At 37.4% G+C, this 72,089-nt stretch overlaps 3 protein-coding genes, 1 long non-coding RNA gene and 2 pseudogenes across 4 annotated transcripts; 2 read left to right on the top strand and 4 right to left on the bottom strand.

The window, feature by feature from the left end:
- Nucleotides 1–198: 198 nt before the first annotated feature.
- LOC140521164 (olfactory receptor 1f45-like) lies at nt 199–1,452 on the bottom strand. Its single transcript, XM_072635900.1, has one exon. It carries the CDS (start codon nt 1,444–1,446, stop codon nt 505–507), a length of 942 nt encoding a protein of 313 aa, XP_072492001.1. The 5' UTR covers nt 1,447–1,452; the 3' UTR covers nt 199–504.
- Nucleotides 1,453–24,902: 23,450 nt separating this feature from the next.
- LOC140519580 (S-adenosylmethionine synthase pseudogene) lies at nt 24,903–26,081 on the top strand (annotated as a pseudogene).
- Nucleotides 26,082–31,726: 5,645 nt separating this feature from the next.
- On the bottom strand, nt 31,727–32,668 carry LOC140519574 (olfactory receptor 1f45-like). Its single transcript, XM_072632739.1, has one exon. It carries the CDS (start codon nt 32,666–32,668, stop codon nt 31,727–31,729), a length of 942 nt encoding a protein of 313 aa, XP_072488840.1.
- A 1,967-nt stretch (nt 32,669–34,635) lies between these two features.
- LOC140521172 (uncharacterized) lies at nt 34,636–47,792 on the bottom strand. Its single transcript, XR_011972820.1, has 3 exons — nt 47,463–47,792; nt 35,930–36,054; nt 34,636–34,832 (listed from the first exon to the last, which is right to left on the bottom strand). It is a non-coding gene; the product is annotated as an uncharacterized lncRNA (long non-coding RNA).
- LOC140529935 (olfactory receptor 1f45-like) lies at nt 39,389–46,301 on the top strand (annotated as a pseudogene).
- A 19,088-nt stretch (nt 47,793–66,880) lies between the features above and the next one.
- LOC140519569 (olfactory receptor 1D2-like) lies at nt 66,881–67,813 on the bottom strand. Its single transcript, XM_072632725.1, has one exon. It carries the CDS (start codon nt 67,811–67,813, stop codon nt 66,881–66,883), a length of 933 nt encoding a protein of 310 aa, XP_072488826.1.
- Nucleotides 67,814–72,089: the final 4,276 nt, after the last annotated feature.

Below are 72,089 nucleotides of genomic sequence, written 5' to 3'. Positions count from 1 at the left end.
TTGGAATTCTCAGTACTTGGTTTATGGTGGATGTCCACTGGTTTCTTCTTTGAATTAAACTTTATTGAAATCACTCTTTATTATAAAAAGATAAGCAGGGGGAGGACCCAAAATGCTACACTAAGAGACTAAATTTAATAGAAAGACATTTTATAAGGACAACCATAATCCTCCATGTGACTTTACAAAATTGGCTTTATCATCATAAGATGGCGGAAACATGATTTGAGTACATTTCAAGTGGAAAATATGTGGGTAAATGGGTGTATAGGGTACTTCATCTTCAATAAGCATTAATGCAATATTGATTTATTTATATATGGATATCTTGTTTCCTCTAATAGAACGTAAACTTTTTGAGTGGATGATGGGTTTTATTTCTCTTTTCATTACCCCAGGCTCTTGTTGCCCCATGCCTTGTACAGGACTTGACATAAAATGCATGCTTAATGTACACTTTGATTGATACTAAGGGTTTCCTGAATGAAATTGGGTTCCATGATTCTAAGGCAATTGCATAGTCACTTTTGGCAGAATCAGTCTCCGCAGAGCTATCTTCATGTCCTGATTTCTCAGGCTATAGATAAAGGGGTTAAGCATGGGGGTAACCACAGTAAAGATAACTGTGGCCACTGTGTCCACAGCTGAGTATGAGGATGAGGGGCGCAGGTAGATCCCCATTATGGCCCCATAGAAGAGAGAAACCACAGTGAGGTGAGAACCACATGTGGACAGGGCTTTCTGCATTCCTTGGGTAGAGGGGATCTTCATCACATTGGAGAATATGAAGACATAAGAGATTGCAATGCATGCAAATGGAATGACAAACACCATCCCACCAACAGTGAACACCATCAAATCACTGATGTAAGTGTTTGAACAGGAGAGCTTTCGAAGTGGATAGGGGTCACAGAAGAAGTGGGGAATAGTATTGTCAGCACAGAATGACAATTGAACCATGAGTAGGGTGTGCAAGAGGGCATGCAAATTAGTGATGACCCAGGATATGGCCACCAGAAGGACACAAAAGGCAGGGCGCATGACTGTGGTGTAGTGAAGTGGGCGACAAATGGCCATGTAGCGGTCATAAGCCATTACCACCAGAAGAAACCCATCCATATTTGCAAAAGTAATAAAGAAATACATCTGCATCATGCACTCCAGATAAGAAATAGAGTTACTTCTCATTATGTGGTTTACCAGCATCTTGGGGATTGTAACTGATGAAAAGCAAATGTCAACAAAAGAGAGGTTGGCCAGGAAGACGTACATGGGTGAGTGGAGTCGGGCGTCTAAGCCAATGGCTAACATGATGAGCATGTTCCCAATAAGAATGATAAGATACACACACAGAAATAGCCAGAAGAGAATTCGCTGCTGTTCTGGCTGGCTGGAGAGCCCCAGGAGAAGGAATTCAGAGACAATGGTTTGGTTTCCTTTGTCCATATCTGCCAGAGAAAAAATATAGCTCCGTCAACAAAGAATAATAGAGTTTCAATAGTTACATTCTCTATTCAGGAACTAGTTTTCTTGCATGCCTCCAAACATAAGATGCTTCTTCACTTGGTAGTATTTTAACTGCAAAGTAAGTCTAACCTTTTAGACTAAGGATCAAATACTCATGTCAGGGAACTGAAGATTTGGTTATGCATCATGAACTGACTTAAAGGCAATAAAAAAAGAAATAATGTAAGTTGTTCTGCATGGAGAAACTAATAATGACCTCACTTAGCAACTGGTATTGTGAATGGTCTTTACAATGTTCATAAAGGACATACATTTGTGACATTCCTGTCATGAGTTAAACATTTATAATTTTGTATCTCTCTTATCCTTATTCACACTTCTACACTCCACCTTCTCACTAGTTAGAACTTTTCTTGAAATTCATGCAAGCTATTAGTAGTGAGAGTCTCCCTTGGAGTCAAGAAGCCTAGATTTACCTAAGTCCAAACTCTCATACTTAGTAGCTGGGTAATCATAGGTATTTTTAGTATATCCTCAGGTAACTCTGCATGTCCTCTCCCAACACGCTTTATTCAACTTTAAGTTAAATTTTATTTGTTTCAATTAACATTTTTCTTGTTCTTCCATTCCACTGAAACCACTGAACAAAAGAAAAAAAAACTCTTGCTACAAATGTATAATCACGTACAACAAATTCTCATGTGGCTATGTCCAAAAAGCATGCTTCATTTTGTACTCTGGTTATATTACCATTGTTTCAGGAGATAGGCAACATGCTGATTCCCCAGTTCTCTGGAAAAATGGCTAATCAATGCCACAGAATATGTTATAGAAGTGAAGAACCAAGTGAAATCTTCACTGACAAAACAATTTTCTGCTCTGGTAATTTCATGAAATGATGAAACCACAAGCATAGATTCAAAGAATAAATGACAGAGAGAAAGATAGGTAGGTAGACATAGCTAAATATATACAGATAAACTTTATTGGCGATATTTACTTCAGTTCCCTGAATCTAATCTACAATGTAGATGTTTAATTGACCTTCAGTTCTTAACTATTGATTTTATACTGCTGCCTTTTTATTTTAACACTATAACTCTACCAAAGCAGCCAAACATACCCACTTGACAAATTATTTTATAGAGTTTTTAAAAAGTTAACATGCTAAATAAAATTTGATCCTTCTATTTTTTATCAATATGGTAGAAGAGCAGTGAGGCATATAGTGAAGATACTGTATTTTGAATCTGAAGACTTGGATTTTAATCTTTAGTTTAATAAGCATTACTGCTTGTTACCTGTACAACCATGAGTAAGTCTCTTAGTCTCCATGAATCTTAGTTTGTAACATATTGGGTTAATAATACTTATCTTATCTGGCTAATAGTGTTATTTTGAACAATCACCTTAAAATGCTTTTTAAATATGAACCTTAGGGTTTTTTTTATCAGCTACAACTGCAGTAAAAAAGCTAGATTTGGGGCTTGGTGACATAAGTTCAAATCTTTCCTATTTATATGTGACCTCAAGAAAATCATTGAGCCTTTCTGTGCCTCAGTTCCTGATTTTTAAAATGAAGGAGTTGTACTAAATAATCTCTAGGATCCCAATCAATTCTAAAATCTATGATCTAAGATCTAAATCTTATGATCTTATAACTTCACTTTGTTTCAACTCGATATCCTTAAATGTGAATACTCTTTCCATACTCACCCTTTGAGGCTGCTACATTACTCTAAGATTTCAAGATGGATTGTGCCCAGTATTACGGTGACACCACATCAAAGTTTCCTTTTGGATTTTCATAGTTGTTGGCTTTAGGTGATTCAGTTAAAAGATCTCTTCCTGAAATTGTTTTCTTTTCCAGTCTCTCAGTCTTCACAAGATTCAGCTCCTTCAGAATGACTTGTCTTCCATAATACAGTAGTAGAAAAAGGAAAGAGGAAGCTAAGTATACTTCTCTGTGGAGGACCTACATATTCCTATTATTTTCCAATCAGAATAAGCTTAATTTCCCATGCTGCTCTTAAAATATGGAGAATTTTAGGGCTACAGACTGGTAGAATATTAGAGGAGGGAGGGACCTTAGAGTTCGAGTTCCTTGGGTAGACTAAACAACACATGCTACAGGAATCAAAAAAAGGACAGCTTAGCATTGATTAAATTGATGAGAAATACTGGGGGATTTGGCTGGACCTTGATATGTAGTAGTATTTAGTTATCAGGGGAGGAGGATAAATTTGGACAGAGGGTACACCAAGTTTTTTCGGTGGAAAAACACAAAATAGTGAGGAAGGGAAAATGTAAACAGCCTACCTGAAATGGAGGGTGGACATTAAAGGAAAAATGAGGAACACAGCAGCAAAGGTACATTGGGGTCTGTTTATAAGAGTTTCAATTTCCAGGCAGAAAAATCTAGACTTTCTTTAAAATAGAAATGGGAAATTTCTGTGATCTCTCCCTAGCCCTAGTATGAGACATTCTTGTTTTATTGTAATTGGCAGATCATTCAACTTAAATCTAGAAAACCTGGTTCTAATACCAGCTCTAACTACCACATGGCCTTAACCTAGTCGAGCTATTCTCTTTTGGTCATTAGACTCTTTAAAATGAATGTTTAGGAAGAGAGAATGTTTAAGGTTCCTATCAGCTCTCAGTCCTAGGATTCTCTCTCATGGACCACAGTCTAGCCTGGTTTTTTACCAAATAGCAGCTTAGCCACTGATCCAGTCATGATTCTTCTATTCTCTGCTTTAAATTATGTCCTATCCTTAGTAGGGTAAGAGGCAGGTTATGATTGTCTGAGGTATAATTTCTTGCTGACTTTGGTCTGGACTGGAACATGTAGCTGTATATTTTTATGTGTGCATAGATATTCTTTTTATGTATTTTTCTGTCTGAATATGAGTTGTATGTGTTTGCATGTGTGTGCTTCTATGCATGTGTTTGAAGGCAGTGCTCTGTCTGCTGGTTCCCTAAGCCTTACCTGGGTGGTTTGTAAAGATCTCAGGCACTGTCAAGCTCTGGCTGTGTTACTCCTACTTCTTTTCTCCAGGCAATGGGAAATTCAAAGTCAGACAAAGGTTGAGTACTAGAGAAATTCTCCCTGGAATAGATGAAATAGAAACAGGGAATCTTGTACTTGGACAAGATATGGTGGACCTGGTTCTTCTGTCCCAATGGGATTCTATGTTGGGGTTGTGGTGGGAATATTTATCAATTTCATAAACCTCTGAGATTTTATCCCCATAGCTCTTTGTTAGCAATAAATGTAGAATAATGTCCTTGCTCTATTCATTTTTCCTATGGTTTTCATGTTAATACATGAAAATGACTAGAATTCTTGTCTGACTTGGTCACTCACTATTACTTTGGCAACTCACTGTCCCTCTTAGAACCTGAGATTTTTTTTTTCAGAATACAGGGGATTGAATTAGATGATCTCTAGGATCTCTTTCTAATTTAGAATTCTATTTCTAATTTCTTCTGTGATGTAACTTTTTCTGTAACCTTGGATTTTGAAGTGATCTTACAGGTCAGCTAGCGTGCCTCCCCCTTATCCTTATAAGATGTATAAATTCAGTCAGAAAGATCCCTGACAAGTGGTCAGTCTCTTTTTGGATGTAGCCAATGACAGGGCATTCACTATTTTCTAAAGCACTACATTCTGTTTTCAATTAGGTGGGAACTTGTTCAATAAATTAATAAAAAATTTACTTTTCTATAGGTTCCACATTAGTTACATAGAATAAGTATAAACTTTACTACATATGACAAGTTTTCAGATATTTGAAGACATTTCTTATGTTTCCACAAAGTCTTGTTTCTAGAACCTAAAAAAGCTGCACTCCTTCAACTAATTCTAATATAGCATGGTTTAAAGCATTAAACAATCCACATCACTCTCTTCTTGTCAATAAACTTACAGCATTATTTCCAGAATTATCATTATATTTCAGATGGGGCTATAGTTTGACCAGTGCAGAGGAGGAATCTGAAATTAGTTATGTTCAAAACAGAACTCAGGATTTTTCCAACCAACACTTTCCATCTTTTGAAATTTCTTTGGAGAGCACCACCAACTTTCTAGTCACTCAGTCTTTCCAACTCTATATCATTCTCACATTTTTACTCTCCTTCATCCTACCATGTTTTCTTATGTGAAGAGGAGTATACTACTGTATTAGATGACAGAATCAGAACTCAAAAGACTTGGGTGTCGTGTTCCCACTCAGGCACAGATGACGCATGGTAGTAATTAGGAAAAATGCTTGGGAAAGGTAATTTGGGGTTGAGGTAAGAGAATTCAAGACTTGAGACAAGATGAAGTCTAGGCTCCTTTTATTGATAATGACTTTCAGGTAGTCCAATAATTTTTACATTGTCTCTCTTGGATCTATTTTCCAGGTCGGTTGTTTTTTCCAATGATATATTTCACATTGACTGCTGCTTTTTCATTCCTTTCATTTTGTTTTGTAACTAATTGATTTTTCATAAAGTCATTAGATTCCATCTCCTCCACTCTAGCCTTTAAGGAATTATTTTCTTCATTGAGCTTTTAGACCTCCTTTTAAATCTGGCCAATACCGATTTTTAGGGCATTCTTCTCATTGGCTTTTTCGATCTTTGTTGCCATTTGCATTAGTTTATTTTTTAAGGTTTTATTTTCATCAGCATTTTTTGCGTCCTCTTTGGCAAGCAGTTGACTCATTTTTCGTGACATTTTTCATCACTCTCATATCTCTTCCCAATTTTTCCTCTACTTCTCTTACTTGATTTTCAAAATCCTTTTTGAGTTCTTCCATTGTCTGAGATCAATTCTTATTTTTCTTGGAGGCTTTGGATGAAGGAGCTTTGACTTTTTTGTCTTCTCCTTGAATAGTTTGGTCTTCCTTGTCACCCAAGTAAGATTCTCTTGTCTGATTCTTTTTCTGGTTTTTACTCATTTCCCCAGCCATTTATTCAACTTTTAAGCTCTTTGTCAAGGTAATTCTCTACTTCCAGTGGAGGTGGAGGTGTACTCTCAGTTGTTCAATCCCTCCACAATCTGTGTGCCTAGATAGAGTTCCAGAAATAGTCACTGAATCTGCCCCTGCTGTAGGTGCCATGGTCTCCTCCAACTCCACCACTGCCCTGGAGCCTAGTCAGATCACTCTACTCTCTCACACAGATCCCAGAGGTTTTTTCCACTGATCTTCTAATTTGTTCTCTGAATTTTGGCATCATGAAGTTTGGAAACCACCAGTGGTGCCAGAGATTTATTCCTCCTGGGCCTGCCCAGGTCCTTTCTGTGCTGGTGGGCCCAAGCTGGAATGTGGTCTGCTCCCAGGGTGGTGTGATAGAGGCTTCTTGTTGACCTTCCAGGAAGCATTGGGCTGGAAATTTGCTTTACTCTGTCATTCTGTGGGTTTTGCAGCTCCAGAATTTGTTTAGAGTAATTTTTACAGGTATTTGCCTTGGTTTGGAGGGAGAGCTCTGGAAGCCCCTGTTTTCACTCTGCCACTCCCTCCCCACTTTTTTTCATAATTTCACAATTACTATAGCTATCTATATTTACCTCCATTCTATTTCCCTATCCTGTTCATTCTATTCGCTCTCTTTTTCCCCTGTTCTTCCTCAAAAGTATTTTTGTCTAAATGACCTGTCCCCCAACCTGCTTTCCCTTCTATCACCATCCCCTCTCCCCATCATCTTCCCCTCCTACTTTCAGGCAGGGTAAGATATGCTTCAATAACCAATACTATGTGTATGTTATTCCCTCTTTGAACCAATTCTAAGAGTAAGGTTCACTTATTCCCTCTCACCTTTCCCCTCTTCCCTTGCAGTATAAAAACTTTTTCTTGCTTCTTTTATTTGAGATAATTTACTCTATTCTACCTCTCCCATTCTGTTTCTCCCAGTACATTCCTCTCTCTCACACTTTAATTTTATTTTTTAGATACCATTGTTTCATATAGAACTCACAACTTTGCCCTCTGCCTATATATACTCCTAAGTACCCTAATAACGTGAAAAGTCATATGAATTACAAATATCATCTTTCCATCTAGGAATGCAAACAGTTTAAAGTTATTAAGTCCCTTGTGATTTCCTTTTCTGTTCACCTTTCTATGCTTTTTTAAGTCTTGTATTTGAAATTTAAATTTTCTATTCAGCTCTGATCTTTTCATCAAGAATGTTTGAAAGTCCTCTATTTCTTGAATATACATTTTTCCCCTGAAGGATTATACTCAGGTTAGCTGGTAGGTGATTCATGGTTGTAATCCCAGCTCTTTGGCCTCCAGAATACTATGTACCAAGCCCTTCAATCCTTTAATGTATAAACTGCTAAATCTTGTGTCATCCTGACTGTCGCTCCCCAGTATTTGAATTTTTTTATTTCTGTCTGGTTCAATATTTGCTTATTGACCTAGGAACTCTGGAATTTGGTATAATATTTCTGACAGTTTTCATTTTCAGATCTCTTTCAGGAGGTAATAGGTGGATTCTTTCAATTTCTATTTTACCCTCTTATTCTAGAATATCAGGGCAGATTTCCTTGATCATTTCTTGAAAGATGATGTCTATGCAATTTTTTGATTACAGTTTTCATTTAGGCCAATTATTATTAAATTATTTCTCCTGGATCTATTTTCAAATAAGATATTTCACATTGCTTTCTATTTTTTTATTATTTTGGTTTTTGTTTTATTGTTTCTTGATTTCCCTTAAAATCAATAGCTTACATTTGCTCAATTATAATTTTTAAAGAATTATTTTCTTCCTTGAGCTTTGGGGAACTCCCTTTTCATTTGACCAATTGTACCTTTTAAGGCATTATTCTCTTCATTGACTTTTTGTATTTTTTTTCCCATTTGGCTTATTCTGTTTTTTATGGTATTATTTTCTTCGGTATTTTTCTTTATTTCTCCTTTACCAAACTATTTATTCATTTTTCATGATTTTCTTGCATCACTCTCATTTCTCTTTCCCATTTTTCCTGTAATTCTATTATTTGATTTTCAAAATACTTTTAGAGCTCTTCTGTGGCCTGAGACCAAATCATATTTTCTTAGAGGCTTTAGATGTAGGAGCTTTGACTTTGTTGTCTTATTCTGGTGTGTCTTTTGCTCTTCCTTGTCACTCACATCATATATCACCAGAAATTATATTTTGTTTGTTTGTTTTTAAAGATGAGCCTTTATTTTAGGGAAAAACATGGGGGTTATTAAAAGTTATTATATTGAATATTTAATAATTAATAATATATTTATAATATATAATATAATATAAATATTATATTTTATATTATATTATATAATATTAATATTATAAATAATATTTAATTATTAATTTATTTATAATTAAATTTATAATTATTAAATATTTTAATAAATATTTCCAGCCAATTACTTCATTTTTCTGTTGTTTACTCATATTTTCCAGCCAATTATTTCATTTTTGTCCATTTGATATAATAGAGCTCTGCTTTTGGTACTTCTAGTACCTACTTCTAGTACTTTGGTACTTCTAGTACCTATGAAAGTTTTCCATTCTTCCAAGTTGATATGTCATCATATTTACTATTCTCCTGGCATGTTCTCTGTTCTGTGATTGACCACAAGCACTTTTTTCTGCTCTGGAACTTTGAGGAGTGTTCCCCACACAAGCTCTGGTATGATAGTGCTCCTCCTCACTCTGGGACTACCACTTAAGACTATGACCTGAGTCTGAGTATGGGAAAAGCAACAGAGTTTGACCTTAGTGGTAGCAAAAAGACCCCTGAAATCCCCTTCTGACTAGTTGTTTAACCCTATGCCTATGGGCTTGAGATCTTTGAAAGTAGTTACTGCTACTGACACTGCTGCTGCTAATTCTTTCACTCCCAAGGTATGCTCCTGCTTTGCTGTGGCTGTGGCTGCTGGTGTGGTCAGCATGGGACTGCCCTCCACATTCACTAGGGTGTGACAGGTCTTTTCTGCTTACCTTGTAAGTTGTCTTTGGAGTCTGTGGATTGAGAAGCCTGGAAACTGTCACTGATGCTAGTGATTCAGTCATTCTGAGGCCTGCTTCTGGTTTGCTGGAGCCAGTGTGGACTGCACTGGAATGTGCTCTTCTCTCACCCTAGTGCAACAGAACTTCTCTTCTGACCTTCCAAGTTGTCTTGGGCTGGAAATTTGCTTCACTTCATCTTGTTCTGGGTTCCACTGCTCTAGAATTTGTTTAGGGTGAGTTTCAAGATATATTTGTAGTGGTTTGAGGGAAAGCTTGGTTAAGTCCTGCCTTTACTCCACAATCTTGGCTCCACCTCCTGAAGTGCCACATCTTTGGAAGGACATGTACAAGCCAAAGTCCATCAAGCATAGGGTAATCAGGATGTCAAGAGGACCAGAAACCATGCTATGTGGGTTTCATTTTAAAGAACTGACAATTTTAAGAAGACAGAAATCTTGGTAAAGTATGATTGAGTCTTCAGGCTTTTGAGGGATGATGTGGGGCATAAGACTTATTCTTTGTTGTACAAGAGAGCACAACCAGGAGCAACCCCTCGATGTTGCAGAGGAAAAGATTGTATTGTGATGTAAGGTGAGGCTTCCTGGAAAATGAAACTGTCCAAAAGTAAAATGAGCTCTCTCAAAATGACTGACTTCTCTATCACAAGTGGCCTTCTAGGGGACATCTCTTGAATCAATCAATCAATAAGCATTTATTGAGCACTACTGGGTACGCACTATGACATACTGGGACTACAAAAATAATATGTCTCTTCTCTGAAGGAGCCTACTTATATCAGGGAGATAATGAGTGTAACATATACATATTTAAGTATATACAAAAATATATTTTATAAATATGATTTTGAGAAAGGCACTAAAAGTTTGGGGATCAGAAAAAGTCTTATATAGGAGGTTTATTTGAGCTGAACTTTACAGGAAACAGTGGATTATAATAGGCATGGGTGAGACAGAAGCATCTTGCAGGCTTGGGAGAGAGTCTATAGAAAGGGATGGAGGTTAAAGATGGAGCATCTTTCACAAGGTCAGTTTAGCTAGATAGAAGTATAATAAAATTAAGTTTGAAAAGATAGACTGGAACTAGATTGTGAAGGTCTTTAAATGCTAGCAGACTGGATTCTAAGAGTAATATGGAGCTGTGGCAGTTTATAGAACTGGGGATGACATGGTCAGAAGTATACATTAAGAATATTGTTTTAGCAGTTGGATGTATAGGATGGAATAAGCTTGAGATAGGAAGTCCATTCAGAACGTTATTGCAGACTAGAGATAATGATGTTCTGAAGTAGGGTAGTTGTTAGAAGAAGTTTTTAGAAAAATTGTACAGGAGAATGAAATTCAGGAATAGATCAGACTATTGATTTGGGGTAGCTGAACTTTTTTTCAAAGCACTTTGACAGCTATATTTTGACATAGCTGGTTTTCATCTTACATACTTTATATTTTGAATTTTAAACACATTATTCTGAGAATTGGTCCATGGCTTCACCAGATTTTCAAAGGGGTTCTTGATGCAAAAATTGCTAAGATTCCCTGGCTAGGTAATCTTTGAGGTCCATTTAAACTCTGAGATTCCAAGTGCCTTGCAGAACAGTGTAGGTACTTACTAGTGATTATATTATTGGGAAAATAATTAAAGAAACACATAGGTGATTGGACAAATTAGAAATTTAAAGCAATGCAGAAGAAACTAGCATGTTATTACATATAACTTATGTACATTCATTTAAATTGAAACTAGATGCAATTGGAGGTGTTGTGTCAAGTTAAGTGTATCTCCTTCCATTCCTTCTTGCTCATCAACACTAATATGGTATTCAAACTACATGTGGAAATTTACTGAGTGGTCTTCATTTCATTTTGGCACACACAGGCACACTGATGATGTTATTAATCAGAATAAGGCTTTGTTGGTGACCCATTCAGTGCTTTAAGGACTTAAGCTATGATATTTGAATGTATGCAACTCACAGACTTTGTTTGCCAGTCCCACATACACAAGTACGTCCAGGCTTCTTGTGGGAAAGAAAATATCACTTCAGAATACATAGGTATGAGACGCACCAAGAATACTGAAGCCAGAGAAAGGAAAACCAAGATGACATATTTTGACCATTATGGAGTCAAGAAGGCCAAAAATAATGAGAAACTCAAACATCAAGCATTAAGTAGGCATATGACTAGATGGCATATCCTAATAATTACAATAGCTCTCTTTTATATGGGGTATTAAGGCTTGTAAAGTGCTTTATTCATGTCAACTCATTGGTTCTCACAAAGACCTTGAGAGGTAGATGCTATTGTTATCCCTGTTTTACAAATGAGGAAACTGAGGAAGATGGAAGTGAAGTGACTTTCCCTGGGCTACACAGCTAGTAAGTGTCTGAGGCAGGATTTGAACTCATCTTCCTAGGTCCACAACTCTATCTACTGTATGAGATTTCCACCTATCTTAAATGCATGTAGTCTTACCTTGAAGATCACATTCATGTTCTCAAGAAACTCTGTGATTTTTTAAACCTGATGTTAATTAGAAGTTTCCATTCCTGCTGTCGGGGGAGATTTTGCCTCTGGTCATCCAGGGACACATTTGTATAGGAGGGCTGTTAGGCTTAGTTCCTAGTTACATCACTCAGGAGAAACCAAACATTCTTCCTTTGAGTTAACTTAATTGGATTCCAAAAAGGTGTCCCTGGGTGATAATTTTCTGCTCAAACAGAGGAGCCTAAATGTAGAGGGAGCAGAATTTACATGGGGCCTCATTACTTCTTTAGTGGTGGAAATTGTGCTGTGCTCTCACTCTCTGATGATAGCATAGCAATCACTAAGTCCCATCCTGAGTCTTATGAATCTCCCCAATTCCATTCAGTAATCTTTTTAATTGCCTGCTCTGTGAGAAATCACTTACCCAAAGCAGTGCACCCAAAGAGAAAGATACATTTATAAACATAAATAAGGTCCACTGAGGCTTCCAAATGTTCATTTTACTTTCTTGTATTTGGCTGGTCCTTTTTGTTCCTATGGCTACCCTTCTGGTCCAAAATCTCATGCCATCTCAAAAAGATTTTTTCAATAGTTTCTCTGTTGGCTTCTAAACTCCTTGTCTCTTCTTCCTCTGATGTATCTCTGTAGTACCTAAACTAGCTTGTCATTGCTTTGATTAAATCCAATTGCATATACTGGTACTTAGATGCTCGTACTATCCAGTCCTAACCTACCTTCCAATTTTAACTCTATTTAAGTTTCATCCTTTAGTGAATGCTATATGCTAATCTCTATGATAGGTGGTAGAGTGCATAAAGATATGAATAGGTCACAACCCCTCTGCCTGCCTCCCCAGGTAACTTTCAGTCTAACAGGAGAGATATAAGTAATGAAAACATAAAGAATATAATAAGTGAGAAATAAATTCAAATGACATTTTGGGAGTTCAGCAGCATGAAGGATCACTTCTGGATGGCAGGAATCAGGGAAATTTTCCTGCAGGAGAAGGAATTCAAGGTGGTCTTTGAAGGAGAGGTTCAATTTTTTCATGAGGAATATGATGTTACCTTGGGAACGGTCATTGATATATGAACCTTTGATACATCTACAATCCAGAACTAACTGCTGAATCATTATCTAAGGGTGTAGTGTCAATGTGATATTCACAGCACCTACAGTGTCCATGAATATCCCAGAGCAATCCTGAATCTCAAAATACAACAAACTTTCTACATGGAAGACAGAAACAAAACATTTATTCAGACACCTGAATGACTAATCCATCATAGTAACAAAAACCTATACCCAATAACGATGGAGAGAACAACACCAGCCTCCAGCCTTCCCTCTGTTAGGTTTCCCACAAATCAGCTCCCTTAAACAAATCACAAGCAGGCTTTCTTAAGCAAAATCACAAATAAGCTCTTTCACTGACTCTAGCCAGCAGTCCGCTTCCCTGAATCCTTCCTAGCTCTGACTGCTCTCTCCAAATTTTCTCTCAATTCTGTTTCAGCTTTATCCCTTCATGTTCTACCCTTCATCCTCTACCCATTCAGCAAGCTCCTCCCACCACAGGCTCCATGTGTCTCAAACTCATGTGACTTGGGCATCCATGTGACTTATTAATGAATGGGAAAGATTTTGCATTGAAATTACCATTACATGCAGCCCCAAGATCTTTCGTATTCATGACATAAGTCAGTGAGGCAACTGGTATCAACAGAATTGTAACAGGGGTAACAGAAAATAAGCATGTAAAACAATGTTTTGTGCAACAGGTGTCAACAGAAATTTACAACAATATAACAGAGATCACACAAAAAGACCACATGAAACAATATTTTAGGGTCAGGTTTCGGTACAAGCACCCCATCATTCCCCGTGTGAATGAATAAGGTCCAAAATCTTGAGGTTAGAGGTGAAGCTCTCTTCTTCCATAGATGCTTTCTCCTGAAATTGGTTGTAGAGCTGTTCTTGCTCCAAGAGATCCCATTTGAAAGGTCAGTTCTTTAGCTAACATCTGGTTGACACCAGGTCCAGGAGTGACACATCAGAGTTGTAGACAGGGCATGACATCTGGCTTCAACAATCAGGCATCTGCAGGTGGAGAGTACTAAGACTGCAGAAAACAAACCTGACCAACAAAGTGAACAGACAAAAAGGCAAAACAAAACAAGGAGACAATAACCAGGAGCAGGGTAGGTATAGAGTCAGTTGTACTTCTAGAATCTATGAACCTACTGTCATAGCCTCATGCAATGTTGTTTACTGTTTGCTAATTTGCAGTTTGGGGGTCATCATTATGGTTAGAGACATACCTTTTAAAATCGGAGCTGGGGCCTGGCCAACCTTCCATTCTCCAGGAACATGTGATGAACTTGGATACAATATTTCAGAAGGATCTGTAGGGGCAGTTCCTTCTTCCCTGCTCAGTTTAAAATCAAGTTTCTTTCCTTGATACATTTTATGTAGTTCATTAGTTGCAATGCCATCTTTTCTTTCAGAATCTACCCCTGTTCTCAACAGAGCAGGAAACAAACCTTGTCTTGTCAATCTATTCTGACTTTGAATCCACTGGCTATTTTCTCTTCTGAAGAAATTTATCTTTTTCACTGATTCTCACCATCCAAGGTACCAATGATTCTCCCATCCTTTAGGTGAATCAACTAAAAATATGTGTGACCTCCTGCTGAGTAAAATCCTCAATTACTTCCCCAAACACTGTGGGGGCCCCTGATTCTCCTATTTCCTTCTTAGTAATGGCAGTACCTCAGCCTCCTCATTTGTTTCATTCTCTTCCAATGCATCGTCCTGGCCTGTATTTGGGCCACAGTCAAGCCCAGCTTATGCAAGGGCTGCATTCACTTTCTTGTTGTTAACATTTTGCCAGCAACTGACGGATTGGAGGTGCAGTGGTTATAGAAAAGAAAGAGATAACAGCAGCAGGGGCTGGGTGAGCCTTTACCAGCTGTACATGTCTGGTACATGACTGTTTTATTGATCTGAGGGTCAAGATTTATATACTCTCTCAAGCAAACAAGCAATATTATTCCCATGACAACATTTTTAGTTTACATCTTTTACATTCATATCTTAGTTCCTTCTGTGTAACAACCTAGGGGTACACAATCAGGGTCAGGACGATCTCATCCTTGCTATCAGGAGTCAGATGGTGACCTAATTTCCTGAGAATGTAAGGCTTTATGCTAGTACAAGTTCCAATTACCTCACATTTCAGACTAAATCAGTACTGGCTCTCTACATCTCCCCCTTTTTTCTTTGCAAATAATTTTAGTCCATGTAATTCTGTGTCAATTTTGGCAAGAATTGATGTAGTTTGACAAGGTTGTTAAAGAGAAATGCGATTTTAGAATTGGAATTGAGGCCCAAATACATGCACCCAGGCACCTATCATTTCCCCCTTAAACAAGGGGTACCCAAGATCTTTTGGGATAAGGGACAAAGGTCTTGGCTTCTGAAACTGCTTCCTGCTGAGAGTGGATGTAGAGCTGTCCCTGCCTCACAGGGTCTCTGACATTGGAGGAGTTGGATCTTTAGTCACTATCAGGAACGTGGTTCAGAGGGTGATGGGTCATAGACAGTGGGTGATAAACAGTCAGAACGGTCATTGGCAAATGGAGAGTATTAAACCTAGAAGACACAAATCTGGCAAAGAATTTAAGCAAACAAAGGCCAAAAAGTGACCAGAAGGCATTAAATATAGGTTGGCATTCTTTAGGTAGGGCCATTTCAAATTTCATTGGGCTATTACTTATCAAATCAAGTTACATCAGTTTTCTTCATTCTGAAAATATTTCCCTGCACTCTCTCAACATACTTAAATCATCTGAGACTGGTACAAAGTTATCCAGAGCAACTATCTGGGGGTAGGAGGGGCTTGGATGACCCACATTTATTCCAAACCTTCTTATCTGCTTTCCATATTTTCCATCAAACCTTTATTTATCTTTCCAAATCTCTTGAACCCATTATTCAGATTGCTTCACGTTCCTTTATATTTCTGCCATAGACAAGATAGCTCACAAGTTATTACTCTTTTTTAGAATAGCTGTATTGTCTTAAACAAAGGGGATTTTTAACTTGAATCTCACAAGTGAATAGATGTTCATCGTGTTTCACAGGCTTGTTTATCCTTTTTCTGATTATATTCACTCTGGAAGGGAAACTTAAGAAATTAAGTTATTAATAAGTTAACACTCTAATTTTAACTTTTGCTTAGGCCATGGAATGATTACAAATTCAGATTAAAGCAGTAAGATCTTTTCTGCTTTATAAATCATTAAATATTAATTTAGCAATACATTATCTTGAAAATGAAAATTTAGTAGGCTTTATCTCCCTTTTCTTTGAAAAACATTTCTTCTGAAAATATTTCTTTTTCTTTTAAAACAGTTGAAAATTTATCTTGATGTTAAGAGAGTCACTAAATTTTTGTAGAGTACATTAGTTAAAACCTTTTAAAATGATAGTTCCTTTTTCACTTTGAAGTAAAAATAAATCTTTTTAAAATTGTAGCTCATCAAAGCTGAATTGCTATAAAAATGTCCTTAAGTAATATGAACTTTCAAAGTATTAGATCAAATCAAATTCTTAATTATTACAGAATTCTTAGATATCACAAAATGCTTTAGTCAAAAAGGTGCAATGGAATCTCACATTGGTAACACTAAGAGACTGATTACAGAAAAACAACACTGCTTTTAAAATCCTTTTAAACAATGGGGACATCTTAAGGTGAGTCTTAAGTAGTTTACATAAATTTATGAACATGTTCTAATTTCAGATAAAAATAATATTAGATTTCCCTGTAAGATTACACAAAAGGGCTCACATGTTTTGCTGGTCACTTGCTATTGATCATAGAAATCTGCTATAGAAGGAAAAAGTAAGGACATGTGATATACCAAATATGATAGGATAAAATATCCTTGACTCTGTTTGAATTCAGATAAGAGTGAAATTCTCAAATCATGCAGTATCTGTTTTATAGCCAGGCTCAGGAATAGTCAGATGGGAAACATTCCTTTTTAAAAGAACCCAATGGGGAAACTGACCAGGAGAATGCCATTCTACATTGAGTCTAGAATTGTCCCCTTGGTATTTCCTTTCCAGATACAAACTTCACCTGTTAACAGTACAGGATCACATTCCCTCTCAGTAGCTTATGGCATTTCTCTCAGATACTGATTCAACCCAAACAACTATACCCAAATTCAAACTCAAAACAAAAAGAGTTATGGTGTCAAATGCCAAACAACAAATTTCACTAATCACAGCTTAGCTCTGAGGTGTCTTTTTCATTTTCAGATATAGGCATTTTTCCAATTTGCCTTAATGCCAAATAATATGACAAATTCTGACCTGTCTTAAACATCCAAATTAGAAGTGACATGCTTCACTTAAAATATGACCAGAATAACTATCTTTTGGTTATTTCCTATTATACAAAAACTTTTCTTTTTTAGGTGAGGCATGAAATGCCTGCCTCTCTGATATGAGGGGAAAAGTTATCCCGATTTCTTCTTGTCTTTCTCCCCACCTTCACAACCTGGCCATGATTAGAAGGTAGAAAGAGAGAGACAATTTTACCAACAACTTTCCAACAATTTCCAAAATGTTATGCTTTCCTTAAACTTCATACTCATGTTGTTCTCCTAGTGGACTTTAATTAAAGCCTCTTTAAAACTGCATATACATTATTTCTTTCTATTTCTGATCTGAAACTACCTATAGCAATCATATAAACTAAATAATACAAGATTTGTTTTCTCTCTTTCTTTCTCCTGTCTTTTTCTCCAATGCTGCAGCAATCAGAGACAGGGGAAGAAGGGCAGGGAAAGAGATAACAGTTCAATTGCATTCTAACGGCAGCAGAGTTGGCTGCATTAATCACACAGACACATAAAGAACTCACATACAGACAATGAAAAGAAGAATCCAAAAACTGAGAAGAGATCATGATAGGAATGTAATCCCTGCAGACAGCCTAGTTATTCACCAAAATTCCCCAGACCTTCCCAATTCTGTGTGCACAATCTGTCAGGGCCACCACTCCACTATTGCTTCATGTCCCTGTTTGGGTGCCAATTGTCAGTAACTGGGGGGTTGGAGGCGTGGCATTTATAGAAAAGAAAGAGATAATGGCAGCAGGGGCTAGGCGAGCCTATACCATCTGTACATGACTGGTACATGACTGATTTATTGATCTGAGGGTCAAGATTTATATACTCTCTTAAGCAAGCAAGCAAGGTTATTCCCATGAGAACATTTTTAGTTTACATCTTTTACGTTCATATCTTAGTTCCTTCTATGTAACAAAATAGGGGTACACAATCAGGGTCAGGACGATCTCATCCTTGCTATCAGGAGTCAGATGGTGACCCAATTTCCTGAGAATGTCAGCCTTACACTAGTACAAGTCCCAATTACCTCACATTCCACATTTCATCAGTACTGGCTCTCTACAATTTTTTGCATCCTCTTGTGAGACAAATCAACAACAATTTTTCCTTGTAACCACTGAAGCTCTCTAGCATTCTCTCCTAAAGTATGGTTTGAATGCTGCAGGATAAAAAGCTTCTCCTACAAACCAGCCAACTCCCTTTCCATCTGAGCCTTCTCCTCCAGCACCTTGTCTCTGCTTTTCCATATAATTCGATAGCTTCTTAGCAAGGCCCAATCTCTCCTACAAACCCCTTCCATTTCTTTCACTGGCTCTATTGTTATTCCCTGCAAACATCTTTTTAAGTATCTGGGTTCTCCCATCTGTAGCCTTGTTTCATAGTTTTCACAAAACCCTGTGCCTTTACTCCATTCTCTTGCTAGGAGGACTAAAGCAAATTATCCCACTCTGGGATGTTCATTTCTTCCTCTGTCTCCTCTGCCTTTCTGTCTCCAAAAAGAGGTCTGATATTTTGGCATCCCGTCCTCATAGCCATTTGTAGTGACAATGCAATATTCACTCAAGCCTAACATGGCCATGAATATCCTGACACAGTTCTTAATCATATAATATCACAGATTCTTCACATGCAAGAAAGAGACAAAACATTTATTCAAACACCAGAAAGCCAAATGCACCATTGTAACAAAGATTTATACACATTAACAATGTAGAGAAAAACAACAATCCCCAAGACTTCCCCCTGCTAGGCTTCCCACAAACCAGCTCCGTTAAACAAATCACAAGCAGGCTTAAACAAAATCACAAACAAGCCCCTTCACTCATACTAGCCAGCCTCCTGCATTCTTCCTAGGTCTGACTGCTTTCAAGACAGCTCTCCAGACTCTCAAGCTCTGCTTCTTCCTGCTCCACCCTTCCTGTTCCACCCATTCAGCAAGCTGCTCCCACCACAGGATCCATGTGACTCTGATTCCTTTACCTCAGACTTCCATGTGACCCAGGCAGGTCATATAGACCTATTAATGAATATGAAAAATTCAGTGTGGTTTTAAGCTTTAATTAGTCCCAAGTTGCACCAAGACTCTTGGGACACATTATTATATATATATATATATATATATATATATATATATAATTTGCTGATTTGAATTGAATTTGGACAGTGTGAAGTTGTATCAGCAATGATACTAGTAGCTACTGGGGTTTAAGACCAATAAACTAGCATAAAGGAATGCTGCTAACACATGTTCTCGATCTGCTTTTCTAAAGGAAAGACAACATCAAAGGGGTTAATAATTTTACTTTAATTAAACAATGCAGAAAGAAAAAGATATATAAGTAGAGAAAGGTGAGTATCCAAGAAAGACTTCAAAAGGCAAGGCTCCAACTGTCTAACCAAAGTAAATACATTACATCATCAGACCACAGGGCACCAGTAACTGAATTTTCAAAGGCTGGGGGGGGGGGGGCCTTAACAACGGTACCCAAAGTCTTGTTTGGAAATCACAAATACATATCATTCCCATGAGTGAGTCCCAAAGCAAAATGCCAACCTTGCAGAATATATAACAAAGACTCAGCTCCTGATTGGCTCAGAGCCACAAAACCTATGTGACTCAGTACAGCTGAGAATTATCAGGGTTCAAAGGATATTAATCCTTCAGATGTTTTCAATATTTCTGGAGCCAGGGACATTGAACTCCCAAAAGAAAACCACAAAAGTCCCAGGTTGCTTGCACTTACAGATGTACACATCAAAAGATAACTAAATAGGTATAAAAGAAATGGTAAAGGCTTCAGCAGAGTACCAGTTCAGAGACAAGAAAGGATCATTGAACTAACGGGTGGGTGGTCAGGAAAGGCTTCATGGAGGAGGTGGATCTGTGTTGGGATTTAGGGAATGTGTAGAATAGCAGGAAATACATGAAAAGATATGAAAAAGCTATAAGATACATGATTTTGGGGGAAAGTGTATAATGAATAATTCCATTAAAATTCTATCTTAATGTCTAGTTGAATTTTATTTTAATATCTAGCATTAAGGAGACCCTGGATTATTTAAGCTCATGACAGCATAGAGTAAACTTTGCCTGGTCCTATTATACCAGAAAGTCTTCAAGTAGTGACCTAGGAATAGAAAATAAGTCTGTTCCTCGGGGACCAGCCTAGCTAAGTTTATAGAGGGTTCAGCAACAGAGGAATGTAAAACCCAGAAAGAGAAGATATTCCCTTAGCAAATTTGTGATCCCTGAATTTGACTATCAAGATTTTTAAATTGGAACCTGAGACTATAATAATAATGATATTGATAATGATAATAACCAGCTCTTATAAGGTTCTTTAATATTGGAAAAGCAATTTGCATATGTTATTTGATCTTATAATTTAATGTTAAGTGACTTCAGCAATAAAATTCAGTGTCTATCATAGAGGCTTGTGTATTGTAGGTGCATAATAAATGTTTGTTGAAATTGAGATTCAGGCAAGGAAAGTTAGTGGTATGCAAAACCAGAAATAGATAATAGGACTCCAGATGCAGGAATGAGATATTATTCCAGGTCTTGGAATCATCCAGGGGAGCAAAGCAAGATTCAAGAGAACAACAGTGGAATGAGAATTAAAGAATGATAGGGGCTGAGGGTTGGACAACAGTATGGAAATCTAATTTGTAGAACTAGGTGACAGAAGTTGATGACAGAGGACAACTCTATGTTGGAAGTAAAATGTCATTAAAAGTATAGGTGAATCTCTTGAATTTGATCAGATGATGATAAAGGATGAAAGAGAGATGGAAAAATTACTCAATTCCAATTTTGCTCCCTTTTTCTCCATCAAGGAAAATGATCTTAAGACTTGGAAGGATAAAACATATTGAATTGGAAATTGAAATGCAAGCTACATAAGGACATGCTAACATTACATCTAGCTGCCCTCAATGAGTTGGAGTCACCAGACTTGAATAACTACTTCACAACATATGAAATAACTGGTGGGTATAATTGCTGACTCTGTCAGTGATCTTTGGCAAATAGAAAAGAATGAGAAAGGTCTGAAGAATGGCACATGATAGTCTTAGGTTAGTGAGGTTGACTTTCATCAGCAGAAAAAATACTAGAAAAGATTATTAAAGGGACTTTCTGATGACTAATTAGAAAGGAAATCAGTAAGTATGATGAACTAGAGTAGGTTCATCAAGGATAACTCATTCCAAATGAATCTTGTTTAATTTTGTTTTTTGATCAGGTTTTGCTAGATTTTTGGATTAAGGAAATGCCATAAGAATAGGATACATTTCCTCAGACTTTTGACAAAGTCTCCTATGAGATCCCTTTTAAAGATATTATGTGAAGGAAAGAACACTTATGGATTTGTTCTTAGGCAACCTGGGTTTGAATCTGGGTTCTGTCACCTACTTGCTATGTATACAAGTAAATTCAACAGACATTCTTTTTCTTCCCCTTTACCTTTCTTTTAAAAAATTTATTTTATTTTTAGTGTTCAACGTTCATTTCCACAAGATTTTGACTTCCAAATTTTTTCCCCATCTCTCCCCTCCCCCACCCCAAAACACTGTGCATTCTGATTATCCCTTTCCCCAATCTGCCCTCCCTTCCATCACACTGCTCTCTTCCCTTATCCCATTCTTCTCTCTTTTCTTGTAGGGAAAGATAGATTTAGATACCCCCTTACCTGTATTTCTTATTTCCCAGTTGCATGCAAAAGCAATTCTCAACGTTTTTTCTTAAAACTTTGAGTTCCAACTTCCCTCTTTCCCCCCTCCCCACCCATCTCCACCGAGAAGGCAAGGAATTCATATTGGCTATGTATGTGTAGTTTTGCAAAAGACTACCATAACAATAATATTGTGAAACATTAACTATATTTACCTCTATCCTATCCTGCCCATCATTTGTTCCATTCTCTCTTTTGACCTTAACCCTAACCTAAAGTATTTGCTTCTAATTGCTCCCTCCTCCCATTTGCCCTCCCTTCTATCACCCCCCCCCACTTATCTCCTTCTCCCCTACTTTTCTGGAGTGTAAGATAGATATTCATACCATATTGAGTGTGCATGTTATTGCATGTTATTCCCTTCTTAAGCCAAATGTGATGACAGTAAGCTCCACTTTTTCCCTCTCACCTTCCCCCTTTACCCCTCCATTGAAAAAACTGTCTCTTGTTTCTTTTATGAGAGATAATCCGCCCCATTCGATTTGTCCATTTCTCCTCCCTATATATTCCTCTCTCAAGCCATAATTTTATTTATTCAGATATCATCCCTTCCTATTCAAATCACCCTGTGCCCACTGTCTATACGGGTGTGTGTCTGTGTATGTGTTTGTGTGTGCGTGTAATCCCTCCAACTACCCAAATACTGAGAAAAGTCTCAAGAGTTAAAATATTATCTTTCTATGTAAGAATGTAAACAGTTCAAATTTAGTAAGTCCCTTATGATTTCTCTTTCCTGTTTACCTTTTCATGCTTCTCTTCATTCTTGTCTTTGAAAGTCAAATTTCCTATTATGCTCTGGTCTTACCATCAAGAATGCTTGAAAGTCCTCTATTTCATTGAATGGCAAGTTTTTTCCCCTGAATTATTATCCTCAGTTTAGCTGGGTAGGTGATTTTTAGTTTTAATCCTAGTTCCTTTGACTTCTGGAGTATCATATTCCAAGTTCTTCAATCCCTTCAGCTTGGAAGCTGCCAGATCTTGTGTTATCCTGATTGTATTTCCATAATACTCGAATTGCTTCTTTCTGATTTCTTGCAATATTTTCTCCTTGACCTGGGTACTCTGGAATCTAACTGCAATATTCCTAGGTGTTTTTCCTTTTGGACCTCTTTCAGGAGGTGATCAGTAAATTCTTTCCATTTCTATTTTACCTTTGGCTCTAGAATATCGGGGAAGTTTTCCTTAATAATTTTATGAAAGATGATGTCTGAGGTCTTTTTTTGATCATGGCTTTCAGGCAGTCCCATAATTTTTAAATTGTCTCTCCTGGATCTATTTTCCAAGTCAGTTGTTTTTCCAATGAGATATTTCAAACTGTCTTCTACTTTTTTCATTCTTTTGGTTTTGTTTTGTAATTTCAGATTTTCTCATAAAGTCATTAGCTTCCATCTGCTCCATTCTAATTTTTGAAGAACTATTTTCTTCAGTGAACTTTTGAACCTCCTTTTCCATTTGGCAAATTCTGCTTTTTAAACAATTCTTCTTCTCAAGAGCATTTTGGACCTCTTGTGCCAGTTGAGTTAATCTATTTTTAAAGGTGCTATTTTCAACAGCATTTTTGAGTCTCCTTTAGCAAGCTATTGCCTCACTTTTCATGATTTTCTTGCATCGCTCTCATTTCTCTTCCCAGTTTTTCCTCCACCTCTCTTAATTTTTAAAATCCTTTTTGAGTTCTTCCATGGCTTGAGATAATTGCATATTTGTTTTGGATGCAGAAGCCTCGACTTTTAGGTTTTGCTCTGATGATATACACTGTTTTTCCTCATCCACGAGGATGGAAGAAAATACCTGCTCACCAAGACAGTAACCTTCTCTTCTCTTATTCTTTTTCACTATTTTGGGCATTTTCCCAGCCAGTTACTTGACTTCTGAGTTCTTTGTCAAGTGTAGCGTGTACTCTGAGGACTCGTAAGTTCTCATTTTCTTCAAGGTGGCACCATCAAGAGAGAGGAGTTTGCTCCTCTCCTAATCTGTGCTCTGGTTTGGGAGCAACTACAAGCACTGTTTTTTGAGAGTAGAGAATTCCCTCTCCAAAACCTCCACCATCTCCAGGAGTTAGCGCTCCTCCTCACCCCAGGGCAGCCACTCAGGGTTGAGATCCCGATCAGCTGCTCAATTCCACCAGGGTCTTTATACCACGACTCCAACAATGGAAGCTGCTGCCACCTGGGACCAGAACTAGACAGCTCTTTTCCTTTCTCCTTCAGGTGAAAAAGTTTCCTCATTGACCACTGAAGCTGTCTTTGGCTTTGTGAGTTGAGGAATCTGGGACCGTAGCTGCTGGTGGTGTTGAAGGTGGAAGGTCTTGAAGCCTGCTTCAGTCCTGTCTTTGCCTAGGCACAGCCCAGGCTGGACTGCACTCTGCTCCGTGCTCCATGTGATAGACCTTTTCTGTAGGTTTCCCAGGCTACCTTGGACTAGAAATCTCTTTCACTCTGTTGTTCTGTGGCTTCTGATGCTCTAGAATTTGTGAGAGTCATTTTTTACAGGTATTTTATGGGCTGCAGAGGAAGAGCTAGGGTATATGTGTCTTTCTTCTCCACTATCTTGCCTATGCCCCCCCCCATTAAATATTTTAAAGTAACAGTAAGTTGTACATAATAGATTTGCAGGTTCATGTGCAGATCATCTTGTAAAACATTTTAATATGGGTTCTGCCTACACCATGGAGAGGATCCTTGGATCTGAGTCTTCAGGCTCCAGCTAGCTTGTTCTGCTTGTTGCATTCTGGCCTCGTTCCATGCACCCTCTGCCTTTTTTGTCTCCCATTGCTCAGCGCCCCTTTCCTTGTCACAGCCATGAATGGGCAACTCAGTATCTTTGATGACACCTTCATCGAGGATGGCACTTTCTTCCTCACTTCAGAGTCTGTGGGCAAGAGGCACCCTGATAAAATTTGTGATCAGATTAGTGAGGCAGTCCTTGATGCCCACCTTCAGCAAGATCCTGATGCCAAAATGGCTTCTGAAACAGTTGCTAAGACTGGAATGATATTACTTGTTGATGAAATCACATACAGAGCTGCTCTTGACTATCAGAAAATGGTTAGGGAAACAATTAAGCATGTAAGCTATGATGATTCTCCTAAAGGGTTTGACTACAAGACTTGTAGAGGTCTAGTAGCCTTGGAGCAGCAGTCACCAGACATTGCTCAAGGGGGTTCATCTAGATCAAAATGAAGAAGATATTGGTGCAGGAGATCAGGGATTGATGGTTGATTATACTACTGATGAAAATGGAGAATGTATGCCCCTAACTTTAGTGTTAGTTCACAAGCTCAATGTCGAACTTGCTGAATTGTGGTGCAATGGAACTTTGCCTTGGTTACACCCAGATTCCAAAACTCAAGTCACTGTATATGCAGTACACAGGCAGTATATGCAGGATGATGGTGCTATTCTCCATATAAGAGTCCATACGATTGTGATATCTATTCAGCATGATGAAGATGTATGTGTTGATGAAATGAGGGATGCTCTAAATGAAAAGGTGATCAAAGCAGTTGTAGCTGCAAAATATTTGGATGAAGATACAATTTACCATATGCAACGTAGTGGCAGATTTCTAATTAGTGGACCTCAGGTTGATGCTGATCTGACTGGACAGAAGATCATTGTGGATATTTATGGTTGTTAGGGTGCTCGTGGAGGTGGTGCTTCTCAGGAAGATTATGCTAAGGTGAACCATTCAGCTGCTTATGCTGCCTATTGGGTGGGAAAATCCCTGGCTAAAGGTAGTCTATGTATCAGGGTACTTGTTCAGGTTTCTTATGCTATTGGTGTTTCCATCCATTGTCCATCTCCATTTTCCATTATGGCACCTTTGAGAAGAGTGAAAGAGAACTCCTAGATATTGTGAAGAAGAACTTTGACCTGCACAAGAGCTCCTCTCAGGTTTTTAACTTTGTTTTATTTTCAAAACCAGGTCCAATGAGCTTTCTGAGCAACTGGTGTAAATCCAGAGAGCAGCTTCCTTAAGAGCAATGGAGCAATGCTTCTGGTGGGGAGGAGAAGGAAATCCCTTCATACTTGAACATTTTCTAATTATTTGTTGTATTCTAGGGTGTGGCATGAGTACAGAGAAGCTATCATCTCAGAAGGGAACTTTTTAGAAAAAATCCTTGACACTATAATTGCTTTGACATGTTTCCCTCATTCCCAGGTAGACCAAAGTGTCTAACAGAAGAACATTGGGTTACACCTACAAAGGGTACAGCTAGTGTTAACAGAAGCACGGGGAGAGCGGGAGCAGTTGTCCATGGAGGAAGCTGACTTGACTGGTGTGGTACAGAGAAGTCAGCTTATTCACATGCCTAGTCCATGGCTGCTGCCCTAAGCAGAAAGTGCCTTTCAGGATCTATGTTTTGGAGGTTTATTACATATGTCTGGTTCTCAATTCCAACAGTTTAATGAAGATCTAAATAAAACACTAAGTTCTACCTTAAAAAGAAATAAATATTTTAATGTTTTGAAAATGCTTATTTTTTCCTAAGTTCACAATCAAATAAATACAATTTTTTAATGTTAATCTTATTTATTTTCAGTATTCCACAGTCACTATCATACAACTTAGATTTTTTCCCCTACCTTCCCACTATCTCCTTGCTCCCTCCTCGAGATGGTATACAATTTCATATAGGTTCTACACATATATTCCTATTAAATACAAGGCTACATGACCACTGTGGACATGCTGTGTAGAAGAATTAAAATGGAGAAATCACATAACAAACCAAAACGTAATACACAACAAAAAATGATCTGCTGTATTCTGCCACTGAATTCCACAGTTCTTTCTCTGGATGTTGCAGGCATTTTTCCTTAAAAGACCATTGGGAATTTTTTTAAGTCCTTGCATTGCTACAAAGATCCAAGTCTACCAGAAAAAGCTCTCACACATTGTGGTTGTTCCTGTGCATAAGATTCTCCTGGCTCTGCTCCTTTTGCTCAGCATCAGATCATATAAGTCTTTTCAGACCTCTCTGAAGTCTTCCTGTTCATCATTTCTTATAGTGCAATAGTATTCCATTACATTCATATACCATAATTTCTTCAGCCATTCCCCAATTGATGGGCATCCCCTTGATTTCCAGTTTTTGGCCACCACAAAGAGTGCTACTATAAATATTTTTGTACATGTGGGTGGTACCCTTTCCTATTTCATGATCTCTTGGGGATACAGTCCTAGAAGCAATATTGCTGGGTCAAAGGGTATACATATTTTTTGTAGTCCTTTGGGCATAGTTCCAAATTGCTCTCCAGAATGGCTGGATCAGTTCACAGTTCCACTAACAATGTATTACTGTTTCAACTCTCCCACAACCTCTCCAACACTTATCGTCTTCCTCTTCTGTCATGTTTGCCAATCTGGTAGGTGTGATGTGGTGCCCCAGAGTTGTTTTGATTTGCATCTCTCTTAACAAAAGTGATTTAGAGCATTTTTTTTCATATGATGGTAGATATCTGTAATTTCTTCCTCTGAAAATAGCCTGTTCATACCCTTTGACCATTTATCAGTTGGGGAATAAATACAACTTTAAAAAATGCACCAAAAGGAAAACAGAAATATATTGAATGAAGGCAGAAGGTGAGAAAGAATGAGGCAAGGATGATACCTAAGTTTTGAGCCAAGATGATGGGGAGGATGGTAGTGCTCTGAATGGTAATAGGGGAATTAGTGAGAGGAGAGGGTTTATGGGGGCAGGTAATGAGTTCAATTTTTGACATGTAGATATTTTGGGGACATACAGTTTGAGACTCTCCAACTTGAACTGGAACTGGCACATGCAGAGGGATGGCAGCTATTGTTTTTAGGATCCTAATATTAACCTTGTATATTGTGACCATCCAGAAACTAGTTCATGAGCTCCCGGTAGTGTATTTTCCCTGAAAAATCATCCAGTTGATCCAGTTCTTTAGCAAAGACACTTATTCAAATGACCCAAGAAGAATACTGGTAAAAAAATATTTGCCTCAAATCCAAGGGTGCATTTTCTCACAAATATGCTGAGATATGGAGGAAAACAGCAGATTTAACTTCAAAGCATAATGGTATTAAGACATGTGCAGGGAATACATATGGTTAAGACAACTTGCAACTCAGGAACTTCAGGGCCTCTATATTCTCTCTTTCTTCAGAGGGTCCTCAAAAAGTCTGTTGTGGTCTGAGGTACCACCTCATACCTTTCAGATTGGCTGATATGACAAAAAAGGAAAATTATATATGTTGGAGAATATATGGGAAAATTGGGACATTAATGCATTGTTGGTATAATTGTGAACTGATCCAGCCCTTCTAGACAGCAATTTTGAACTATGCCCAAAGGGCTATAAAACTCGGTGTACCCTTTAATCCAGCAATATCACTACTTCATCTATACCAATATGTACAAAAATCTTTGTAGTAGCTCTTTTAGTGGTGATAAAGAATTGGAAATTGAGAGGATGCCCATCGGTTGGGAATGGCTCAACAAATTGTGGTATATGAATGTAATGGAATACTACTATGTTATAAAAAATGATGAGCAGACAGACACATTTCAGAAAAACCTGGAAAGACTTCAGTCAACTTATGCTGAGTGAAGTAAACAAAACCAGGAAAAGAACATCATACACAGTAATAGCAACATTCTGTGATGATCAACTATGATAAACATAAGAACTCAACAGTCTGAATGCAGACCAAAGCATACTGTTCCCTACTTTTTCCTTTCTTGTGATTTTTCTCTTTTGTTATGATACTTCTTCCACAACTTGACTAATGTGGAAATATATTTAATATATTATATGTGTATAGCCTATATCAGATTGCTTGCCATCTAGGGGAAAGGACAGGGGAGGGAGAGAAAGATAAAAAAATTTGGAATTCAAAATCTTATAAAAGTGAATGTTGAAAACTATCTTTACATCTTTACATGGAAAAATGAAAATACTATTAAATGAAAAGAAACAAAACCACCCAAAGTTTGTTGTGGGATATGGAGATTGCTGATTGTCTTGTTATGCTGACCTGATTGACTAGATCCTTGCAGGGCATCCTTTCAGGAGAGGTGTCTCAGCTGGGCTTTCCCTTCATAGAAGTCATTCAGTCTTAGATGAATGGATCAGTCTGTTGCTGGGTTGGTTCAAGGAAGTCATGTGGCTGTTACACTGACTCCTCACCAGCCTTGGTTGCTTCTGGACTGGGCTAGGTAGGACACTGACATTAGGGAGCTGCTGTCAGATAGGGTTGTGCAAACCACTCTGCTTTAGGTGGCAGCTACTGAAATGGGCTAGGCAGGTTCCTCTATCACTGGGTATTTTTTAGGGAGTGATGTTTCTATTGCACAGTCTGCTATGTTGGACTCCTTGGGCTCATTCTTTGATGTGCAGCTACAATCTTTTACCACCTTCAGTTACTGGTCTTGCTGGATGGTATTACACTACCTTCAGATAAGGGAATCTTTTCAGCTAGAGCTGCGGTACTCTTTTAGCGATGGCAATCACTTTTAATGTGGTATTAACAGAAGCCTCTCCTCTCTGATACCTTTAGAGCCTTAGCTCTAAGGTTTCCCACCTCAAGGAAGGAAGCATGAGAGTTCCAGCCTCTGTTATTTGATAATCCATTTTTCACTAAGGTACTCAAACTTGGCTTATGGTGATAAATCTCAATTCAGTTATATTTCCTAGACATTGCAAATATAAATGAAAGACCTTCAAGGTCTTATGCAGATGAGTAGCTAAGGGCAAAAGTATGAGTGCAGTCTGGTTCTTTGTTGATCTCTTTATATGATGTAGTTATTCAAACCTCACACTTCCAAAAATGTGAAATATTTATTCTGAATCTAAAATCTTCCCCATTTACACTGCACAGCCACTATCTTTTTACCCCTCCTGACCTTTCAGCCCTGCTGAAGCTTCACTGGGACAGGCATAGCTAAAATATTGCTGTCCACTGTGCCTGCAATCAGAATAAAAACCAGGGTTAAGTAGCCTGCATGTCCTATCATTAGGGCATGAAGACCTCTGGGCACTGTGGTGCAGGTGATGCCCGGGTAGACCAAGAGCATACACAAAGGCATGTGAAGATATGAATCTCAAACAGCACATTCTAAAGCAGAACCCCATCTCCTCCGAAACATCTCTGAAATCTCTGGCTTCAGCTTCCCTGGCTTCCTTCACGTTTCAACTAAAATCTCACGTTTTATAGGAAGCATTATCTTACCTTTCTAATTTGTATTGCTTTCCCTTTCTTCATTATTTCTAAATTAACTTTAATATAGCTTGTTTGTACATAGTAGTTTGAAAGGTATGTCTCCTGTTAGATTGTGTGCTCCTTGAGAGAAGTGACTATCTTTTATTTTTGTTTGTATTCTCAACACTTAGCAGAGCACATGGAATGTAGTAAGCATTTAATAAATATTTGTTGACTAACTGACATCATTTGAGGGCATTACCATCACTTCACTTATTCACATTTGCAACCTTGGTGTCATCGTTTATTTTTTCTTGTACCTTACCAACTCTATATCCAATTTGTTACCATATGTTACTGATTTTACCTCCATCGTATCCCTAACATCCACTGCCATTTCTCTACTAATATTGCTACCACTGAAGTTGATCAGAACTTTTTCAATACTCACCTAGAAGGTCTTCCTACCTCAAGTCTCCTGTGTCTCCAACCCATCTTCCCAAACAAGTGCCAAAGGTATATTACTAAAGCACAGCTTTGACCATTGCACTCCCTTTTACAAAAATTTCTAGTGCTTTTCAACTCCCTCTTCGAAAGGCATTTGAGCTTTGCGAACAATAAAATACATATGTATAAACCCATATACAAATATAACACATATTTGTATATATTTGATACCCTTCCCACAATTAATTCCTTTGTGATCCTATACATTTAATGTATTTACTAAATTTGTTCTGGAAAGGGATTTATAGGCTTCACCATGATGCTAAAAAAAGATTTGCAACACTTGCTCCAGGACAAATTTCATTCTTTGGTATTTAAAATTCATTGTAAAATCACTCCCACCTGTTTTTCCACAATGGGCATACTGCCCACTAGTCCGCTTCACTCCTTACATTGCAAACAAACATGTTTTCCCCATACATGTTAATCCATTTTTCATCTCTGTGTTTTTGCACTAGTCATCCTCCATGCCTCCTCATCTCTGCATCACTTACTTTAATACGAAGTAAGGTCTGACATAATAATTCATCTTCAGAGTAAACAGAAGTTTTGTAAAATATTGTATTCTAGATATCTTATCTTAGAAAATCTTAGAAATATCTTAATATAGAAATATCTTAGAAAAATTTTCTTTAAAACTCAGCTCAGATGCCATCTTTACTTAATCTCTTTCCAGAATCTAAGTTCTAATGCCATGTTCTAACGCCGCATGAAATTAATTTGTACTTATTTTGTATATATTTTATATCTATTAATATATGTACATTTGTTTTCTCCAATAGAATGTAAGCTTCTCGAGTGGATGGTGGGATTTATTACTCTTTTCGTTGCCTCAGTCCCTTGTTGCCCCAAGTCCTTTTGCAGGACTTGATATAGAATGAATGCTTAATAAACACTTTGATTGATACTAAATGTTTCTTGAAGGAAATTGAGTTCTATGATTCTAAGGCATTTGCAAAATCACTTTTGGAAGAATCAGTCTCCGCAGAGCTATCTTCATGTCCTGATTTCTCAGGCTATAGATAAAGGGGTTAAGCATGGGGGTAATCACAGTAAAGATAACTGTTGCCACTGGGCCCGCAGCTGAGAATGAGGATGAGGGGCGCAGATAGATCCCCATTATGGACCCATAGAAGAGAGAAACCACAGTGAGGTGGGAACCACATGTGGACAGGGCTTTCTGTATTCCTTGGGTAGAGGGGATCTTCATCACATTGGAGAATATGAAGACAGAAGAGATACCAATGCATGTGAATGGTATAACAAAAAACATCCCACCAACAACGAAGACCATCAAATCACTCAAGTAGGTGTCTGAACAGGAGAGCTTTCGAATTGCATAGGGATCACAGAAGAAGTGGGAAATGGTGTTGTCAGCACAGAAGGACAATTGAGCCATTAGTAGGGTGTGTAAGAGGGCATGCAGAATAGTGATGATCCAGGATATGGCCACCAGAAGGATGCAAAGGGCTGGGCGCATGACTGTGGTGTAGTGCAGTGGACGACAAATGGCCAGGTAGCGGTCATAAGCCATTACCATCAGAAGAAACCCATCCATGTTTCCAAAAGTAATTACAAAATATATCTGCATCATGCATTCCACATAAGAGACAGAGTTGCTTCTCATTATGCGGTTTACCAAAATCTTGGGGATTGTAACTGATGAAAAGCAAATGTCAACAGAAGAGAGGTTGGCCAGGAAGAAGTACATGGGTGAGTGGAGTCGGGCATCTAAACCAATGGCTAGCATGATGAGCATGTTCCCAATCACAGTGACAAGATATATACACAGAAATAGCCAGAAGAGAATTTGTTGTTGTTCTGGCTGGCTGGAGAGCCCCAGGAGAAGGAATTCAGAGATAATGGTTTGGTTTTCTCTGTTCATATCTGCCAAAGAAAAAAATATAGCTCCATCAACAAAGAATGAGAGAGTTTTAATAGTTACATTCTTCATTAGGAATTACTTTTCTTGAATGCCTCCAAATATCAGATGTTTCTTCATTTGCTAGTATTTTAAATGTAAAATTAGTCTAATCTTTTAGACTAATGGTCAAATACTTCTGTCAGGGAAGTGAGGATTTGGTTATGGATCCAGAACTGACTGAAAGGCAATAAAGAAAGAAATAAGATAAGTTGTTCTACATGGAGAAACAAATAAGGACCTCACTTAGCAACTGGTATTGTGAACAGACTTTACAATGTCTTTCTCCTGGGTCATCTCCAGTCATTCTGATGAATACTTGGTCACTGATTCCAGAGGAGAAGTGAGGATGGTGATCTTGCACAACCCTCCCTCACTCAAAACAAAGTAAAGTGCAAGTCACGTCATCATTTCTCTGATGGCATAGTCTTCTGTGGAAACGAAGGACGAGCACAACAACACAACAACAACAATGTTCATAAAGGACATACATTTGTGACATTCCTATGATGAGTGGAAATTTTGTGTCACTCTCATCCTCATTCACACTTCTACACTCCACTATTAAGAACTTTTCTTGAAATTCATGCAAGCTATTATTGGTAGTGAGAGTCTTCCTTGGAGCCAGGAAGCCCTAGATTTCTTAAGTCCAATCTCTCATACATACTACCTGTGTAGCCATAGGTACTTAACCTTTTAGTGTACCCTCAGGTAACTCTGCAAGACTATAAGTGTCCTTTTCCAACATGTTTCATTTTATTTTAAATTGCATTTTATTTGTTTCAATTAATATTTTTTCTTCCTCTTCCATTACAGTGAAATCACTGAAAAAAAAGAGAAAGAAAACTCTTGTAACAAATGTACAATCAAGCAAAACAAATTTTCATGTGGGTATGTCCAAAACATATGCATCATTCTGTATCCTGGTTATATCACCATTTTGTCAGGAGATGGGCAACATGCTGATTTGCCAGTTCTCTGGAATTATGGTTAGTGAATGTCTAAGAATATGTTATAGAAGTGAAAAACCAAGCGAAATCTGCACTGACAAAGATATTTTCTATTCTGTAAATTTCATGAAGTGATGAAATCATAAGCAGAGGTTCAAAGAGAGATAACAGACAGATAGGTAGGTAGATATAGCTAAATATAGACAGATAAACTTTATCGGTGGTATTTGCTTCAGTTCCATGGATGTAATCTACAAGGCAGATCTTTAGGTGACGTTCAGTTCATAACTATTGATTTTACACTGCTGTTTTTTTATTTTAACATTATAACTCTATTAAAGCAGCCCAACATACCAACTTGATAAATTATTTTATAGAGTTTTTGAAAAGTTAACATACTAAATAAAATTTAATCCTTCTATTTTTATTAAATTAAGCAATCAATACAGTAGAAGAACAGTGAGGCATATAGAGAAGATACTGACTTTTGAATCAGTAGACTGAGATTTTAATTTTTTATATAATAAGCATTACAGTTTGTTTACTCTATGACCTTGAGTAAGTCTCTTAGTCTCCATGAACCTCAGTTTGTAACATATGGGGTTAATATTACCTGTATTATTTAGCTAACAGTGTTATTTTGAACAATCACCTTAAAATGCTTTTTAAATATGAACCCTAGGTATTTTATCAGCTAAAACTCTATGACATAGTAAAGACAGCTAGATTTGTAGCTTGGTGACATAGGCTCAAATCTTTACTATTTACCATGTAATATTTGAGTGACTTCAAGAAAATCACTCAGTCTCTCTGTGCCTCAGATCCTGATTTTTAAAATGAAGGAGTTGTACTAAATGATCTCTAGAGTTTCAATCAATTCTAAATATATGATGTAAGATCTGAATCTTATGATCTTATAACCTAATTTTGTTTCAATTCAATATCCTTAGATATGAATACTCTTTCCATACTCACCCAAATTTCCTTTGGAGGCTGCTACATTCCTCTAAGATTTCAAGATGGTTTGTGCCCAGTCCTATGGTGAATCCACATCAGAGTTTCCTTATAGATTTTCATATTTGCTGGCTTTAGGTAGTTCATCTTAAAGATCCCTGCCTGCAACTGTTTTTTTCCCACTCTCTCAGTCTTCACAAGATTCAGCTACTTCAGAATGACATCTTCCATAATACAGTAGTAAAAAAAAAAAAGGAAAGAGAAAGTTATGTAGCATACTTCTCTGTGGAGGATATAAATACTCTTAATAATTTCCAATTCCAATAAATTCCAATCAGAATAAACTTAATTTTCCATGCTGCTCTTAAAATGTAGAGAATTTTAGGGCTACAGACTCATAGAATATTAGAACAGGGAGGGAACTTAGAGTTCAAGAGTTCCTTGGGAAGACTAAAGAACACACGCTACAGGAATTAAGAAAGGGAAAATTCCGTGTAGATTGGATTGATGAGAGACAGGACTTTGGGTTGGCCTTGATATGTAGTAGTATAGAGTTATCAGGGGAGGAGAATAACAGTTTGGACAGAAGGATAGAGGGTACACCAAGTTTTGTAAGCAGAAAAACACAAAGTAATGAGGAAGGGAAAATGAAAACAGCCAACCTAGAATGAAAGGTGGATATTAGAGGAAGAATGAGGAATATAGCAACAAAGGTAAAAGTGGGGTCTGTTGATTAGTTTCAAATTCCAGGCAGAAAAATCTAGACTTTCCTTAAAACAGAAATGGAAAATTTCTGTGATCTCTCCCTAGACATAGTATGAGACATTCCTTTTTTATTTTAATGGGCAGACCATTTAATTTGGATCTAGAAAACCTGGTCTTGATACCAACTCTAACTACCTACATGGCCTTAGGCTAGTCAAGTTCTTCTCACTTGGTCTTCAGTTTCTTTAGATTGAAAGTTTAGGACTAGATGATGTTGAAAGTTCCTATCAGCTCTCAGTCCTAGGATTCTCTGTCAAGGACCACAGTCTAGCCTAGTTTTCACCAAATAGCAGCTGAGCCACTGATCTAATCATGATTCTTCTATTCTCTGCTTTAAATTATGTCCTATCCTTAACAGGATAAGAGGCAGGTTAGGATTTCCTGGGCTATAATTTCTTATAGTCATTGATCTGGATTGGAACAGGGAACTGTATGTGTATATCTGTTCATAGTTATGCTTATTATATATTTTTCTGTCTAAACCTGAGTTATGTGTGTGTGTTTGCATGCATGTCTTTGATGGCAGTGCTCTGGCTTCTGGTTCCCTAGGTCTTACCTGGATGGTGTGTAAGACCTCAGGCTCTGTAACTTAAAGCCCTGGCTCTGTTACTCCTACTTCTTTCCTCCAGGTAATGGAAAATTCAAAGCCAGCCAAAAGTTGAGCACTCAGAGAAATTCTTCCTGCAAGAGATGAGATAGAAACAGGGACTACTGGTCAATGGACAAGATAGGGTGGAACTGATTCTTCTGTCCCAATGGATTCTATCTTGGGGTTGTAGTGGGAATATTTACCAATTTCATAAACCTCTGAGATTTTATACCCATAGCTCTTTGTTAACAATAAATGTAGAATAATATTCCAGCTATATCCATCTTTCCTGTGGTTTTCATGTTGATATAAGGAAGTGACTAGAACTCTAGGCCTGACTTGGCCACTCACTATCACTTTGGAAAGACACTGTCCCTCTTAGAATCTGAGTTTTTTTTTCAAGAAAGAGGGGATTGAGTTAGATGATCTGTAGGGTCCCTTCATAATTTAGAATTCTATTTCTAATTCCTTCTCTGATTATATTAATCTTGGATTTAGAAATTATCTTACAGATCATCTATCCTGCTTCCCATTTATCCTTATAAGATGTATAAATTCCATCAAAAAGATTCCTGACAAGTGGTCAGTCTCTTTTTGGATGTAGCCAATGACAGGGAATTCACTACTTTCTCAAGCAATACATTCCATTTTCAAATAGCTCAAATTGTAAGGAACTTCTTTCTTAAATTAATTAAAAATTTGCTTTTCTATAAATTCCATTTTAGTTACACAGAATAATTCTAAACTTTACTCCATATATCAGGCTTTCAGATATTTGAAGACATTTCTTATGTTTCCACAAATTCTTATTTGCAGAAGGTAAAAAACTGTACTCCTTCAACGAATCCTAATATGGCATGGTTTGAAGCCTCCTGAACATCCACATTACTTTCTTCTTGTCAATAAGCTTACAGAATGGTTTCCAGAATTAGCACTATACTTCAGATGGGGCTATAGTTTGACCAGTGCAGAGCAGCCATCTGAAATTCATTATGTTCAAAACAGAACTCAGTATCTTTCCAACCAAAACTTTCCATCTTTTGAGCTTTCTTTTGTGAGCACCACCATCTTTCTAGTCACTTGGGCCTTCAGACTCTATATCATCCTCAAGTTTTCACTCTCCTTCATCCTGTCATGTTGTCTACTGTGAAGAGGAGGATACTCCTGTATCAGATAACACAATCAGAATTCAAAACACTTTGGGATCATATTTTCCCTGAGGTATAGCTGACACATGGTAATAATTAGGAAAAATACTTGGGCAAATGTAATTGTGGGCTGAGGTAAGAGAATTCAAGACTTGAGACAGGATGATGTCTAGGTTCCTTTTATTGATTATGTTTTTAGGTAGTACAACTATTTTTACATTGTCTCTCCTGGATCTATTTCCCAGGTCAGTTGTGTTTTTCATTGAGATATTTCACATTGTCTACTATTTTTTTAATTATTTAGTTTTGTTTTATAACTTCTTGATTTTTGATAAAGTCATTAGATTACATCTGCTCCATTCTCAACTTTAAGGAATTATTTTCTTCATTGAGTTTTTGGACCACCTTTTCCATCTGGTCATTTCTGCTTTTCATGGCATTCTTTTCCTCATTGACTTTTTGGATCTTTTTTGCCATTTGCATTAGGCTATTTTTTAAGGTTTTATTTTGTTCAATATTTTTTGGTCCCCTTTGTCAAGCAGTTGAGTCATTTTTAGTGATTTTCTTGTATCACTCACATTTCTCCTTCCAATGTTTCCTCTGCTTCTCTTATTTGATTTTCAAAATCATTTTTGAGCTCTTCCATGGCCTAAGAACAATTCATATTTTTCTTGGAGGCTTTCAATGTAGGAGCTTTGACTTTGTCGTCTTCTGTTTGTATATTTTGGTCTTCCTTGCCAGTTCTCTACTTCCAGTGAGGGTGGAGGGATGTACTGTCAGCCGTTCAATCTCCCCACAATCCATGGACCTAGATAGAGTTGCAGAAAGCATCACTGCCTCTGCCCCTGCTGCTGCTGTGGCTTCCAGAAGCTCCTTGACACCCTCCACTACCCTGGGGCTTGGGCTAGACCATTCTACTCTCTCACACAGGTCCCACAAGTTTTTTCCACTGATCTTCCAATTTCTTCTCTGTATTTTGGTGTCATGAAGTCTAGAAATCACCACAGGTGCAGATTTAGTCCCCCTAGGCCTGCTTAGGTCCCATCTCTGCTGGTGGGCACACACTGGAATTCTCTCTACTCCCAGTGTGGTGTGATAGAGGCTTCCTGTTGACCTTTCTGGCTGCGATGGGCTGGAGACATCCTTTACTGGACCATTCTGTGGGTTCTGCAGCTCCAGAATTCATTTACAGTCATTTTGTACAAGTATTTGGCTTGGTTTGCAGCGAGAGCTCTGGAATTCCCTGCATTTACTCTGCCATCTTGACTCCATGCCACCCAAATTTTTTTGACAGTTACTATTTCCCTCCATCTTATTCCCCTCCTGTTCATTCTCTTTTCTCTTTTTCCCTCTGTCTCTTCTCAAAAGCGTTTTTCTCTAAATATCAAGTTCCCCAGTTTGCCTTCCCTTTTATCATCCCCCCTACCACCATTACCTTCCCCTCCTACTTTCTGGTAGGGTAAGATATTTCAATACCCAGTTGAGTGTGTATGTTATTCCTTCTTTGAATCAATTCTGGCAGTAAGGTTCACTTATTCCTGCTCACCTTTTCCCTATTTTCTTCTACTATAGAAACTTTTTATTGCCTCTTCTATTTGAAGTAATTTACTCTATTCGATCTCTCCTTTTAACTTCCTCCCGTTATATTCCTCTTTCATCTCTTAATTTTATTTTTAGATGCCATCCCTTCACATAGAACTCACACCTCTGCCCTCTGTCTATATATACTCCTAAGTACCCTAATAATGGGGAAGGTCATATGAGCTACAAATGAGTTACAAGTGATCTTTCCATCTAAGAATGTAAACAGTTTAAAGTTATTAGTCCCTTATGATTTCCCTTTTCTGTTTACCTTTTCAATGCTTCTCTTGCATCTTGTATTTGAAAATTAAATTTTCTATTCAACTCGGATCTTTTCGTCAAGAATGCTTACATGTCCTCTATTTCTTGAATAATCATTTTTCCCCTGAAGGATTAGACTCAGTTTTGCTGAGTAGGTGATTCTAGGTTGTAAACCTAGCTCTTTTGTCCTCCGGAATATCATATATCAACACCTTCAATTCTTTAATGTAGAAGCTGTTAAATCTTGTGTTATCCTGGTTGTGGCTCCCCAATACTTGAATTATTTACTTTTTTGCTTCAACATTTTCTTATTGATCTGGGAACTCTGGAATTTGACTATGATATTCCTGATAGTTTTCATTTTAGGATCTCTTTCAGGAAGTGATTGGTGGATTCTTTAAATTTCTATTTTACCCTCTGGTTCTAGAATATCAGGATGGATTTCCTTGATAATTACTTGAAAGGTGATTTCTAGACTCCTTTTTAAAAAGACCATGACTTTCAGGTAGGACAATCATTATTAAATTATCTCTCCTGGATCTATTTTCCAGGTCAGTTGTATTGCAAATACGATATTTCACATTGTTTTCTATTTTTTAATTATTTTGTTTTTGTTTTGTTGTTTCTTGATTTCTCTTAAAGTAATTAGCTTCCATTTTCTCAATTCTAATTTTTAAAGAATTATTTTTTTCAGTGAACTTTTGGGACTCTTTCATTGGTCCAGTTCCACCGTTTAAGGCATCCTTCTTTTCGTTGGATTTTTGTACCTCCTTTCCCATTTGGTCTATTCTATTTTTTAAAGTATTATTTTCTTGAATATTGTGTTTTACGATTCCTTTACCAAATTATTGATTCATTTGTCATGATTTTCTTGCTTCACTCTCAATACTCTTTACAAATGTTCCTGTAATTCTATTATTTGATTTTCAAAATCCTTTTAGAGCTTTTCTGTGCCCTGATACCAATTCATATTTTTCTTATAGTGTTTGTATATAGGAGCTTTGACTTTGTTGTCTTTTTCTTAGTGAGTCTTTGGTCTTCCTTGTCACCACAATAATTTTCTTTTTTTAAACTAAATTATTTGATTTGATTTCAGTGTTAAATAATCACTTCTATATATCTTAGATTTTTTTTCCTCTCCTTCCCAACTCCGTCCCTGACAAGGCATACAATCTTATATAGGTTCTACACATAAAACCCTGTAAAATATCTGTTGCACAGAAAATTAAAAAGAATGGAAGAAACCATAAAACAAATCAAAACATAACATAACACAAAAGAAAATGGTCTGTTTCATTCCGTGATCCAATTTCATAGTTCTTTCTTGGGATGCAGAAAGTGCTTTGCCTCAAGAGTCCATGGGAAATTTTGAAGCACTAAGTGTACCAGAAAAATTCCCAGCACACTGTGCCTGCTGCTGTATATAAAGTTCTCGTGGTTCTGCTCCATTCACACACCATTAGTTGATTTAAATTCTTTCCAGGCCTCTCTGAAGTCTTTCTGTTCATTGTTTCTCATACCACAATAGTATTCTATTACATTCATATGCCACAACTTGTTCAGCCATTTAGCAATTGATAGGCATCCCTTGATTTCCAGTTTTGGGCGACCACAAAGGGAGTTGCTATAAATATTTTTGTACATGGTGGGACCCTTTCCTATATCTATGATCACTTAGGGATAGAGTCCAAGAAGCAATATTGCTAGGTCAAAAGGTATGCCCATTTTTGTAGCCCTGTGGGTTTAGTTCCAATTTGCTCTCCAGAATGTTTGGATCAGCTCACAGCTTCACCAACAATGAATTAGTGTTCCAAATCTCCCACATCTTCTCCAGCATTTATCATCTTCCTTTTGTCATGTTTTGTCATGTTACCCAATCTGATAGCTGTGATGTCGTACCTCAAAGTTGTATTGATGTGCATCTCTTTAATCAATACTGATTTAGAGTATTTTTTCATATGATTATAGATACCTTTAATTTCTTCCTCTGCAAACTCCAAGTTCATATCCTTTAACCAATTGTATATCAAGGAATGACTTGTGTTCTTGTACATTTCACTCAGTTCTCTATATATTTTAGAAATGAGGCCTTTATCACAGGCGATAGTTGCAAAAATTCTTTCCCAGTATTCTGCTTCCCTCCTAATCTTGGTTGCATTGGGTTTGTTTGTGCAAAAACTTTTCAATTTAATGTAATCAAAATTATTCATTTTGCACTTCATAGTGTTTTCTATCTCTTGTTTGGTCAAAAATTTTTCCATTCTCCATAAATCTGACAAATACACTATTCCTTACGCCCCTAATTTAAATATAGTATCAATCTTTATACCTAGATCAGCTATCCATTTGGACATTATTTTGTGAATGGTATCAGGCATTGGTCCATGCCCAGTTTACGTCACACTATTATCCAGTTTTCCCAGCAATTTTTGTCAAACAGTGAGTTGTCGTCCCAGAAGCTAGGGTCCTTGAGTTTATCAAACAGTAGATTGCTATATTCATTGACCACTCTGTCTTGAGTACCTAATCTATTCCACTGGTCTACCCCTCTGTTTCTTAGCCAGTATCAAGTAGTTTTGATGATTGCTACTTCACAACACAATTTGAGATCTGGTTGGACTAGGCCACCTCCCTAGCATTTGTTTTCATTGGTTCCCTTCATATTCGGGACCTTTTGTTCTTCCAGATGAATTTTGATATTATTTTTTCTAGCTCTAGAAAACAATTATCTGGTAGTTTGATTGGTATGGCACTGAACAAGTGACTTGATGTAGGTAGAATTGTCATTTTTTTATATTAGCTCAGCTTACACATGAGCAGCTGATGTTTTTCCACTTACTTAGATCTGACTTTATTTGTGCAAAAAATATTTTGCAACTTTGTTCATGTAGTACCTGGGTTTGTTTTGGCAGGTAGACTCTCAAATATTTTATAGTGTCTACCATAGATTTAAATGGGATTTATCTTTCTATCTCTTGTTGTTGGACTTTGTTAGTAATATATAGGAATACAGATGATTTTTGTGGGTTTATGTGGTAACCTGCAACTTTGCTGAAGTTGATTGATATTTCAAGTAGTTTTTATTTGCTTCTCTGGGATTTTCTAAGTATACCATCATATCAGCTGCAAAGAGTGATAACTTAGTTTGTTCTTTGCCTGTGCTAATTCCTTCAGTTTCTTTTTCTCTTCTTATTGCTACAGCTAGAATTTCTAATACTATATTGAACAACAGTGGTGATAATGGACATCCTTGTTTCACCTCGATCTTACTGGAAATGCATCTAGCTTCCCCCATTTGCATATAACCCTTGGTTTTAGGTAGAAACTGCTTATCATTTTATGAAAAGTTTCTCCAGTGTTTTCAATAGGAATGGGTGTTGTATTTTGTCAAAAGCTTTTTCTGTATCTATTAAGATAATCATGTGGTTTCTGTTAGATTTGCTGTTGATATGATCAAAAGTGCTAATACTTTTCCTAATATTGAAGCAGCCCTGCGTTTCTGGTACAAATCCTACCTAATCATAATGTATTACTTTTGTGATAAGTTGCTCTATTCTTTTTGCTAAAATCTTATTTAAAATTTTCGCATCTGTATTCATTGGAGAAATTAGTCTACAATTTTCTTTCTCTGTTTTGCCTCTTCCTGGTTTAGGTATCAAAACTATATTTGAATCATAAAAAGCATTTGGGAAGACACCTTCTTCCCCATTTCTCCCAAATAGTCTATTTAATGTAGGGATTAACTGTTCATTAAATGTTTGATAGAATTCACTTGTGAATCCACCCAACTCTGGAGATATTTTCCTAAGGATTTCATTTATGGCTTGTTCAATTTCTTTTTCTGAGATGAGGTTATTTAAATATTCCATTTTCTCTTCTGTTAATCTGGGTAATTTATATCTTTTAAAATAATCATCCATCTCATTTAGATTGTCGAGTTTATGGACAAAGCAATTTCTAATTATTGTTTAAATTTCCTCCTCACTGGAGGTGAGTTCACCCTTTTCATTTTTGACATTGGTAATTTGGTTTCCTTCTTTCTTTTTTTAATCAAATTGACCAAAGGTTTATCAGTTTTCCTGGATTTTTCATAAAATCAACTCTTAGTTTTATTTATTCAAGGATATTAAATTTCCCCTAAGAACTGCTTTTGCAGTATCCCATAAGACTTGGTAGGTTATCTCATTATTGTCATTCTCTTGAATTGAAGTTGTTGATTGTTTCTATAATTTGTTGTTTAACCCACTCATTCTTTAGGATTAGATTGTGTAGTTTCCAATTAGTTTTTGGTTTATACTTCCATGGGCTTTGATTACATATCATTTTTATTGCATTATAATCTGAGAAGGATGTCTTAACTATCTCTGCCTTTTTGCACTGAATTTGGAGGTTTTTATGCCCTATGTGGTCAATTTTTTGAAATGTAACATATACTGCTTTTAGCCTCCCCTCCCTTTTCTTTCCCCCTTCCCCACCTACTGCCTATACAGTTAATTGTATTTCTGTGCTTAACTGAGTATGTTGTATCCTTCTTGGATCCAATCAGATGAGAGTACCTCTCAAACAATGCTCCTCTCCCTCCCTTCTTTGTCTCTACTGTAATATGTTTTTGTGCCTCTTCCTGTGATGGAATTTATTTTTTTCTGCTTCTTCCTTTTCACATCTCCCATTACAATCCCTTCTCACCCTTAAATCACATTTGTTATCATCACATCATTGAATTTATACCCACTCCCTCTATCTATGTATATCCCTTTTATATTTCATAATAAATATACAATTCTCAAGATTAGCAAGTAACATCTTCCCTTATAGGGATGTAAACAGTTTGCCCATGTTGTGCAACAAGTTTTTTTTTCCCTGTTTACCTTTTCATGCCTCTCTTGAGACCTGTGTTTGAAGATTGAATTTTCTGTTGAGTTCTGGTCTTTTCATCAGGAAGGTCTGGAACTCCCTTATTTCATTGAGTGTCCATCTGTTGCCTGAAATATTATGCTCAACTTTGCTGGATAATTAGTCCTTATTGTAGCCCTAGCTCCTTTGCCTCATGGAATATCATATTCCAATTCCTTTGATCTTTTAATGTAGAAGCTGCAAGGTCCTGTGTGGTCCTGAATGTAGCTCCTCAATATTTGAATGGTTTCTTTCTGGCTGCCTGCAGCATTTTCTCCTTCACTTGATAGCTCTGGAATTTGGCAACGATATTCCTTGATATTTTTAGTTTCAAGTCCCTTTCAGGAGGTGAACAGTGGATTGTTTCAATGACTATTTTGCCCTCTGAGGCTAGCATTTCTAGGCAATTTTCCTTGATGATTTCATGGAAGATATTGTCTGCGCTCTTTTGTTCATCATGTCTCTCTGGTACACGAACAATCCTTAGATTTTTCTCTCCTGGATCCATTTTGCAGGTCAGTTGTTTATCTAATTAGATATTTTACATTTTGTTCTATCTTTCCATTCTTTAGACTCTGTTTGACTAATTCTTGATGTCTCATAGATTTGTTAGATTCTACTTGCCCAATTCTATTTTTTATCAAATTGTTTTCTTCAGTTAACTTTTGCCTCTCTTTTTCCATCTGTCCAATTATTCCTTTAAAGGAGTTATTTTCTCCAGTTAGTTTTTGTACTTCCTTTTCCATTTGTCTAACTGTCCTTTTAAATTCTTCTGTTATTTCTTTTTCCATGTTTTCAAAGTCATTGGTCAGTATTTCTTCTATTTCTCTAATTTGGGTTTTAAAATCCTTTCTGAGCTTTTCCAAGAAGGCTCTTTGTGCTTCGGGCCAGTTCATATTCCTTTCTGAAGTTTCAAATGGGAGTACAGACTCAATGCTGACCTCTGTGGTATTTATGCTTTGGTCCTTGCCCCCATAGAAAGATTCTATGATCTTTTCTTTTCTGCTTTGCTTCTTACTCATGATAATAACCTTTTTCCTTGCATTTAAGGTAGATCTCTGCATCTGTGGCACAGGGAGCTCTGTCCCACTGTTCTTGTGCTTAAAACTTGAGACTTTGTGTGTTGTGGCCTCTGGTTCTTTCAGCTAGAAGCTAAAATGCTGCAGCTTCCCTGGTGCTGAGCTGGCTGGTGTTGGAAAGCAGAGGCCAGGTGAGGTCTTTTGGGGTTTTCCCACAGTTACCCTGGAGCTAGCTTGTTAAGTGCAGGGGAGGGGTGATCTGGACACCTGAGGTCTCTTCTGCTGAGCTAGAGCATAGGCAAGCTCAGCAGTTGTTGATCCCAACTGCACTAGTATCTTCCTGATTCCCCTGGGGTGCTGAAACACCCCTGAGATCCTGGTGTTGGGAGTTGCTGGCTTCACCCCTCTGGAGCATAGGATCTTCTCCTGGTTTGTTGAGGTGGGTCTGTCTGGGACAGCTCTGACCCTGCACTGGTCCATCTGGCCACAGTAAGTAGAATCCTCCTTAGTGATCTTCCCAGCCTCACAGGCTAAGAGTCTCTTTACCCCTTCTGCTTCTCCCACTGTTCCAGGGTTTTTCCTGGAGAGATATTCTCTGGGCTCATCAAGGTCAACAATGGGAGGGAGATAGCAATTACTGATCACTACATCATCTTGACTCCAGGAACAGGAAAATCCAATCTCTCTTTTTTAGACATTTGCTTTTCATCAGTCACAATACCCAAGTCACTGGTGAACCACATATTGAGAAGTAAACCAATCTCTTACATAGAGTGTATGGTACAGATATATTTCTTTATCACTTTCATAAACATGGATGGTTTCCTTCTGCAAGTTATAGCATATGACCACTATGTGGCCATATGCTGCCTACTCCACTATAGTATTCTCATGTTCCCTAGACTCTGCATCATTTTGGTGATGGTATCATGAGTAATCATTCACCTGCATGCCCACTTGCTGACCCTACTAAAGGTCCAATTATCCTTCTGTGCTGACAACATCATTCCCCGCTTCTTCTGTGATCCATACTCCATCATGAAGCTTTTCTGTTCTGACACCTACCTCAATGACTTGATGTTATTCACTGTGGGCAGGATGGTTTTCATGATTCCATTCATGAGTATCACTATCTCCTATATCTACATCTTCTCCAAGGTAGTGAAGATCCCGTCTACTCAGGGGATAAAGAAAGACCTGTTCACATGTGGCACTCATCTCACCACACTCTCTCTTATTTATGGGGCTGTCATGGAAATTGATCTATACCCATCATCCTCCTACTTAGTCCAGGACATGGCTACCACAGATATTTTCACTGTGGTAACTTGAATACTCAACCCTTTCATCTACAATCTAAGAAACAGAGACATAAAAAGAGCTCTGGGAAAAACAAAAAGAAATCTTTTGAAAGATTCTATAATTACAGATTTTTAGATCTAAAAGAAATCTTACAGGTTATCTAGCTGAACCTATAATAATTACTCAAGCTCCTTACCCTCTTGCCTCCTTTCTGTCCTAAAATTAAGGTTAATTAACTCTAAATGGAAGGATCTGACCACGTCACCCCAATCTAGCATCTATGCAAGAAAAATATAAGGATTCTGATATCCGAACAGTGTCAGGCCAACTTCAAGTCAGGCTTGATGCTGGTAGTGCTCTGAACTTATACAGCACAAGTCTAGTAAGAGTGGTATTGCCTTGTTCTGATTGAATCATGGATTCTCAAATGTTAAGGGACTTCAGATATCCTTTAAATGATACATATTTGAATAGGTATCCCCCCCACCATATCCCCAGTATATAGTCATACCAACTTAAGATAAAGATTTACAAGCATGAGGAACTCATTATCTCTTAAGGCAAAACATTCCACTTTTTGACAATTCCAATTGTTGAGAAGTTTCTCCTTTTTGGAGTCAAAATTTTCTTCCTTGTAACTCCCACGCAGTACTTCTAGTTCCATCCTCTCAAATGAAGAAAAATAAAGTATATGCCTTTGCCTTTTGACTAGCCTTCAATGATTCCAAGACAGCTATTATGGTGGTTTTCTATCATCCAACACCAATGTTTTCTCTACTTCAGGCCAAGTATCCCTACCTACTTTGGCTAATCCCTATATGACATAGTTTTCACTTCTTTTGCCCTCACAAGGACTTGGTCCAGCTTGCCATTAATCTTCCAGAAATTTAGCACTCAGAACTCAATATTCCTAATGTAATTTAATCAGGATAAAATAGAATAAATTCCCTTATCCTAGTTATTCTCTGTCTCTCTAGCCTGTTTCTCACTTTGGTCCATAAAATCCTGTCTTTTAGTCTTACTTTGATGAAGCTTCAATCCCATTAATGTTTTAGGGTCCTATGAGGTACTGTTAACTCATATTGAGCTTGCAATCCAGTAGAACCCTGATGGTGTCTTACACACAAACTGTTGTTTTCTCCCCCATTGTGTATACATGTAGTGGAAATATTGCATTTTAAGTGAAGTTCTAAGTGCAAAATTAAACAATAACTTGGGGGGGGGGGGAGTAGAGCCAAGACGGCAGAGTAGAAAGATGCACATATACTAATTCTACCCCCACAGCCTATAAAATACCTGTAAAGAAAGACTCTTGACAAATTCTAGAGCAGAAGAAGCCACAGAACAACAGAGTGGAGGATATTTCCAGCCAGGGTGACCTGGAAGGCTGATGGGAAAAGTCTGTCACACCAGGATGCGGAGCGGAGCCCAGGCCAGCCTTGGCCACACAACGCAGCTCTAGGAGGAGGACAAGAGCAGGCCATGGGGGCAGAATCCCCAGTCGCAGTAGCAGTAGTTCCCAGATCCCTAAACCCACAGGCGCCAAAGGTCAGTGACAGGGTTTTTTCAGCTGGCCAAGAAGGGAGAAGGGCCATTCCATAGCTCTGGGCTCAGGTGGCAGTAGTGGCCACATCAGGCAGGCAGCAGCAGCTTCCACAGCAGCCCCTACAGCAGCCTGCATCCATTGTTGGATCATCAAACCCTTGGGGGCACTGAGCTGCTGATTCTTACCTCAGCCCTGTGTAGAGGCACTGCTCCGATCTAATATGCCTGAGGGATTTGAGCAGCTGATCTTTATCTGACACTGAATGGCAGCCCTGCCCATGCAGCTTATCTGAATCTCAGCCCCCAGTGCTGTCTTGGAGGAACTGGAGGCCAGGTGGTTGTGAAAAGGAAACTATTACTCAGATTCTGGGCACAAAAATTTCTACTTGCTCCCAGACCAGTGGACACGCTTGAATGTACCACCTTGGAGGAACTGAGATCTTACAGATCCCCAGAGTATACCCTACTCTTGACAAAGGACCCAAAAGTCAAGTAACTAGTTGGGGAAATGCCAAAAAAAGGGGGAAAAAAATAAGACTATAGAAGGTTACTTTTTTAGTGAACAGATATCTTCTCTCATCCTTTCAGATGAGGAAGAACAATGCTTACCATCAGGGAAAGACATAAAAGTCAAGGCTTCTGTATCCCAAACATCCAAAATAAATATTCAGTCATCTCAGGCCATAGAAGAGCTCAAAAAGGATTTTGAAAATCAAGTAAGAGAGGTGAAGGAATAATTGGGAAGAGAAATGAGAGAGATGCAAGAAAATCATAAAACAATGCTGAAGAAAATACCTTTAAAAATAAGCTAACTCAATTGACAGAAGAGGTTCAAAAAGCCAATGAGGAAAAGAATGCTTTCAAAAGCAGAATTAGCCAAATGGAAAAGGAGGTTCAAAAGTTCGCTGAAGAAAATAGTTCTTCAAAAATCAGAATGGAACAGCTGGAGGCTAATGACTTTATAAGAAACCAAGAAATCACAAAACAAAACCAAAAGAATGAAAAAATGGAAGATAATGTGAAATATCTCATTGGAAAAACAACTGACCTGGAAAATAGATCCAGGAGAGACAATTAAAAAATTATGGGACTACCTGAAAGCCATGATCAAAAAAAGAGCCTAGACATCATCTTTCATGAACTTATCAAGGAAAACTGCCTTGATATTCTGGAACCAGGGGACAAAATAAGTATTGAAAGAATCTACTGATCACCTCCTGAAAGAGATCCAAAAAGAGAAATTCTTAGGAACATTGTGGCCAAATTCCAGAGTTCCCAGGTCAAGGAGAAAATATTTCAAGCAGCTAGAAAGAAACAATTTGAATATTGTGGAAATACAATCAGGATAACACAAGATCTAGCAACTTCTACATTAAGGGATCTAAGGGCTTGGAACAGGATATTCCAGAAGTCAAAGGAACTAGGCCTAAACCAAGAATCACCTACCCAGCAAAACTGAGTATAATACTTTAAGGGAAAAAAATGGTCATTCAATGAAATACAGGACTTTCAAGCATTCTTGATGAAAAGACCAAAGCTGAAAAGAAAATTTGACTTTCAAACACAAGAATCAAGAGAAGCATGAAAATGTAAACAGGAAAGAGAAATCATAAGGGATTTACTAAAGTTGAACTATTTACATTCCCACATGGAAAGACAATATTTGTAACCCTTGAAACTTTTTTTCAGTATCTAGGGAGTTGGTGGGATTACACACATGCACACACACACACACACACAGCAGAGGGTGAGTTGAATAGGATGGAATCATATCTAAAAAAATGAAATTAAGGGGTGATAGAGGAATATATTGAGAAGAGAGAAGGGAGGAGAAAGGGAGAAATTAAATGGAGAAAATTATCTCTCATAAAAGAAGCAAGTTAAAGACTTTTCATTCGAGAGAAAAAGAGGGGAGGTGAGAGAGAAAACATGAAGCTTACTCTCATCACATTTGACTCAAGGAAGGAATAAAATGCACACTCATTTTGGTATGAAAACCTATCTTACAATACAGAAAAGTAGGGGAGAAAGGGATAAACAGGGTGGCGTGATGGAAGGGAGGGCAATGGGAGGAGGGAGCAATTAGAAGTCAACACTCTTGGGGAGGGACAGGGTCAAAAAAAAGGATAGAAGAAATGGGGGGCAGGATAGGATGAAGGGACATATAGTTAGTCTTACACAGCACAACTACTATGGAAGTCATTTGCAAAACTACACAGATATGGCCTATATTGAATTGCTTGCTTTCCCAATGGGGATGGGTGGGGAGGGAGGGAAGAAGAGAAGTTGGAACTCAAAGTTTTAGGATCAACTGTTGAGTATTGTTCTTGCATACAACTAGGAAATAATAAATACAGGTAATGGCGTATAGAAATTTATCTTGCCCTACAGGACAAAAGAGAATATGGGGATAAAGGAAGGGAGGGATGTTAGAAGAGAGGGCAGATTAGTGATAGGGGTAATTAGAATGCTTGGCGTTTTGGGGAGGGGGAGGGGAGAAATGGGGAGAAAATTTGGAACTCAAAATTTGATGCAAATGAATGTTGAAAACATATAAATTAATTAATAATTTAAAAAAAACAATAACTTTGATTTTGGTTTTGGTTGGGTTTGATGGTTGTCCTTCATTCTTGAAGACAACCAAAATGATAAAATGAAGCTTCGTTGTGTCTGACTGTGCCTAATCAGGCCAATACAAGCTCAGAATGCCCTGCCACAAGTTCAACACAGATAGTCCACATGAATATTTGAGGTTGCTGCTCCAAATAATAAGCATATTAATCCCTTAATAAAAAAAATCTTCAGTGGATAAGCTTTACCTACATGGGAAATAAAATACAAATTCTTTAACTAGCATTTGAAGGTCTCCAGAATCTGCTTACAGCTCATCCTTGGAGCCTTATTTCTTTCCATTCATCTGCCTTCTTTCTACATGCCATTCTGAGTAATTCTCTCTCCTCCAGTTTCATTCAGCCCTCTGTACATTCATTTCCACACACACTTATTCCTGATTTGTAACAGAGTATTGCAGCTAACCCAGATCATTTCAGATATGGGTGCCAACTTCTGGGAGAAAACATCATATACCACCCCCCTATAACATGGGTAGTCAGAAAAGGCTTTGTTTTTTCAAACTGCCAGAGTACCACACTAGCTTTCTTCTATGCTTAGGATCCAGAGAAGGTGAAAGTGTAGGGGATGCCCCATAATTGAGGAAAAATCATTAGTGAAGGCTAGAGTTTAAATCTCCAGAGAACCCTGTGGAGATGTAAAATGCAACATGGTTGGCCTTTAGGCAGTAAGGATTAGCTTAGGCTCTATAATATATTCATTTCCACTGGGAAAGATTGTTTTCTTCTTCAGTCACATTCCACCTTCAGGGCCACTTCCTTCACAAATGTTTGCCTATTTCCCAGATAAAAAAAATGTTTTTTCACTTCTCAAACAATCAGCTAGGCATTTGTCTAGATCTCCCCTTTCACTTCTATAAAATATGTTTTATGCTTATCTATATGCCCTATTCATCAGCTCCTTAAAAGTATAAACTGTGGTAAATTGGTTGTTTTTCTTTTCATTTTATATACTGAGTACCTACAACAGTGCTTTATATACCATAAATGTTTAGAGAATTTTCACTGAATTTACTTGTATGCAAAGCAAGTAGGAGGAGGTACCTGGATTCAAATTCAGGTTGCCTAATAACAAATCCATAACCAGTCCATTACATAATATTTCTCAAAGGGATCTTGTAGGAGACTTTGTCAAAATCATTAAGAAATGTATCCATACTATGCATATGGCATTTCCCTTATCCCAAAATCTAGCAAAATCTGACCAAAAAACAAAATAAACAAGGTTCATCTGGCAATGCGTTATCTTTGATGTACCCTCTCTAGCTCATCATAATCACTGCTTTCCTTTTCAATCACTTATGAAAAAGTTCCTTTAATAATCCATTTTAGTATTTTTTTCTACTGATGACAGTCAACCTCACTAACCTAGACCATCATTTAAATGCCTCCCTTTGAAAAATGGGGTATATGCTCTTCTTCAGACCTTTCTCATTCTTTTGTATTTGTAAAAGATCATTGACAGAGTCAGAAATTATACCCACCAGTTATTTCATATATTGTGAGATAGTTATTCAAGACTGGTGACAAACTCATAGAGGTCAGCTAGAATAACCTTAGCATGTCCTTATCTAGCTTGCATTTCAATGTCCAATTCAATATGTTTTATCCTTCCCAGTCTTAAGATCACTTTCCTTGGTAGAGAAAAAAAAGGATCAAAATAGGAATTGAGTAGTTTTTCTATCTCTCTTTCATCCTTTATCATCATGTACTCAACTTCAAGAGATTCACCTATCCTTTTAATAATGTTTCACTGCCAACATAGACTGGTCCTCTGTCATCAACTTCTGTCACCGATCTCTAAAAATTGGGTTTCCATACAGTTGTCCAACCCTGAGCCCTTACCATTGTTTCATTTCCATTCCACTGTTGTTCTGGGACTTGTATCTTGCCTTGTTCCCCTGGATGTTCCCAAGACCTGGAATAATACCTCATTCCTGCATCTGGAGTTCTACTACCTGCTGTTGGCTTTGCACACCACTAATTTTCTTTGCCTGCATCTCAGTTTCAATAAACATTTATTATGGACCTACAATGCACAAGGCTCTGTGATAGACACTGGACTTAATTCTATTGCTGAAGTCACTGAACATCCAATTATAAGATCAAATAATGTATACAAAGTGCTTTGTCAAACTTAAAAGTGCTTTAAAAATGCTGGCTGTTATCATTATCAATATTATTATAGTCTCAGCCTCCAAATTAAAAATCTTGATAGTCCAATTCAAGGACCATAAATTTCCTATGAGAATTTCACTTGTCTTTCTGGGTTTTATATTCCTCTATTGCTGAAGCCTCTATGAACTTAGCTAGGCTTGTCCTGAAGGAATAGACTTACATTCTATTCCTAGGCCTCTGCTTGAAGACTTTCTGGTATAATAGGACCAGTAACGCTTGCTCTATGATATCATAAGCTTCAAGAATCCAGGGTCTCCTCCATGCTATCATTAGATATTAAAATGGGATTTTAATGAAATTATTTATTTTACACTTCCCAAAAATTGTCATGTATATTATAGCCTTTTCACATTTCTTCATTTATGTCCTGCTACTCTTTAAACTCTACACAACCCCTAAATCTCAACACAGATCCACCTTCTTCATGAAGCCTTTCCTGACCACAGCCCCTTCAATAATCTATTCTTGCCTCTGAACGTGTACTCCCTTGATGTCTTTACCACTTGTTTTATACCTATTTAGTTATCTTTTGATGCGTATATCTGTAAGCACAAACAATGTCAGATTTTTGTTGTTTTCTTTTTGGAGTTCAGTTTCCCACACTCAGACTAAATTGTAAATATCTGAAGGATTAATCTCCTTTGAACCCTGATAATTCACAGCTCTGCTGAGTTGCATCAGTTTCAAGCCTTCTGGCTCTGAGTCAATCAGGGTACCAGTCTTTGTTATATATTCTAGGAAGTTGGAATTTTGCTTTAGGGCTCACTCATGGGAAGAATATGTCCTTGTGATTTCCAGACCAGATGCTGGGTAAGTAAAGGGTCTGGCTTTGAGAACCCAGATGTTGGTGCTCCCTGGTCTGGGGATGTAAATTGTTTACTTTGATTAGACAGTTGGAGCCCTGTCTTTTGGATTCTTTCTTGAATACTCAATTCTCTCTACTTCTATATCATTATCTTTCTGCATTGTTTAATTATAGTAAGATTATTAACTCCTTTGAAGGTGTCTTTCCTTTAGAAAAGCAGATCAAGAACCTGTCTTAGCAGCCCTCCTGTATGCTGATGTTATTGCTCTTACACCTCCACAGGAGCTGCTAGTATAATTACTGATACAACATCTCACTTTCCAAATTCAATTCAAATCATCAAACATTTCCAAAATATATTATAAGGTGTCCCAAAAGTCTTGGTCCAGTTTTGGACTAATTAAAGATGAAAACCACACTGATTTTTGGGACATTCTATTTATTTCTAAGTGTATTTTAAAGTTTCTGAGCAAAGGGACAATGTCTTAAAATTCAGTCTTCTCATAGCACAATATATTCTGTAGGCATTCAATCAATGTTTGGTTATGTTTTCAAAAGCATTATGAAGTTTAACAATATTAGTTTTTATATTTAAACTATTCAACCAATTATTTTAGACCATTTCCTTCTTAAATGGCCAAAGTGCCAGGAGTACTCACATATTTCTGTGTTTATGGTACTACAGACTAGATGATCTTTGAGGTTCACTTCAGCTCTAAAGCTATAATTTTGTGACCATGGAGAGTAGTTTCTAGTAAAAAGGCTAGTAGGACTGTCCCTGATCCCATCTTGTTTGGCATGTTTTATAATCTATGGATTGGGACTGTAGTTCCTGATGATAATAATAATGATGATGATGACAATAACAAAATGATGATGACAATGAGGATGATAAAGATGATGACATCAGTGATGATGATGATGATGATGATGATGATGATGATGATGATGATGATGATGATGATGATGGGCCTGGAGTCATAAAAAATTGAGTGCAAATCCAGCCTCAGACACTTCCTAGCTTGTGATCTTGAACAAGTCTATTTGCTTCAGTTTCCTCAATTATTATTGTGATAATAATAGCATCTACCTTACAGAGTTTTTGTGAGTATCTAATGAGATATTTGTAAAGTACTTAGTACAGTGCCAGGAACATAGGAGGCATTATATAAATGCTAACTATCATGATGTCCAAGATGAAAGTGATGATGGCAGTGATGATGATTATTGTGATGTCCCCTTCTTAATGTCAAAAATTTTTATGGGTTCCCATGGGATTGCTGTTCTATTATTGTTGACTGAGTGTCATGGCAATTTAAATAGAAGATCTTTCATATTCACTAATAGATCCATGTGGTCTCCCTGGGTCACATGGAAGCCTGAGTTACATGAGTCTAAGTCATACAGTGCCTGTGGCGGGAGGAGTTTGCTGAATGGGTGGAATAGGAAGGGTGGAGCAGGAAGAGGCAGAGCTAGAACAGAGCTGAGAGGAAGTTATTCTTGAGAGCAGACAGAGCTAGGAAGGATACAGGCTGCTGGCTAGTGTGAGTGAAAGGGCCTGTTTGTGATTTGTTTAATGGAGTTGGTTTGTGGGAAGCCTAGCAGGGTGAAGGCTTGGGGAATGGGGTTGTTCTCTGCATTGTTATTGTATGTAGATTTTTGTTACTGTGATGAATCTGGCTGTCTGAGTGTTTTGGTTCTGCTTTCCATGTGAGAGTTTGTGGTATTTCACAATTCAGAATTGTGCTGAGATATTAAGGGCTGTGATAGGTGTTATGAATATCACATTGGTGCTACCCTGAGAAAATGTATAGTATTGTGACAAATACTAGAAACTTAACAATACCTTTAAAGTTATTTGAGTTCTATTAGTTGTACAAGCACCTGCACATATTTGAAAAATAGTGACTTGGGGAAGAGATGTGGGCGGGGAGAAAGATTGAGACAATGTAAAAAAATTTATTTATTTAAAAATAATCAATATATGTGCAAGACACCAGTTTACACAATAAAAAACAACTAATACTATAACATTTAATGTAATAGATCTTTTGCAATCACTTTCCTCCCCAGAAGTCATCCTCCCTCCATTGCCACCCTCATGAGCCCAGCCAGGTTCTTCTGACTGTAGGTTAGAAAGCAAGGATTTTAATGATGACAAAGAAAATATGATTATAAAATCAGTGATGGCAAAATATGGGAATCATAGAAAATGCCAACCTGAGTGGCTACAAAACCTGTTTGAAACCAACTTTAATCAATTTATCAAATTTAATAGACATAAATGTCAAAGTCCTGGTTTTATTAGGCTAAAAATAAGCTCCCTAAACATAGAATCATAGACTCAGATTTGGAAGGGACCCCAAAAGCCATCCAATGCAATTCACAGCTAAACAAGAATCTACTGTACAAGATAGCCAGCCAAAGTAGCCATCCAATCTTTACTTAAAACTTCAAGTGAAGGTGAGCTCACCACCTTATGAACTATTCATTCCACTTTAGGGTAGATTAAAAAATTGATATGTTTTTTGTTATACCAAGGGTAAATTACTTTGTAACTGTCATTCGTTGTTCCATGTTCTGCCCATTGGAGCCATCAAAAAGAAATCATATACCTAAACTGCATGTCAGCCCTTCAGATACCTGAAGATTGCTCACATGTATCCCTAAGGCTTTACTTCTTCAGACTGAACATGTCCAGTTCCTTGAATTTATATTTCTATTGTATGATATCAAGACTTTTCACCATCCTAGTTGTCCTCCTCTGGGAAACTTGCAGCTTAGCAATGTCCTTCCTAAAGTAAAGACAATATGCCCTAGTTAATACAGTGTTCAATTGGGAGACAGGAGATCTAAGTTTGAATTCTGCTTTACTAGGTGTGAGATCTTGTACACAAACACAGCTTCTAAGTATCTCTCACCCCTCATCTGTTAAATGAAGGTATTGTTTGTACTAACTTCTTCATAGGCTTAGTGGGAGGAAACTTCTTTGCAAACCTTTAATATGTGCTTGTCCTTGTAAGATATGTTTGTTCACATCAGGCAGTAAGGTGATACAGTACTTGGAAAGAAGGATTTGAAATCAGGGAAAGCAGAAACTTACTGGCTGTGTGGCCCCAGACAAATCACTTAGCCTCGCTCAGACTCAGTTCTTGCATCTGCAAAATTGGAATCATAGCACCTGTCTTACAGAGCTGTTGTGAGGGTCAACTGAGATAATATTTGAACAGTACTTTCCAAACCTTAAGACTTTCTATAAATGCTGGCTGTTTTTGGTGTTCTTGTTGTTATGTTTTAAATGATGCTTGAAAGCAGCAAGAATCTCTGTTATCTGGTTCACTTTCCTCTAAGGAATATTGCAATTTCTGATTTCTAACTTGAGGGGAGGAAAAGAAGGGCCATGGCTAGGTAGCTGATCCTTTCCTTTCCTACATACAAGAATAGTAATGGACTAGAATTATATATGTCTGCTTTCCCCTACCTCCCACCAAAAAAAAAAAAAAAGATACTGCTGATCCAGTGGCAGTCTATTGCCTGCTCACCTTTAAGGAGGTAGGGTAGATCCAAAATTACACTAATTGGCTTGACTCCTTTCCATCAAATACTGGTTGTAGAAAAGGCTATCACAAATAGGGAGTAAACTCATTTATCCAAACAAACAGCAAATAGAAATAAAAAAAAATACAGATTAGAATAAAATAGAAAACACACAAAAGGAATGTGCTCTCCAACTGAGAGCCACGTAGATATCTCAACTTAAATTAAAAAAAGAAGCCACAATTAATAAAAGGGGAAATTCCCAAAAGCCTCTTGAGAGGCAACAGAGAAATCTAGGACAAGTTAAGGAGCTGACTTCCCCTACTTGTCTACAGCTCTTTTCACTTGTCTCTTCTGAGCAAATGTCTTGAACTATATGTGTGTCTCTCTCTAAGATGCTTTAACCCCAATTCCACCTCTCATACAGGAAAGCCATATAATATGAGCATTCTCTCTGCCAATTAGAAGCCACATCTCCCTCTTCAAATGCAGCAACACATGAAACATCACAGACATGAGCAAAAGACCTATTATAAAAATATAAATGTCAGTTATTTTTATGATAGATCACAGTTCTAGGTGTGAATGGACAAAAACATATTGACCCAATTACCACTAAGGTATTTACTATTGTGTATTCAGAAATAAACCTTGGTCAGTCTTGAGTTCGGTGTACATTACAGAACAGAAAGAAGCAACATGGATACAACTGACCTACTCTATAGGCCTCATTCATCGTAGATTGTAGTGATTCTGACAGAAGTGAAGCCATACTGTGACCCAAAGACAATGTGGCCTCTGACACAGAAATGTTTGGGAAAAATTCTGACCAGAAATAGAATCACAATCTGGAAGTTAGGTACATGGCACTAAAAAAAATGCTTCCTCAAGTTGAACAGAAATGAATAGCAGTAGTCCTAGTATTGGATAGAGTCATGTGAGTTCTACTGTTACTGTATTCGTGTGCTTTTGTATATATTGTCCCTAAAGTTTTCCACTGATTGACCTCCACTTTGTTACCAATACCAGATTGTTTTAATGATGATTGCTTTGTATGCTGAAAAGCCCCCTTCCTTTCTACTTTTAAATATTATCATCCTCAAGATTCTTAATTTTTTTGTTTCTCCACATGAATTTTATTACTGTTTTCATGTATATATATATATATATACATATATATATATACGTATTGTTCTTTCAAGAGTTTAGCATAATACTGAAAAATTAATTTAAAAGTATTTAATTTAAAAGTATCTAATTTAAAAATTAGATTAATTTAAAAGTATTGTCATTGAGTATTGACATACTCATGAGAAATATATATATTTCTCCATTTATTTAAGACTCTATTTCTGCAAAGATTATTTTGTAGTTAGATTCACATGATCCCTGAGTGAATCTATGAATTGGGAGTGAATAAACTTCCAATACTTTTATATTACCTTTGGAGACATGACCCCAAATAGTTATTGACCTTGGTCACTTATGAGTTCACTGTACATTATAGACCAGGAAGAAGCAATATGGATACAAGTGATCTATTCCACAGGCCTCATTCTTCATAGATCATGGTGATTCCAACAGAAGAAGCGAAGCCACACTGTGACCCAAAGAAAATGGAGCCTCTGACACAAAAATGTTTGAGAAAAATTATGATTGGAAGCAGAATCATAATTAGTGATCCTATGATTATTTTTTATGGAATTTCTCTTTCATACTCTTCCTTCTGGATTTTACTGATTATGTGTATATATATATATATATATATATATATGAATTTTGATGATTAATGTGGATTTATCTTTTACCATGCAACTTTACTAGTTATTCATTATTTAAATAAATTTTAGTTGAATCCCTAAGATTCTTTACCTACACCATCATATACCATCATCAAAAAGGAATATTGTTTTATCTTTTCTTATCTTTATCTCTTCAATTTCTTTTTTCTTATCTATTGCTATTGCTAGAATTTCTAGTACAGTTAAATAGTGATGGTGATAATAGTCATCTTTACTTTATCAAGAATCTTGTTAAAAAGGCGTCTAATTTTTCTCCATTACATAAAATTTTTGCTATTGGATTTGCGTAAATCCAATATTTACCATGTTAAGGAAATATCTGTTTATTCCCATGATTTATAGCATTTTTTTTAATATACAGTTTTTTTGTTTTTTTAGTTCTCAACATTCACTTCCACAAGAATTTGAATTCAAAATTTCTTCCCATCTCTCCCCATGGCCCACGCCAGGACAGTATGCACTCCATCCACCCCTTCCTCCCATCTGTTCTCCCTTCTATTATCCTCCTTCTTCTTCCATTCCCCTCCCTTTTATTTTCCTGTATGGCAAAATAGATTTCTGTACCCATTACCTGTACATATTATTTTCCAGTTGCATTCTAAAACAATTTTTACCATTCATTTTTAAAACTTTGAGTTCCATATTCTTTGAGTTCCATATTCTCTCCCTTCTTCCCTCCCCTCCCACCCTTATTGAGAAAAAAAAGCAATTCAACATAGATCATGCATGTCTAGCCATGCAGCACACTTCCATAATAGTTATGTTGTGAAAGACTAATTGCATTTCACTCTGTCCTATCCTGCCCTCCATTTATTCCATTCTCTCCCTTGACCTGTCCTCCCACAATAATGTTTTCTTCTGTTTATCCCTTTCCCCAATTTGCTGTCTTTCCTATTATCTCTTCTACCCCCTTCCCCATTGCCTTCCTGCAGCATAAAATAGATTTCCATATCCAGTTGAGTGTGTATTATTCCCTCCTTAAGCCAAATCACATGAAAGTAAGGCTCACTTATTTCCTTTCATCTCTCCATCTCTTCTCCTCCGTTGTAAAAGCTCTTTCTTGCCTCTTTTAAGTCAGATGATTTTCTATACATATGTATTTCCCTCTAACTACCTCTAATACTGAAAAAGGTCTCATGAGTTACAAATAACATCTTTTCATGTAGGAATGTAAACAGTTCAACTTTAATGAGTTCCTTAAAGCTTCTCTTTTCTGTTTACTTTTTCATACTTCTCTTGATTCCTGTGTTGGAAAGTCAAATTTTCTATTCAGCTATGGTCTTTTCAACAAGAATGCTTGGAACTCCTCTATTTCATTGAAATTCCATTTTTTCGGGGGGCGGAGCCAAGATGGCGAAGTGAAAGCAACGACTCACCCAAGCTCCTGGAAAAACTCCTCTGGATATCTCTGGGGGGAGAGTCTGACCAGACTTTGGAGGTATAGAATCCAGTGGGTGACGGACTTTGACGGATTCGGAGCCCAGGTTGGACTGGAGGGTGCACGGGAGGGATCTGTTCCGCGGGGGTAAGACCCTGGCGCACAGCGCAGGGCGGTCGGCGCAACAGGGCGGAGGGGACCTGAGGGGCCCGAGAGTGGCGGGCAAGACCAGCGGAGCAGGAGATAAGCCAGGCCGAGCCAATGAAAGCCGCTGAGCGCCAGATATCAGCGCAGCAGCCCTTAAAACCTTCAGCCTGAAGACTGGACTTCGGTGGGTCAGCTACTTGAACTTCCAGGAGTTGGGATGGCGGAGTGATCAGTAAGTGCTCTCTCCTCCCCCCTGATGACCGTGAGGGAACCACAAAATTCTTCCCCAGATTAATCCTGGATCAGCGGGAACAGTAGAAGGGGGCGGGTGGTCTCATAACACCAGAGGCTGGAAAAGTGGTAAAGGGGGATTCTTCCTACTGTGGTGGAGGCGATCTGGAGGGACAGACAACCCAGGGCAGAGAAAATTCGCACTGAGACCCAGGCAAGCCTCAGAGCCGGGAGACAAGCCCCGGGAACACGCATTAACTTCTAGGCGTACCCCAGCCCTCCAGGGGAAAAGGGAAGACAATAGGGAAGCTGGGATCACCATCCCCTGACCTTGCCTTTGCCTCAAGTCAGCTGAGGAGATCTCCTGAGACCAGACCACCCCTCCCACACACCTAACAAGCTAACCCCAGGGTTGATCTGGGAAACAACAACAAAAAAAAAAAAAGCCTGCTTTCAGCCTAGACACACAGCAGCCCATCTTAAAAGATCTGTATCTTCTGACTGAAAGAACCAAAAGCTACAACACTCAGCCAACATCATGAATCGGAAAAAGCAGACGAAAAGTGAAAAAACCATAGAATCTTTCTATGGGGATAAGGACCAAAACACAAACACCAAAGAGGTCAGAGCTGAGACTGTACTTCCATCTGAAACCTCAGATGGGACTATGAATTTCTCGCAAGCACAATTAGATTACCTGGAACGTCTGAAGAAGGATATAAAAGAAAAACTGGCCAATGATTTTAAAATTATAAAAAAAGAATTCACTGATGAGAACATCACTCTGAAAAGGAAAATTGAAGAAATAGAAAAGGAAGTTCAAAAATGAACTGGAGAGAATAACTCCCTAAAAGGAAGAGTTAATCAAACGGAAAAGGAAACCCAAAACCTAACTGGGAAAATTGGTCGAATGGAAAAAGAAATACAAAAATTAAATGGAGAAAATAGCTCCTTAAAGGGAAAAATTGGTCAGATGGAAAAGGAAATGCAAAAGCTAACTGAAGAAAACAATACGATGAAGATTAGAATTGGGCAAGTAGAAACTAATGACTCAATGAGGCAACAAGAATCAGTCAAACAAAATCTAAAGAATGAAAAGATAGAAGAAAATGTAAAATATTTAATTGGAAAAACAACTGACCTGGAAAATAGATCCAGGAGAGAAAATTTAAGAATTATTGGTCTGCCAGAAACCCATGATGAAGAAAAGAGTCTGGACAACATCTTCCAGGAAATCATCAAGGAAAACTGCCCAGAAGTACTAGACTCAGAGGGCAAAATAGTCATCGAAAGAATCCACCGTTCCCCTCCCAAAAGGGATCCCAAACTCAAAACCCCAAGAAATATAGTTGCCAAATTCCAGAGCTATCAAGTGAAGGAGAAAATACTACAAGCAACCAGAAAGAAACAATTCAAATATCAAGGATACACAGTCAGGATCACACAGGACCTTGCAGCTTCTACATTAAAAGATCGAAAGAACTGGAACCCAATATTCCGTAAGGCAAAGGAGTTGGGACTTCAACCAAGGATCAACTACCCAGCAAAGTTCAGCATAACATTTCAGGCAAGGAGAAAGTCATTCAACGAAATAAGGGATTTCCAGAGCTTCCTGACCAAAACACCAGAACTCAATAGACAATTTGATCTCCAAATACAGGTCTCCAGAGAATCATAAAAAGATGAAATTATGGAAACAATGAAGAAATTTGGTTTACGGGGGAAGATCGTACTTTCCAGACAAGCAGTACGAAAAATTCTTTCAGTCCTAAAGTTCAACAAGTTCTAAAATAAGTAATGTGAAATGTTCAGTCACTAGTATACTTTTAAAGCCAAAGCTATTCCAGAGCCAGGCAAAGATGGGAATTGTATTTATTGAAGTGTTGAGAACAATTAGGTAAATTATTTAAGTTAAATCAGTGCTTTTCAAAATATAAGCTGTGGCTTTTCAAGAAAAGTGGGCTTTAACCAAGTCAAAGTGGTTTATTTAACAATGTTCATAAACAGCAATAAAAATGTATGTCATAGCAAAAAAAAAAAAAGAAATTCCATTTTTTCCCCTTCAGTATTATTCTCAGTTTTGCTGCGTAGGTGATATTGGTTTTAATCCTAGCTCCTTTGACCTCTGGAGTATCATATTCCAAACCCTTCAATTCCTTAGTATAGAAGCTGTTAATTCTATGTTATCCTGATTGTATTTCCACAATACTTGAATTTTTTTCTTTCTGGCTGCTTGTAATATTTTCTCCTTGACTTTGGAACTCTGGAATTTGGCTACAATATTACTAGGAGTTTTCCTTTTGGAGTCTCTTTCAGGTGATGGGTAAATTCTTTTCCATTTGGCCAATTCTGCTTTTTAAAGCATCGTTCTTCTCTTGGCTTTTTAGATCTCTTTTTCCATTTGGGTTAGTCTATTTTTAAAGGTATTATTTTCTTTAGCATTTTTGGGGTCTCCTTTAGCAGGCTGTTGACTTGCTTTTCATGATCTTCTTGCATTGCTCTCATTTCTCTTCCCAATTTTTCCTCCACCTCTTACTTGACTTTCAAAATCCTTTTTGAGCTCTTCCATGGTCTGAGATCATTGTATATTTTTGAAGGCTTTGGATGTAGAAGCTTTGACCCTGCTGTCTTCCTCTGATGGAATGCTTTGCTTTTTCCTCATCAAAAAGGATGGAATATAATTCCTTTTCACCAAGAAAATAACCTTCTATGATCTTATTTTTTCCCCTTTTTAGGGCATTTTCCCAGCCACTTACTTGAACTTTGAGTCCTTTGTCAAGTGGAGGGTATACTACCCTAGGCTTCAGAGGTTTTGTGCAGCTGAGATATCTCTAAAGACCTGTAAGTTCTCAGTTCCCCCAAGGTGGCACAATCAAAGGAGAGGAGTTTACTCCTCTCTTGTCCTGTACTCTAGTCTATGAGCAACCAAAAGCACTTTTTCTGTGCTGAAACTGCAAGTAGAATTCCTTCTCCACATCTGCCACCAACTCCACCATGCCAGTGCTCCTCAGGACCACCACTCAGGACTGACACCCAGATCAGCTGCTCAATTCCCCCAGGTTCTTTAGGTTGAGAGCTCTAAAAGTCAACCCTGCTGCTGTCCCTGCCAGCACCCTGGAGCCAGAGCTGGAGCCAGACCAAGCTCCCCTCTCACTCAGGTGAAAGAGCTTTCTTACTGACCTTTGAAGTTGTCTTTGGCATTTGTGGGTTGAGAAATCTGGAAACGGCAGCAGCTACTCATGATTCAGTGCCCTGAAGCTTGCTCCAGTCCTGTCTGAGCCAAGCAGCCCGTTCTGGGCTATGTTCCACTCCAAGCCTGGCAAGATAGACCTTTTCTGTCAGCCTCCCAGGCTATCTTGGACTGAAAATCTGTTTCACTCTGTCATTTTGTGGCTTATGCTTCTCTAGAATTTGTTTAGCATCATTTTTATAGGTATTTTAAGGTCTGGGGTGGAAGATAGAGCAAGTCTGCCCTTTACTCTGCCATCTTGGCTCTACCCTTGATTTCTAGAGTTTTTAGTAGGAACAAGTGTTGTATTTTGTCAAAAGCCTTTGCCAGCACTCTTTATTTAAGCATATAGCTTTTATTATTTGTTTATTGACATGGTTTATTATTTTTATGGTCTGCCTTATGTTGAATAACCCTATGTTTCTTGTAGAAACCCTACCTAGTCAAAATGTATAATCTTTATAATATGTTGTTGCAGCCCATTTGATAATATTTTATTTAAAAATTTTACATCAATTCTCATTACATATATTGATCTATGATTTTCTTTGTTTTACCATATTTAAATAATATAAAGAGATTGAAGATGTCTTGTAATTACAAACCATTACATAACAGTGAAATTTTTCTTTGAATTTTTGATAGAATTCAGTTACAAATCATTTGATCCTGGCTTTTTGACCAATTAAATACTAACAAAATTAATGAATTAGAATAAATAGATGCATCTTTCAAAAATATTAAAATCCAGATTAACAAAAGAATAGATAATTTAAATAATTCAATATCAGCAAAAGAAATTGAATAGTCCATAAACAAATTCCCAAAAGAAAATAAACAACAAAACAAGCTGGATGTATAAGTGGACTCTATCAAACATCCAAAGAAAAAAAATCATTCTAACATTATATAAACTCTTGGCAAAAATAGTAAAGGAACAAACAATTCCAGATCCTTTAAATAATGTAAATATTATTTTAATACTTAAACCAGGGACAGAAAAATCAAAGTAGAAAAACTATAGACAAGATCTCTAATGAATATTGATGCAAAAAATATATTAAATATTAAGGAAGAATCTGCAACAGCATATTACAAAGATTATACATTATGACCATGTTCATTTCAAACTAAGAATTTAAGGCTCATTCAGCACAGGTAAAACATAACATAATGGACCATATTAATAGTAAAAATAACTTTAAAAAACCACATGATTACATCAATAGATGCTGAAAAGTCATTTTACAAAATGCAATTTTTTAAGAAAATACTAGGAGGGAAAGAAATAGATTTTTTTTAACATGGTAAGTAATATCTATATAAAACCAAGGGCAAACATTCTACATAATGGAGAAAGGTTAAAAGTCTTTCCAATAAGAACAGGTTCAAATAAGGATGTATATTTTCACTGGTACTATTTAACATGATCCTAAAAATATTATCTGTAACAATGACAAGAAAAAGAAATAGAGGTAATAAGCAAAGGCAACAATAAAATAAATCTACCACCTTTTGTATATAATATGCCATTCTAGCTAAAGAACCTTAGAGTCAACCAAAAAATGATTGCAACAATCAATAATCTCAGCAGCTCTGCAAAATATGAAATAAATGACATAATATGAATCATTAATATTTCTGTATGCTATGAACACAATCTAGTAGGAAAAAAATAAAATCAATCCAAAATAACTATAGAATTATAAAATATATGGGAATTTACTTGTCAAGACACTCCCAGGAACACTACAAATGCAACCATAAACATTCATTATAGAAATAAAAATAGATGTAAATAATAGAGGAAATATTAATTGCTCATGACAATAAATTTAAAATGGCAACACTATTTGAATTAATTTTTCCAGTGCCTATCTATCAACCTTCAAAGAATTATTTTATATAGCTGGGAAAAAAATCACTCTGAACAATGCAATGAACAATTATGAATTCATTAAGATAAAGCATGCTACTCATAGTCTAACTGAGAGGTGATAAACACAAATTGTAGTATAAGACATACATTTTCAGACATAACCAATATGGGGATTTGTTTTTCTTGATTATGCATATAGCAGGTCTCTGTTTTGCTTTTTTTCCAGTGGAAGGAAGGGAGTAGAAGGAGGGGAGATTAAAGACATCAAGCCAAGAAAAAAAGAAATAGTTTAATTAGAAATCTTTTTAAAAACACATACAAAGAAAGGAACAAAAGGAAGGCCGGAAAGAAGAATAAACCAGAATAGCTTGAAAGCTATAGGTTGAAAATTGTTGACTCACAATGAGCTTGCAACTGCTTAAAAATTTTAAGTTGTGTCAGGAATACTTTCTAACTTCATCTTTCCCATTTTTCACTTGTGAAGTTGATTTTTTTTTTACAACCTAATTATAGAACTTTACCTTTTTTTTCCTATTTTAAATCCTCATGATATTTGACTCAATGGTTTAATATGTGGAAAAATTTGGAATTCTGATTCTTAATTAATATAGTTTATCCCTCTAATTTTTGTATTACCTGAAAATATGCTTTGCATCCCATTTTTTATCCAAGTTCAGCAAAAGCATTAGACACTACATGGCCATCGACAGATTTCTAGAGTTAATATCCAATAGTCTTATGTTATTTGTATCACTGGTGAAACGCATTAACAATATTTCATTATAAGAGTTCACAAGAGGTTGCATGGAGCAGTTTTAAATGAGAGATTCCACTATCACACAAAAAAAATCAGAATAATTAACCAACAGGAAAATATACAAAAGTTCTAGTATTGGTTCCAGCATCCCATGCTCTTCACAATATATTCCAATGCTACCTTTCCAAACTCACCTTTAACTTCTTACCTTCATGTGCCAAACTCTTTACTTATACACTAAGGAACTAAGACAGTTCCTTTTATGTTAGGTATTTAATAAATGTTTGTTGCAATAATGTATAACATTCTCTGTATTTCTCTCTTTCTCACATGCAAACACACACACACACTGCACATACACCAATCCTACAATAATCTGAGCTCTCGTGTTTCCATATGTTTTTGTTAGAATCTGATATTTCCATTTATAAACTCTCTGAGGGCAGAAACCATATATTCCACTATTTCCCTTTTTCCAGTCCTCTAACAGTTTAGAGTTGTGCACATAGAATATATTCAATAAATACTTGCTGCTTTTTATAAAATTGCATCAAACCCTGGAGTTCATAGGTTTTAGGGGTCAAGGAAAAGAGAAATCAAGGGACAGTTTTACCTCTGAGAAGCTTCCTCAGAGCCCCCTTCATGTCCTGGTTCCTTAGACTATAGATGAAGGGGTTGAACATAGGAGTCACCACAGCATACATCACGGTGGCTACTGAGTCTTTCACAGAATAGGTTTTCACGGGTTGCAAATACACCCCAAATAGGGTGCCATAAAATAGGGAGACCACAGCCAGATGTGAGGCACAGGTAGAGAATGCTTTGTACTTCCCAGTGGCTGAGGGGATCCTCAGGATGGCCTTGACAATTTGAACGTAGGAAATGAGCATAAGCAGAAAAGGAACAATGAAGAGGAGAGAGCCTGTTGTGAGCAGCACTGCCTGATTGATTCGGGTGTCAGAACAGGCCAGTTGCAGTAGGACGTACATCTCACAGAAGATGTGACTGACTTCCCTGTGCCCACAGAATGTCAAGGTGGCCATGAGGATTGTGTGAGTCAACCCATAGAGAATGGAGAGGACCCAGCATGGAACTAGCAACAGAATGCACAATCTGGGGCTCATGATCGTGGTATAGTGAAGAGGACGGCAGATGGCCACAAAGCGGTCATAAGCCATCACAGCCAGGAGGAGATTGTCCAGAGCCACCAATGAAACTAGAAAATACAACTGTATCAGGCACCCAGTGTAGGGGATGGCTTTTTTCTGGGTAAATAGATTCACAAGCATCTTGGGAACTGTATTAGACACAAAGCAGACATCAGTGAAGGAGAGGTTGGCCAAGAAGAAATACATAGGGGTGTGGAGGCGAACATCAGACACAATGGCCAAGATAATCAACAGGTTTCCAGCCATCGTAACTAAGTACATAGCCAGGAATAGTCCAAAAAGCAATCTCTGGTGTCCTGGATCCTGAGTGAGGCCTAGGAGGAAGAACTCAGAAACACTAGTCTGGTTTTGAAAGTCCATGTCTCTGTGTGAATGCAAAAAATGACAAACATTTATGTAGTAACTGCTGGGTACTAGGTTCTTGCATACTGAAAAATTTTATTTATGAATAAGTCATCAATAATTATTTGTTAGATGAATAAATGAATGCAAAATTAAATGAACACCTTTTGAAATTATGAATAAATAAACGCATGGATCATTCAATTTAATTCAGGAAAAAATAACTTTACATTCTAAGCATTCACAATAGGAAGAAAAAAACAAAACAGTCATTATCCTCAAAGATTTAATGAGTGAGACTAAATTCTGATTACATGTATATACATAAAATCAACAGGAATAGTAAATAAAGTGCTAGATTTAGAACAAGGAAATCCTAGAATCAATTCACACAGATTTACTAGCTATGTGACCATGGGCAAGGTCTCTAAATGCTCTGAGACTTAGCTCTCTAAGACTGCTGCAAATTATAGTTGGTGAGGAACGTTGACATATTTGAATTCCCTTAGGCTACTCATTTTGAGAAAAATACTGGGCAAAGTGTTGCATATAATTTCAGATATGGCCACTTTCACAGCTGTTTCTACTTAGATGATTTTCTCTGTTGCAAAGAGTATTCAGTTTCAGAGTAAGGCAGTTGTAAGGCATATCGAGACATAACTGAAAGTTAAACAAACATGACATCAACACAACATATATATATATATATGTATATATGTTACATTCATAATGTTATAAAATTTTCAGATAGTAGGGAGAAGTCAAAAGGAAGAGAAACCAAAGATAACTTGATGATGCTGAACCTGGGAGCCAGGGAAATAGGATTGCTAAGAAGGAGAGACAATGCACTGGGGACAGTGCTAAGTCTGATTCTTTACAGTTTGAGTTTCAAGTATAGATGACAGGATGTACAAGCAGAGGTACTGTGTAGGTGTTAGAGAATACAGAAGTCTGTGAGGAAGAGTCAATATGGCATAGCAGGAAAGAGAAGTGAACTTTGACCTAGAAGGTGAGTTGAAATCCAAGCTCTGACATTTACTAACAGTGTAACTGCACACAGGTTACTCAATTACTCTGAGGTTCATTTTCTTCATCTGTAAAATAATAATACATGTACTAACCTATCTCCCAGGGATCGTAAACTTGTAAACTTTTAATCTCTATGTAATATGTCTGTAACTATTGATAAGAAACATAAAACTGAATCATACATAGTGTGGCATCAAAAAAGTTTTAATATCTAGTGAAGGCTAAAGGAAAGTCTGTCAAAATGCAATAAAATAATTAACAATGTATGTTGTCAAGGGAGAGTTTTCCCTCTGAATAGATGCCTCCCATCCCCTCTGTGTTCAAGTTCCTTAGACTGTAAGGAATAGTGGTCAGATAGACCTTATGGGTCCGGAAGTATTTTAGGGGATGAACAACTTGTTTGTATTAATCTTGACATGCCATTCCGTCTTGTGCTCCCAAACCCTGGAGGAGAGGATCCAGTGACATGTAAAAAGGAGACACTCAAACAAGTGGCCGTATTTGATTGCCCAGGTTTTGGTGTGCATATTCAATATTTTCTATAGTGGATAGAGCTCTAGGCCTGGAGTCAGGAGCACCTTAGTTCAAATCTGGCCTCAGACACTTACTAACTATATGACCCTAGTCAAGTCACTTAATCTCTTTACCTTAAGCCACAGGAGAAAGAAATAGCAAACCACTCCAATATGTTTGCCAAGAAAACCTTATATGAGACCATGAAGAATCGGCACTGCTAAATGTCTAAATAACAACAAGAACAACAGATGCTGGCTGTTGAGTCAAATTGACCCACTGTAGGAGATTCTAGGAAAAAATATCCCCATTCTGCTGGGAGTTTGGAAGGAGGTAGGTCATGGATAATGGCTCTACTGTGCCTGAGACAGTGCCATATCCCTTACTTGATCTCAAGGGGGAAATAGAAAGGAAATAGGTAATAAATTTTAAACATCTGGATGCCTCTAATGGATGACTTTTATGTCCTTTTAATTTTTTGAAACAATGTGCATTATTTGTGAATTTACTTTTTCCCTAGTAAATTCACCTGGAAAGAGCTGCAGTGTTCTCCAGAGTATGTTTGCAAAGGGAGCTATGAAAGAGAGTTGGATGTTCGGAGCTATTCAAACCTCACGTCAAGCTAACACAAGACTATGTAGGAGGTGGGACAGGGGGACAGTCAAGAGTTAAAGCACAATTCTACAGATGAACTACATCAGGGCATAAAGCAATGCTTTAGAAATGAGACTCTAACCCAGGCCAAGAGCGTGCTCCCCATACCCAAGCTATGGATATCAGCAGAGTCTCACCCTGGCTCTCTCATATATGTCTATTCAATTACCTTATTCTGCAGACTTGAATATCTGTACATCCATGGACTGGAACCCAAGGTTCATCTCTTCTCAGGCTTAACACAGTATCATGAATATAGCAAGTAATTGTATGTGTTTTTCAATTGTATTGCCTATGACCATTACACTAGTAATTTATTTCTATTCTTGCAAGTATAATAAAAACTAATATTCTATATGCCACTATATTATATAAGTTGTTTTGCATAATTTATCTTATTAGTTCTTCATAGCAACTCTCTGAAGAGTGTTGAAGTGACATGCCCATGATCTTGCAATCCAACAGGCCTTTGAACTCAAATCATTTATACTATGTTTCAGTCCTTTCTTCTATACAATGTCACATCCCATATGACTCCCTAAATTGTAACACATATCAAAGCTGCCTGACTTTGCTTGAATAGATTGACTGTAAGTGGATGATCCCATTTCTCTTAGATAAATTTTCTATTCCCTGAGAAAGTGGGGAGTGGAGGGAAAATCTATAAAGAAATATCTCATGTTTGGATAATCCACTCTAAACTGTTTCTTTAGACCAGACTCAATCTGGGCTTAGAGGGAAGATGGATGAAGCTAGCTATTTGTGTATGTATGTGCATCCTTGTGTGTGTCTGTTTGTCTGTCTATCTGAGGATGCCTACATATATGTGAGCTTTTGTGAATGTCTGTACAGATCTTTGTCTTTTTGTATGTGCTGTGGTGTCTGAGTATTAATCTGAAGGGGACTCTCCCATTTCTATAAGCCAGACTCTTACCTAGATGGCTTATGCTGACCTCAGAAGCTCTCATACAAGGCCATGACTCTGCACTCTTCTCTCCAGATGATGAGACTTACACAGCAACATACTACACAGGAACAGAGGAACTTTCTCTTCCTGGAGTAGGAGAGCTGATGGCTGAGGTTGGGGGACCCCAGTGCTGGACTAGCAGAATAATTACCAGGTATTATGTCTCTAAAACCAGAGGGGCCTGAACCAGAACAACGTGAAGCATATATGTAGATGAGATTTGGGGATCCTCTGGGAGACAATTCCTAAAGCTCCTCATTGGAGATCAACAGAGAGAGTTATTTCATCATGGTTCCACAGTCTGAGTGTTCTATGGGGAGAAAAAACAAGCCTCATAGGAAAGGAAATACTCGGACTCCATTCTATCCTGAGATCTGGCGTCAGCTATACTAGGGAATATTTTAGCCCTATTCCTCTTTCTTCTCTCCTTTGGGAACCACATCCCCATGATATTTCTTTCTTTAGATCTTCATAATTCCCTTAGCTAGGAATAAATTAATAGTACATATGCTGATCTTACTTTTCTTGAGAGCCTTCATGTATAGCATACTTAGTCATAGACACATCACACTGTAAATCTTGTAAGGGACCTGAGACATCATTTGGTTCAATCCTAAATTATACAACCAAGGCATCAAAAGATAGGACTTTAGTAGAGAAATACACATATTCACAGAAATATAGTAGAAAATGATAAGTCCAAAAGACAGACACATTTCCACTGGAACATGAAAAACAGAGGTCATCTTCCACCCTTAGTGACCAAAACAGCTTTCCTGGAGGCGGTAATGTTTGAGCTGGACTTTGAAAGTTCTGTAGAATTTCAACTTGTGGGTGACAAAAGAAATGATGGAAAATGGCATTCCAAGTGTAGGGAAGGGCATTAGCAAAGATACAATGTTGGGAAAAATATGAAAACTCTTTGGAAAATAGTATATTCAAGTTTGATTAGGAAGGAATAAATGGGAAGGGTAATAGTGAGAGATAAACCAAGTAAGTTGCAATGGGACAAGATTTATATGATACATTCAGATATAGATTGGTTCACCATGTGGTCCTCATAGTTTTTTTAAAGACTTTGCATGTACCTTATTCCATCTAATGTTTAAATATATGTATATATAGATAGAT

Source organism: Notamacropus eugenii, chromosome 1, assembly GCF_028372415.1.
Source record: "Notamacropus eugenii isolate mMacEug1 chromosome 1, mMacEug1.pri_v2, whole genome shotgun sequence".
Classification (NCBI taxonomy): Eukaryota; Metazoa; Chordata; class Mammalia; order Diprotodontia; family Macropodidae; genus Notamacropus; species Notamacropus eugenii.
This window is presented reverse-complemented; position numbering and strand designations above follow the sequence as displayed.

What these genes read in the sequence shown, in the direction of transcription:
- LOC140519569 (XM_072632725.1), bottom strand. Translation starts at nt 67,813, where the DNA reads ATGGACTTTCAAAACCAGACTAGTGTTTCTGAGTTCTTCCTCCTAGGC.
- LOC140519574 (XM_072632739.1), bottom strand. Translation starts at nt 32,668, where the DNA reads ATGAACAGAGAAAACCAAACCATTATCTCTGAATTCCTTCTCCTGGGG.
- LOC140521164 (XM_072635900.1), bottom strand. Translation starts at nt 1,446, where the DNA reads ATGGACAAAGGAAACCAAACCATTGTCTCTGAATTCCTTCTCCTGGGG.